The 60,948-nt window shown below is 41.6% G+C and overlaps 1 protein-coding gene across 1 annotated transcript; it reads right to left on the bottom strand.

The window, feature by feature from the left end:
* Positions 1-464: 464 nt before the first annotated feature.
* On the bottom strand, positions 465-20,312 carry LOC134336490 (phosphoinositide-interacting protein-like). The gene is made up of 2 exons (XM_063030758.1): positions 20,118-20,312; positions 465-2,958 (listed from the first exon to the last, which is right to left on the bottom strand). Exon 2 carries the CDS (start codon positions 2,920-2,922, stop codon positions 2,521-2,523), a length of 402 nt encoding a protein of 133 aa, XP_062886828.1. The 5' UTR covers positions 2,923-2,958; positions 20,118-20,312; the 3' UTR covers positions 465-2,520.
* Between the last annotated feature and the right edge of the window lie 40,636 nt (positions 20,313-60,948).

Below are 60,948 nucleotides of genomic sequence, written 5' to 3'. Positions count from 1 at the left end.
TCAAGATTATTTTTTCAACTTTGTCTCAATCTTCTTCAGCTCTTTCAGTCTCCACATTTTACACTTTCACTTTTATCTTTTGATTCTCCTTACTAACTATAGAATATCCTGGAATATTTAATTCCCATCTTTTGTCACTCCACAGTCACAATTCCATAATGTTAATTAGACCATACTCATGACTTCATAGGCCAAATGGCCGAATTCTGCTCCCATGTCTTATGGTCTTGTATCCATTCCTGCAATTGGAGCTGTTAATTCACCTACCATTTTGTTGTTGCGTGACTAAGAGGTATAGATTGAGCATCATATTTTTCATCCATCTCAATTGCTGGTAGCTAAATCACCCAATTCATTTAAGATACATTAGAAGCCTAGAAGTGCTGGGATCATGAAGGTGCTTACTGAATGAGTATGAAAAACACACAGAGAAAAACTGTGCTAATGACCTATTTCAGGTTTATTTCTGCCACATTCATGCACAGTCAAGATCCATACCTTTGGAGATACTTTTAGTGCAAAATTTTATGTTATTGGAACAGTCACAATTAATTACTGCTAAAAAGAACATCAAATGCTGATACTAAGATTCAATAAACTCTTGCCAAAAAGGACTAAACCTTTGTGTATATCCACACAGAAAGCTCTGACGGAACTCTGAGGGTCAAGCAGCATCGATCGAGGGAAATGGAAAGCGGATGCTGCCTGGCTTGCTGAGTTCCTTCAGTGCTTTACCTGTTGTTCTAGGTCCCAGCATCTGCAGTCCCTTGTGTCCTCGTAACGCTTGAGCCTGTTTTCATAATTTGTATAGAATTTAGGATCACTGTGGAAACCTAACCATCCTCCTCTTTACTGCTTATGGTTAAAATCACGCTCAAAGATTTGCAAAAGGTATTCTTTGTTAGATTTTTAAAAAAGTAGATTGATGACTTAGCACCCATCACTTAATATCTTCCCTGATTCCAAATCATTACTGAGAGATTCTCAGTCAAGAGTTAGTCAACCATTTAAAGTGCTCATGGTGAAGAAAGTGGTGATAACTAATCACATAAAGGGAAAGTAATATCAGATGTTATTTATAGTTCCTAAATTGAACATGATAAAGAAGGTACTCTTTCATAAGCTATCTCTTGCACAGTTCTCATGTTGGACTCCAGCTAGGGAATGGGGGAAAAAAAGAAAATGATAACTTTTAGTTGGCAAAAAAAGGATGTGAATAACAGAAGCTGTCACTTCTACCAATATGATTAAAATAAGGTATGTTTGGCTCATTTATCCTAAATGGAAGAATTCCCAAAGTTATTGAATCCATCTATGGGAATCATAAGAGAAATATCAAATTATAATCCTCTTTATGTTTAAACTAAATTTAATTATATTTATCATTTTACAAAGATTATGTCCTCACTTAGCTGAATTTTATTGAACCTCAGTAAAAGGAACACATTTAGCTTAACCTTTCTTTGCCAATGACGTAAATAAATCATAGAAATGATTCTCAAATTGTGTCTATTTTTACAAAACATTGTTTTTTTCTCCCCCAAGGTGAAAGATGCTTTCAAAATGTAATTTGCTGATGTTGAAAGATGCAATTCTATCTTCATATTCCTTGAGATTACCTTTACGGTATGCTCTATGTAATGTACAATCACTTGCATATTTAAAAATTAAGAGCTGAGTTAGCAGGAAATGTAGTGCAATCCTCATCAGTTACAAATCCCGATGGGTATAAAGAGTTAACATAAGGTTCGCTTTGACAAATTCACTGGAAAGCAAGTAATTATAAGAATGGCTCACACTTTACATTTTGCAAACACCTTCCAATGAATTAAGGCAGGTTACTAATATTTGAGTGCAATATTTGGTTTTGTTGCATTTCTTCTATCTCAGAATGACGCCTAAAATTATGCCCCACTGTACGACTTTGTTCACACAAAAGACATGCACATTTTCTTCCTTGCTATTATGGAGTAATTGACTTAATTCGATAATATTTACAATAACTTTATATTATCAATTATAATTCATTACTGGCATAATTTATTTTACAGCTTCTGAAACTGTTCATTGCAGAGTAAATAACACTGTTTGAGACAGCAATTCTTGGAGTCTCATTTACTTGTAAGCTAGAACTGAATGACCCTAAAAAGCCATTGTTAAATTTCTGATCAAGTTCCACAACGTTGGACATGAAATAGAATCTTGAAACCGTTACTGTTCCACTTACTTCAGGCGATAGCAAACAAATAAAATATTTCAAAAGCCACACTGTGACTTTATTCCATATTTTATGAACTTCCCCTGTGACTATACTTCAAAAATAAGTATATAATTGATTATAAAGTTCTTGGGATATCCTCAGATCCCAAAAGGTGCCTATAAAATGAAGTCTGTCATGTTCACTGAATCCAAAGCACATATATACGGAGTGGTTTATCATCTCCATTAATTCCTACAGGTCCACATAAATATATATATTATTGTGAAGGTATCCAAGAATCTCTGTTGTGCCATTTTACCTCACAAGGCAAACAATGGTGACCTCTGCTTCCTGAAATATCTAGACACAGACTTCTTTTGTTGCTTTTCTTTGAGAATAGGAAGCCAGACCAATCCAAATACAAGAAACATTATCCCAAGCGACAGAAATGCTGGCCCCAGTATATTGCATGTTTTCTTGGTGATCTGTGCAAAGTACAAGCCAGTTGCAATGGAACCCAAAATGAAAAATGCTCCTCCAATCGACATGACAATGATAGGTTTGTGATAAACTTCCCAGGCTGTCTGTGGCTCTGAGGTCCAAATGGATACACTTCTCGAACTGCTGTAAAAAGTACTTCCTGCACGACTAGTCAGTAGATCTTTGGACTCTGAGCACAATGGCATGCCGAGATTCGTGTTCTCAGTTGAACTTGATTTCATCTCTGTGTCCGGGGTGGATGCCAGCTTTCTCTGTATCTGTATTTAAATAAAAATGCATTATTGAAGATGAGCAGCAGAGAGTAATATTATTTTTACAAGAGCAGCATTTTGATATATTTCCAAATATCTAAAATTTTTCAAACATTTAGAGCTGTGAAAATAAAGAATTATGAAGCAGGTCACTATCAATGCTCATTTTAATGGTGAAAAAATTCTTCTGGAGACCAACAAAAATTAAATTCCACATATTTTCAAAACACAATGAAGAAGATGAAATGATTGGGAAAGAACTTGTGAAACACTATAATGAAGGCAAAAAGAATCAATAAAATTAAGCTATCAAAGAAAGTGAAAGAAAATAATAAGATTCTTTACAGGCACGTTGATTAGAAAGCAGAGACAGTGTGATATAAATAGGACAACCAAAGAATGAACGCTGTTAAACCGGGCAAAGTATAAACTTGGAGAGTTTTCTGGAGTTCTAAAACCTCTACTTCTTCCTTGTTTCCTTGATATTCTTGAACCTAAAACATTTATTTGGCTTTAGCTACTTTCTTTTGTGCTCTGGAGACTTCCAACCTTGTAAACTCCTGATACTCTCTTTGGAAAGTAGCATCAACTATATCCTCCAGTTTGCTTTTTGATCCTCCTGTGGCTGATACTAGGGAGGGCAAAGGTCGCCTTTAAGCACAGTTTAATTTATGCTTTAAGTTGCAATTTTATAACTCTGTTGATAGTTTTACAAAATGCTTAACTTCAAACTTACAAATTTTGAATTCATTTAAGAGTTAGTACATGGCCAGTTACATCTGAGATATATTTCAGTTTTGATGTGGTTTTGTCAAATCTTAAGTCCTGATGAAAAGACACTGACTTGAAACAGCTGTTCTCCTCTTTCCACAAATAATTCAGAATCTGTTGAATGCTTCTAACAATTTCTGTTTTATTTCAAATTTCTATCATCCCTATTACTACCATGTCAGCTGCTTGGATAATATTTACCCAGACGACAGTGGCGGATGTGGTTAAACACTTTCAATGTAATGTTCTTAATGAACTTAAATGCCGGCTGACATAAAACAGGGATGGTTGATTAATGTAGGTGCAGCCTGTTCTGAGTAATTGACTTCTGAGTTTGCAGTTCTAATGAAGGCAAAGCAGTCTCTGGTGCTGCTGTGAATGTGTAAAACTGATAGTTATTTCTGATTTCTGCACATGGGCAATTCAAAATGGAGATCTGGAAGTTGTTCTTAGTCATACTGGGCATCTATGCAGAATTTACAATTAGAGTCAGTGCATGGCAAGAATTTCCACTTTTTAAGTAATATTTTCACTGCAAAAATCATTGAAAACATTGAACGAAATACAGTATAGCTGATACTTAATGGTGGTTGAAGTCATAATTACTACTGAAAAATCTCACCAACCTGAAAAACTAAATTTGTTTAAAGGCTTGTTGTGATATTTATTCTTTTACTAACTCCATGAATTGTTTGGAATGTTTACTCTGTTTCTGCAAAACAATGAAAAATGCATTACAAACCCATTTTCTTTTTCCTTTCTGATTTAAATCTTAAATCTGATGGAGTCCTCAGCTTGCTTAATGCCTCTACATTTGCTGATTCATTGTACTACTCAATGAAGCACCAAACTCAAAAGCATTGATATAGAACAAGCATTTTGCATATTTCAAATTACATTTACTAAATCTTTGCCAAAGCAAAATTCCAGGCTGGTATAGATTTAAGCAATCTGCAAAAAAATTTATAATCTCAGCAATTCTTATTCATTTGCCAATTCAATAAATGCTGAAAGGCTGACTATTAGGATGAGGCTTTTTAGTAATGACATGAAATAATATATCATTGTGATTTCAAAATAAAGAACAGGAAAGCTACTTCAGAATCTGGGTTAGCCTTACAGCCTTTCATCTCTGTAACTCAAGTGTTGAATCTAGTACAAACTGATAAGATGAAAGTATGATGTCTTTGATGTCTATCAGAGTTAAATGCGAAATGGTTCAAGTTCCAGGCAGTGGTAACACACTTACTTTTGCTTGTGAATTTACTCTTCCCATAATTTAGCACAAATTACCATTCAACTGACAGTCTAAAACTATTTTAACACGGAACTAAAGGTTTATAAAAAATAATAGAGCAAACTGGTATACCTTCACTGAGAATCCTCTCCTTTGATCTGAAGTAGGGCTGATGGTTAAGGCAGAGTAAATGGAATTGTACATTAGATATTTGCCGAGTAGCTGAACAGAGTATGCTTTTCTGAACTGTGTCTAATGTTTATGTTTCTTAACTGTGATATCCTTTAATCTGAGGAGTCAAAAGAAATGCAAAAAACTTGATTGCTACATACAGAAGTATCTGAAGTGTGTTACCTCAATACAAGAAGCATCAGGAACAAAGGTGATGAACTGAGAGCTTGGATACATACATGGAATTATGATGTAGTGGCCATTACAGAGACTTGGCTGGCACCAGGGCAGGAATGGATTCTCAATATTCCTGGATTTCAGTGCTTTAAAAGGGATAGAGAGGGCAGAAAAAGGGGAGGAGGGGTGGCATTACTGGTAGGGATACTATTACAGCTACAGAAAGGGTGGGTAATGTAGCAGGATCCTCTTTTGAGTCAGTATGGGTGGAAGTCAGGAACAGGAAGGGAGCAGTTACTCTACTGGGGGTATTCTATAGGCCCCCTGGTAGCAGCAGAGATACAGAGGAGCAGATTGGGAGGCAGATTTTGGAAAGGTGCAAAAATAACAGGGTTGTTATCATGGGTGACTTTAACTTCCCTAATATTGATTGGCACCTGATTAGTTCCAGGGGATTAGATGGGGCAGAGTTTGTTAAGTGTGTCCAGGATGGATTCCTGTCACAGTATGTGGACAGGCTGACTAGGGGGAATGCCATACTAGATCTAGTACGAGGTAATGAACCGGGTCAGGTCACAGATCTCTCAGTGGGTGAGCATCTGGGGGACAGTGACCACCGCTCCCTGGCCTTTAGCATTATCATGGAAAAGGATAGAATCAGAGAGGACAGGAAAATTTTTAATTATGAGGCTATAAGGCTAGAACCTGCGGGTGTGAATTGGGATGATGTTTTTGCAGGGAAATGTACTATGGACATGTGGTCGATGTTTAGAGATCTCTTGCAGGATGTTAGGGATAAATTTGTCCCGGTGAGGAAGATAAAGAATGTTAGGGTGAAAGAACCATGGGTGACAAGTGAGGTGGAAAATCTAGTCAGGTGGAAGAAGGTAGCATACATGAGGTTTAGGAAGCAAGGATCAGATGGGTCTATTGAGGAATATAGGGAAGCAAGAAAGGAGCTTAAGGGGCTGAGAAGAGCAAGAAGGGGGCATGAGAAGGCCTTGGCGAGTAGGGTAAAGGAAAACCCCAAGGCATTCTTCAATTATGTGAAGAAAAAAAGGATGACAGGAGTGAAGATAGGACCGATTAGAGATAAAGGTGGGGAGATGTGCCTGCCTGTGGAAGTGAGCGAGGTCCTCAATGAATACTTCTCTTGGGTATTCACCAATGAGAGGGAACTTGGTGATGGTGAGGACAATATGAGTGAGTTTGATGTTCTGGAGCATGTTGATATTAAGGGAGAAGAGGTGTTGGAGTTGTTAAAATACATTAGGATGGATAAGTCCCCGGGGCCTGATGGAATATTCCCCAGGCTGCTCCACGAGGTGAGGGAAGAGATTGCTGAGCCTCTGGCTAGGATCTTTATGTCCTCGTTGTCCACGGGAATGGTACCGGAGGATTGGAGGGAGGCAAATTTTGTCCCCTTGTTCAAAAAAGGTAGTAGGGATAGTCCGGGTAATTATAGACCAGTGAGCCTTACGTCTGTGGTGGGAAAGCTGTTGGAAAAGATTGTTAGAGATAGGATCTCTGGGCATTTAGAGAATCATGGTCTGATCAGGGACAGTCAGCATGGCTTTGTGAAGGGCAGATCGTGTCTAACAAGCCTGATGGAGTTCTTTGAGGAGGTGACCAGGCATATAGATGAGGGTAGTGCAGTGGATGTGATCTATATGGATTTTGGTAAGGCATTTGACAAAGTTCCACATGGTAGGCTTATTCAGAAAGTCAGAAGGCATGGGATCCAGGGAGTTTGGCCAGGTGGATTCAGAATTGGCTTGCCTGCAGAAGGCAGAGTGTGGTGGTGGAGGGAGTACATTCAGAATGGAGGATTGTGACTAGTGGTGTCCCACAAGGATCTGTTCTGGGACCTCAACTTTATATGATTTTTATTAACGACCTGGATGTTGGGGTAGAAGGGTGGGTTGGCAAGTTTGCAGACGACACAAAGGTGGTGGTGTTGTAGATAGTGTAGAGGATTGTCAAAGATTGCAGAGAGACATTGATAAGATGCAGAAGTGGGCTGAGAAGTGGCAGATGGAGTTCAACCCGGAGAAGTGGTAGGTGGTACACTTTGGAAGGACAAACTCCAAGGCAGAGTACAAAGTAAATGGCAGGATACTTGGTAGTGTGGAGGAGCAGAGGGATCTGGGGGTACATGTCCACAGATCCCTGAAAGTTGCCTCACAGGTGGATAGGATAGTTAAGAAAGCTTATGGGGTGTTAGCTTTCATAAGTCGAGGGATAGAGTTTAAGAGTTGCGATGTAATGATGCAGCTCTATAAAACTCTGGTTAGGCCACCCTTGGAGTACTGTGTCCAGTTCTGGTCGCCTCACTATAGGAAGGATGTGGAAGCATTGGAAAGGGTATGTAGGAGATTTACCAGGATGCTGCCTGGTTTAGAGAGTACGCATTATGATCAGAGATTAAGGGAGCTAGGACTTTACTCTTTGGAGAGAAGGAGGATGAGAGGAGACGTGATAGAGGTGTACAAGATATTAAGAGTAATAGAGTGGATAGCCAGCGCCTCTTCCCCAGGGCACCACTGCTCAATACAAGAGGACATGGCTTTAAGGTAAGGGGTGGGAAGTTCAAGGGGGATATTAGAGGAAGGTTTTTTACTCAGAGAGTGGTTGGTGCGTGGAATGCACTGCCTGAGTCAGTGGTGGAGGCAGATACACTAGTGAAGTTTAAGAGACTACTAGACAGGTATATGGAGGAAGTTAAGGTGGGGGCTTATATGGGAGGCCGGGTTTGAGGGTCGGCACAACATTGTGGGCCGAAGGGCCTGTACTGTGCTGTACTATTCTATGTTCTATGCTCTAAAACATATTGAATAATCTGTCCTGGGTCCAGCACATCGATGCAATCACAGGGAAGGCAGGCCAGAGACTTTATTTTCCCAGGAGGTTTGGCATGTCACTGAACAGTAAAAATTTTCTACAGACACACTTTAAGTATCCTGACTGGTTGCATCTTGGTACAGTAATTTGAAAGTAAGAATCTTCAGAGAGTTGGATATATTCAGCCCGATATGTCATGGGCACATCCTTCCCCACCATTGGTAGTTACCACGTGAGGTGCTGGCCCAAGAAGGTAACATCCATCATCAAATATCCCCACCATCCAGGACATTCCATCTTTCGCAGCTACTGTCAGGCAGGAGGTTTAGAAGCATGAAGAACCACACCACCAGGTTCAGAAACAGCTACTTCTGTTTAACCGTTTGGTTCCTGAATCAATTGGCACAACCCAATCACTACAGTAGGATAACATTATGAATACTTTGCACTTAAATGGACTTTTCTGTTTGTTCTAGTAACTGTATTTCTTGTAAAATTGGGTATAATTTATGCTTTCTTGTGAATGCTGCTTATGTGATGTTATCTGCCGTTATTGCTGCTGTAAACAGTTTTTCAGTGTACCATGCATGCATATACTTACGCATATGACAGTAAACTCAAATTTGACTTGACTTTGATGGCAAAACTGGTATAATAAAACAATTGTCTATGAAACACTGAGTCTGACTCTGCAACCCAGAAGGGAAGGTGGGGGGGGGAAGAGGCACGCTGTGGTGATAGGGGATTTGTTAGTTAGGGGAACAAACAGGAGGTTCTGTGGATGAGAACAAGATTCCCAGATGGAATGTTGCTTCCGGGTGCCAGGGTATGAGACATCTCAGATCGGGTCCTCTGCATTCTTAAGCATGAGGGTGAGCAGCCAGAGGTTGTGGTCCATGAAGGTACCAATTACGTACCTAGGAAGAGGGATGAGGTTCGGCAAAGTGAGTTCAGGGAGTTAGGTACTAAGTTAAAGGGGTTGGGGGGACCTCCAGAGTTGTGATCTCGGGATTACCACTTGATCTGCTATTAGGGAAAGAGACAGCGCAGGTGATCGAAGTTTGTGCTGGGAACACTTTTCATCTAGTGATCACAATGCCATTTGTTTCGAAGTAAGTATGCAGAAAGATAGGCCTGGTTCGCAGGTTGAGATTCTAAATTGGGGAAAGGCCAAGTCTGATGGTATCAGCAATGATCTAGTAAGTGTAGATTGGGAAAAGGCTGTTGTTTGGCCTTGCTAAGTGTACTTGGTAAGTGAGAGGCCTTCAAAAGTGAAATTTTGAGAGTGCAAAGCTTGTGAGTGCCTGTCAGAATAAAAGGTAGAGATATCAGGGGTAGGGAACCTTAGTTTTCAAGAGATTTTGAAACCCTACACAGATTACAGAGGAGGTGGTGTTTGCTATCCTGAGGCAAAATAGGATGGATAAATCCCCAGGGCCTGACAAGGTGTTCCCCCAGACTCTGTGGGAAGCAAGTGCAGAAATTGCCAGGGCCCTAGCAGCTTAGCAACAGGCGGGGTAGGAGAATAGCCAATGTTGTTCTGCTGCTTAAGAAAGGCTCTAAAAATAAACCAGGAAGTTATAGGCTGGTGAGCCTGACATCAGTAGTGGGAAAGTTATTAGAAGGTATTCTAAGGGACTGGATATATAAGTATTTGTATAGACGTGGACCGATTAAGAATAGTCAGCATGGCTTCAAGTATGGTGGTCATATCTAACCAATCTTACAGAGTTTTTCAAAGAAGTTACTGGGAAAGCTGATGAAGGTAAGGCAGTGGATATTGTCTTCCTGGACTTTAGCAAAGCATTTGACATAGAATAGAAACATAAAAAAACCAACAGTACAATACAGGCTCTTTGGCCCACAATGTAGTTTTATACATATAAAAAAATGGAAAAGGTTATATGTGTGAAAAAAGTACATGATAATTGTGAACTCCTTATCCAAATAAAAATAAAATTAAAAAAAAAGAAATTACCTAGGGTACCCATAGCCCTTTATTTTTCTAAGCTCCATGTACCTATCCAAGAGTCTCTTAAAAGACCCTATTGTACCCGCCTCCACCACAGTCACTGGCAGCCCTTTCGACGCATTCACCATTATGCGTAAAAAAAACTTTACCCCTGACATCTCCCCTGTACCTACTTCCAAGCACCTTAAAACTGTGCCCTCTCATGTTAGCCATTTCAGCCCGGGGAAAAAGCCTTGACTATCCACACGATCAATGCCCCTCATCATCTCATACACAAGGTTCCACATGGGAAATTGGTCAAGAAGGTTCAGTCACTCTATACAAGATAAGGTAGTAAATTGGATTAGACATTGGCATTGCGTGAGAAGCCAGAGAGTTGTAATAGACAGTTGCCTCTGTGACTGGAGGTCTGTGACTCGTGGAGTGCCACAGGGATCAGTGCTGGGTCTGTTGTTGTTTGTCATTTATATCAACGATCTGGATGATAATGTGGTTAACTGGATCAGCAAATTTGTGGATTGGAGGAGCAGTGGACAGTGAGAAAGCCTATCATGGCTTGCACAGGGATCCAGACCAGCTGGAAAAAGGGGCTGAAAAATGGCAAATGGAATTTAATGCAGACAAGTGCAAGGTTTTGCACTTTGGTAAGATCAACCAGGGTAGGTCTTACACAGTGAACAGAAGGCACTGAGGAGTGTGATAGAACAAAGGGATCTGTGAATACAGGTCCATAATTTATTGAAAGTGGTGTCACAGGTAGAGAGGGTCATAAAGAAAACATATTAGCCTTCAGAATTCAGAGTATTGATTACAGGAGATGGGATGTTATATTTAAGTTGTATAAGACACTGGTGAGGACTAATTTGGAGCATTCTGTGCAGTTTTGGTCACCTACTTATAGGAAATATGTAAATAAGGTTGAAAGCACATAGAGAAAAATTTCAAAGATGTTGCTGGATCTGGAGGATCTGAGTTATAAGGAAAGACTGAATAGGTTAGGACCCGACGCAGACTGGGAGACTGCTTTGCTGAACACCTACGCTCTGTCCGCCAGAGAAAGCAGGATCTCCCAGTGGCCACAAATTTTAATTCCACATCCCATTCCCATTCTGACATGTCTATCCACGGCCTCCTCTACTGTAAAGATGAAGCCACACTCAGGTTGGAGGAACAACACCTTACATTCCGTCTGTGTAGCCTCCAACCTGATGGCATGAACATCGACTTCTCTAACTTCCGCTAAGGACCCACCTCCCCCTCGTACCCCATCTGTTACTCATTTTTATGCACACATTCTTTCTCTCACTCCCCTTTTTCTCCCTCTGTCCCTCTGACTATACCCCTTGCCCATCCTCTGGGTTCCCCGCCCCCACTTGTCTTTCTCCCTGGGCCTCCTGTCCCATGACCCTCTCGTATCCCCTTTGCCAATCACCTGTCCAGCTCTTGGCTCCATCCCTCCCCCTCCTGTCTTCTCCTATCATTTTGGATCTCCCCCTCCCCCTTCCACTTTCAAATCTCTTACTAACTCTTCCTTCAGTTAGTCCTGACGAAGGGTCTCGGCCTGAAACATTGACTGTACCTCTTCCTAGAGATGCTGCCTGGCCTGCTGCATTCACCAGCAACTTTGATGTGTGTTGCCCTCTCATGCTTGCCATTTCAGCCCTGGGAAAAAGCCTCTGACTATCCACACGATCAATGCCTCTCATTATCTTATACATCTCTATCAGGTCACCTCTCATCCTCCATTTCTCCAAGGAGGAAAGGCTGAGTTCACTCAACCTATTCTCATAAGGCATGCTCCCCAATCCAGGCAATATCCTCGTAGATCTCCCCTGCACCCTTTCTATGGTTTCCACATCCTTCCTATAGTGTGGCGACCAGAATTGAGCACAGTACTCCAAGTGGGGTCTGACCAGGGTCCTATATAGCTGCAACATTACCTCTCGGCTCTTAAACTCAATCCCACGATTGATGAAGGCCAATGCATCGTATGTCTTCTTAACCATAGAGTTAACCTGCATAGCAGCTTTGAGTGTCCTATGGACTAGGACCCCAAGATCCCTCTGATGCTCCACACTGCCGAGAGTCTTGCCATTAAAGCTATATTCTGCCATCATAACTGACCTACTAAAATGAACCACCTCACACTTATCTGGGTTGAACTCCATCTGCCACTTCCCAGCCCAGTTTTGCATCCTATCAATGTCCCGTTGTAACCTCTGACAACCATCCACACTATCCACAGCACTTCTAAACTTTGTGTCATCAGCAAATTTACTAACCCATCCTTCCACTTCCTCATCCAGGTCATTTATAAAAATCACAAAGAATAGGGGTCCCAGAACAGATCCAGGAGGCACACCACTGGTCACCAGCTTCCATGCAGAGTATGGCCCATCTACAACCACTCTTTGCCTTCTGTGGACAAGCCAGTTCTGGATCCACAAAGCAATGTTCCCTTGGATCCCATTCCTCCTTACTTTCTCAATAAGCCTTGCATAGGGTACCTTATCAAATACCTTGCTAAAATCTGTATACACTACATCTACGGCTCTACCTTCATCATTTGAAAAGTTGGATTGTAAAGTTATGGGCCAAAGACAAGCAAATGAAGCTAGTTTGGATAGGACATCTTGATCAGTATGGATGAAATGGGCTGAAGGGCCTGTTTCTGTGCTATATGACTCTATGACTATGGCTCAATTTATAGGAGTATATCTGAAGAAACCTAATGATAAACTACTCAATTCTTTTATTGTTAATGAATGTAACTCACCCTAACATTGTCAATGTTCCTTTTGATATTTGATAAGAACATATCAATGTTTTTCAGGTTTTCAAAGATTATATAATGTTAATTTTCTTACAAAATATGTCACATCAGAGTTAGTAATATTGAAAGTCATTTGCTTGCATTTGATGTTGTTACTGTTTTAATCAATTACACTGTTCCTGCTTTAAAATTGTTATACATTATTTATGAGAGAGAAAGTGAAGTAGATTAGGTGCAAAAATAGGCAAAGAAACTCTAAGGATTGAGCAAAAGAAACAAGTTGTAAAAAAAATGCAGCAAATATATAAGTGATTAAAACAAATAAATGTACCACAATATACAGTATGTAGCTGAACAATTTGTTTCAATATAGATGAATCTATGGAGACACATTTTGCTACTCTTTGGAAGATAAGACCCTAAAAGTAGTTGCACAATACTGTAATTCAAAGGGCAAGATATGCATATCGCTTAAATTGGTGAGACAGAATAAAAGGGCTTTAATAACCAGACATTGCGGTAATTTCTGTGTGGCTAGAGTTGAATTGTAGAGGAGTTAAAGTTATGTAACAACTCATTTATACCATGTTTGTAATCCTGTGCACATTTCTGGTCAACATTATAAAAAAGGATAAGGAGCAATATTTCTGGTACTGACTTGATATACTTAAGAAAAAAATTGAATCAAATTGTGCCGTTTTTGGTAAAATCAGAAGAGAAAAGTGATTGATGGAGATTTTTTAAATTATTAGAAAATATATTGAAAGGCTAGATACAGAAACGCTAAGTATGCATGGAGCAGGCGGTTGGCATGGTAGGGAGTCAAAAACTTGGAGTATTGACCCGGACAAATGGAATAGGAGATTTAGGAGAGCTGCATTGCCAGAGAGTGATTAGAACATGGGTCTTGCTAATACCGGATATTGTTGAGGAGAGTAGCATAGATGCTTTTAAGGGGAAGCTACATCAGCAAATGAGAGAAAGAACTAAGTTTATGTTTGATTGAGTTAGATGAAGAAGCTTGCGAGGAGCTTATTGAAAAAAAATAAACCAGTTTGGCCACTTTGTCTGTTTCGGGTCAATGCATTTGTGTAATTAGAACATATAACATAACATAAATCTTCAGCGCACAATGTTGTGCCGACCATGTAACCTACACTAGAAACTGCCAAGAATTTCCCTACCACATAGCCCTCTAGTTTTTAAGCTCCATGTATCTTGAAAGACCCTATTGTATCCACCTCTACCACCTTCGCTGGCAGTGCATTCCACACATCCACCACTCTGTGTGTGAAAAACTTACCTCTGACTTCCCCTTTGTACTTACTTCCAAGCACCTTAAAACTATGCTTCCTCGTGTTAGCCATTTCAACCCTGGGAAAAAGCCTCTGACAATCCACATGATCAAAGCCTCTCATCATCTTATACTCTTCTATCAGGTCACCTCTCATCCTCTGTCGCTCCAAGGAGAAAAGGCCAAATTTACTCAACCTATTTTTCTCATAAGGCACGATTTCCAATCCAGGCAACGTTCTGATAACCCTCCTCTGCATTCTCTCTATAGTGGTGAGGTGACCAGAACTGAACATAGTATGCCTGAAATGTCGACTGTACTTTTTTCCATAGATGCTGCCTGGCCTGCTGAGTTCCTCCAGCATTTTGTGTGTGTTGCACAGTACTCCAAGTGGGGTCTAGCTAAGGGCTTATATAGCTGTAATATTACCTCACGGCTCTTGAACTCAATCCCATGGTTGATGAAGGCCAACACACCATACACCTTCTTAACATTGTCAACCTGCGCAGCAGCTTTGAGTGTCCTATGGACACGGACCCCAAGATCTTGCTGATCCTCCACACTGCCAAGAGTTTTACCATTAATATTATATTGTGTCTTCAGATTTGACCTACCAAAATGAACCACTTCACACTTACCTTGGTTGAACTCCATCTGTCACTTCTCAGCCCAGTTCTGCATCCTATCGACGTCGTGCTGTAACCTCTGACAACCTTCCAGACTAGTCACAACACCCCAACTTTTGTGTCACCAGCAGACTTACTAACCCACCCTTCTACTTCATTTATAAAAAAAATCACAAAGAGGAGGGGTCCTAGAACAGATCCCTGCGGAATACCACTGGTCACTGTCCTCCATGCAGAATATGAACCATCTACAACCACTCTTTGCCTTCTGTGTACAAGCAAATTTTGGATCCACAAAGCAAGGTCTCCTTGGATCCAATGCCTCATTACTTTCTGAATGAGCCTTGCATGGGGAACCTTATCAAATGCCTTACTGAAATCCAATATACTCGATATCCACTGCTGTACCTTCATCAGTGTGTTTTGTTACATCCTCAAAGAATTCAATCAGGTTTGTAAGGCATGACCTGCCCTTGACAAAGCCATGCTGACTAAACCTAATCAGCTTATGTCTCTCCAAATACTCATAAAACCTGCCTCTCAGGATCTGCTCCAATAACTTGCCCAGCACTGAAGTTAGACTCACTCCACTTCTGTAGAAAAAATTGGAATTGGTTTGCAAGTTTCTGTGACACTAGTGTTATAAGCAGGCAGTGAGAAAGCAGATGTATATATGATATATATTATCAAATTTTGTAGCAAACTCATCCAAACAACTTTCATGGAGGTGATTCTTCCCTTCTGGCATAAATTAAAACTGTGCAGGTAAGAAGCTGAAAGCAGTTTGCCAATTTTCTTAACTTAACTGCTATTCTTACATATGAAGGCCTGAAAGTGATATCTTGTGATAATCATACATGCAATGATTATTTCAGAATTAATTATCATTAAATGATATTATCACTATGCATTGTATTTTAGCCACAAAAACCCATTTGTCTTGAGCCAGTTGCAATATAAGCAGGTCGAGAACATCAGAATATAACTACTCAAGTAACATCATGCCTTAAAATACAAAAAGATTTATTATTCCTTGTAAGCCATATCTGTTTCTGGTTATTCAACATAGATACAGCATTTTAGATAAGCTATGAAGGGAACAGGAAATTGGTAAATAGCTACTCTTAATCAATTCTAATCTGCTTTCACTGTTGGAGCTTCTGGGTGTGGAATGATATAATTAAAGAAGGTGGACTGCTTATCGTCAAATTTACTCAAAAGCTAGCAACTCATACTGAATAGTGCACTCAGGCAGAAAATTGCCATATGCATTGTTGGTACAGAAATTTCTGAAAATTTTAATGGATATCAACAAGCCCTGGCTATAATGCTCACTGTGTTTTAATTATAGTTAAAATGTATGTACAAATCAGAATCAGATTTAATATCACTGGCATATGTCATGAAATTTGTTAACTTTGCAGTAGCCATACAATGCAATACATGATAAATATTAAAAAAACTGAGTTACAGAGGTGTGTGTGTGTGTGTATATATATATTAGTTGTTAAAATAAGTACGCAAAAACAGAAATAAATAAAATAGTGGGGTTGTGATTTTATTTGGAAATCAGATGTTGGAGGGGAAGAAGCTGTTCCTGAATCACTGAGTGAACGCCTTCAGGCTTCTGTACCTCCTTCCTGATGGTAACAATGAGAAGAGGGCATGTCCTGGGTGGTGGGGATCCTTAATGATGGATGCCGCCTTCCTGTGACACTGCTCCTTGAAGATATCCTGGATACTACAGAGGCTAGTACCCATGATGGAGCTGACTAACTTGACAACCTTCTTTGATCCTGTCCAGTAGACCCTGTACCAGACGGTGATGCAGCCAATCAGAATGCTCTCCATGTCAGAATAACTTAATTTTGTTTTCTCTACTGGTCTCATTAACTTTGAATCTCTTACAGGGAAATTTTTTTACAAAGTGAAACAAATAGATGTTAACACCATTTAAGAGCTGTAACGGAGATGTCAGCATTTCGATACCAAAGATTTGCCCTCCTTCAGCAGGTGCAGTTATTTGTTCTTGATCTATGAAGTGTAATGATACAGTATATAGGATAGGTGACTTTGAATGAAATTTAAAAATGTGATTGATCAAATGTTAGATTGATTCACATTATCAGGGAACTAATAAAATTATATGCCACAAATGAATAATCATTAATGTTTTTAAGTGTCCTTTGGTTAATTGAATTCATTTTCTACTGAGCATGGCTAGATGTTGTTTGACCTACACCAAAGAGGAATTCACACAGAGCCTCATGTTCTAGCCAAGAATAAGAAGCAAATTTTTACAGCTAAGTGTCTGCAGATAGGCTTTCAAAGTGTTGATTTGACAGCAATTAAAGCCATAGTGTTTTCAGTTTTGGCAATTTTTCTTTAATTTTCTTTCTGAAATTATTAGATAACTAAATGCTAATTTTCTGAAAGCTGTGAACAACTGCCTATACAAATGGGGGTAGTGACAATTGATGACGATTGCAACTCAAACAGCTAATAGCAATAATGAGCCAATGAAAACTCAACGTGCACAATTAACATAAACCATCAAGTCAATTTCACAAGTTTACAATATAGATAAATCCCTATAATGTTCTAGGTCAGCGGTTCACAGACTTTCTAATGCCATGGATCTCTACCATTAAGCAAGGGGTCTGTGCTTACCCCTTGCTAACCAAGTTAGGAAACCCTGTCTAGGTTAATAACCGTTTGGAACATTTGCTGTACACAGTCTAAGCCATTGGGCGAAGGCTGAAGGATTTACAATAATTCAGATTTTGGACTACGCCCCTGGAAAGTAGATTCTAACAATCTTTCCAATTGTAAAAAATCCCCGGAAGTACCTAAAAAGGCAACAGCAAACAGCAGATTTGAAAGTGTTTTATAAATGCACTTTGTATTTTATTGATGAAAAGGTTTTTCTTCAATTGACTTAATTCTCCTTTCTATAATTCGCCATGTTATGGGTGCTATACAAACACAATATATCATAGTTGCAACACGGCCTTGTTTTATAGAACAAGGAACTTTCAAAAGACTAAAGTTCTGCACAATTGGCATGAATTGTTTATATGTTTAAGACTTAATCTAACTGCAGAGAAAAGTTATATAAAAAGATTGAGCTTTGGCATTGTCAAATTTAAATCACAGTTCTTATAACAATGTCCCTGTATCGATTAAAATACAGGCCCTACCTTATATTGACTTAAGATTTAGATCAATAGTCATACATTTGTAACTGAAACATTTCCAATTTGGTAACACCTTCAGGTACTTAAGTATGATAGAAAATCCAAGTGCACCTGGAGTCAAACAGTGTATCAGTCACAATGATATACAAACAATGTAAGAAAGACTGTGGGCGATTCCAGTATTTTCTGCAACAAACCCATTGTTTATTACTAACTTTTATCCACTCCAGATTGGGATCACTTTCTAGAGTGTACATGTTTGTGAATTATCATATTGTCAATGATTTGTCCATTTACAAAATACCTTTCAGATTGCATCACTTCCATCTTGGGTTGATAGAAATTTGTCCCTCAGCCTGTGATTCCTAGCCACTGTTTAATTCTGCAATAGAATACTGACAACTCCTGGGCCACCTTCCGACTCTTTCTTCCCCTTCATCATGACCACTTAGATTTGCCTCTGTAGTGTAGCATGACCCAGTTCATCAATTGGTACCACCATCACTCTTAACCATTTTATCTTCAAGTTAATGCTGTCCTGGCTAAACTCTATAAACTTGTCTCTTTGCTTTTCCTCTCTCAATCTCCTAAGGCCCATCAACCCGTTTAAGCAGCTCCCTTCAGATCGACTCGTTACTTCTATTATAATTGTTCAACTCTTTTAAATCTAAATTCTCTGCATTATTCCGTATGACATCAGAGTTGTAAAGAATGGATCTGCATGAGCAGTGTGCAAGAAATGATTTTCAGGGTCCCTCAATACAAGTGACAACAATGAACAAAATTACCAATTTACAATTTACTTCATACTCCAGTAAGTGGCAAATTTAAAATTCCTATCCTTATTTTCAAGCTGCTCTAAGGAATTACTCTTCTATTCTCAGTAACCTCCCTCCAATCTCCACTGCTGAGAATTCCACCATTCCCTAGCCTCTTGGGAACCCCAGGTCTCTCCCTTTTCCCTTCTCCCCATCACTCACCATTACTGTCACCTTGTCAGTTCTCTTCCTAAATCTCTTCAGCTATTTCACCCCCGTTGGGACACTCCACATGAACAATTCGGCAGAGTGTGACAAATCTTATCTCACTAGAGCAGAAGTGCCAATTGTTGCTGGCATGGTACCGTTTCTCTGCTTCCCATCCAGACAACATCTATTTCTCAGATATAAATTGATTGGGGTGAGGGAAGCCCCACCCCCAACACACACAATGTGCAATTACACTCCTGGTAATTAGCTAACACCGCTGGGCACGTCACATATCGATTTGCTCTGTAAAAGTGCTCTAAGTTACCATTTATTTTCCACTCTCACGGCTCGCCATTCTTTTGGGATTACTGTATCCCATGATTTATTGTTGGAGTTGTGGTAGCTTTGGGCGCGGCTTCTCGTTGCCAGTTGGTTTTTATCCGCTTTCTGCCTCTATATAAACATTTACATTGAGTGGCGGTGCAGCTGCTCCGAGCTCGACACAGCCATTGATCGGGACTTCGCTTGTGTGCAAACTCCCGAAGAGTGCTTTGCAAAACCCTCTTATCCCAATGCGTAATGCTGCCCACAAACACTACAGTTGAACACAAATCTGGAGAACTAACCGCCCCTTTTATTACTCTATAATCTGTGTAGTGCCGCGTCTGAAATTTCTTTAATCGCTCCGACCAGACGCTTGAGCTACGGTCAGCTCCCAGTTCAACCACCCCTGTTCTGTCACCCCACCTGCTCCTCCTTTTCATCTTCACCCCCACTTCCCGAACCTCTCAGCCTCTCCCAGGTTGATGAATGAATCACCGTGACAACTGACAGTGCGCTCTCAACTTCTGGATATTAAACGTAAAGGGGAAGTTACAATCTGGCGCTTTGATTCAAACACATTTTAACCATTTCAGATCCAGTGTGTGTGTACTAGTCAAAAGTCGAAAATAACGATTACAGCAACACAGCCGCTTGTAATTTAAACTCTCCTTACATTTCACGTGTTTTTGCGCTTTTTTATTACTACGGATTTCATCGATCTCGCTCTTCAGTTACCACTCAGCTTCCTCACACTCGTCAGTCTCGTCCCGGTCTTTGCGCCCCATCCCTCTCGACCGGTAGTAAAGATACTTGCCTTCACTCCTTCCCAGCTCTGACACCTCTTTCCGCCGGGCGCTCGCGTTCTCCTTATCCCAGGGTCCCGTCTATGGAAAGCCCCAAAACGAAGTGAGATTAAGGCTGTGCCTCCTCCTTGTAGTTTGTCATTGGAAACATTGCTCTCCGTTAAAGAGCGACAGATGTATAACAGCGAGAATTCATGATATGAATAGCGACAGGCAGATCTTTTACCGGGGCGGGAACTGAATTACATCATCGCCAGGCTAAACGTCAGATTAGAAACCACAGCTTCAGTGCAATTTTTAATGCACTGATTAATTCATATCATTAGAGGCTAGTGTTTGCTGCGTAATTCACAACTTTTCTATTCATAAGCTATATTGAAAACAAGGAAAATGATGCATAACATTGGAGACTTTTTTATGCACATTAATGTTTCTAATAAGAAACAAGAAACTTTCCTCAGCTTTATTCTCATTATACGCTCCTTCATAGAACCATAGAAACCATAGAAACTACAGCACAGAAACAGGCCTTTTGGCCCTTCTTGGCTGTGCCGAACCATTTTCTGCCTAGTCCCACTGACCTGCACACAGACCATATCCCTCCATAGACCTCCCATCCATGTATCTGTCCAATTTATTCTTAAATGTTAAAAAAAGAACCCGCATTTACCACCTCGTCTGGCAGCTCATTCCATACTCCCACCACTCTCTGTGTGAAGAAGCCCCCCCCCCAATGTTCCCTTTAAACTCCCCCCCCTCACCCTTAACCCATGTCCTCTGTTTTTTTTCTCCCCTTGCCTCAGTGGAAAAAGCCTGCTTGCATTCACTCTATCTATACCCATCATAATTTTATATACCTCTATCAAATTTCCCCTCAATCTTCTACGCTCCAGGGAATAAAGTCCTAACCTATTCAACCTTTCTCTGTAACTGAGTTTCTCAAGTCCGGGCAATATCCTTGTAAACCTTCTCTGCACTCTTTCAACCATATTTATATCCTTCCTGTAATTTGGTGACCAAAAACTGAACACAATACTCCAGATTCGGCCTCACCAATGCCTTATACAACCTCATCATAACATTCCAGCTCTTATACTCAATACTTTGATTAATAAAGGCCAATGTACCAAAAGCTCTCTTTACGACCCTATCTACCTGTGACGCCACTTTTAGGGAATTTTGTATCTGTATTCCCAGATCCCTCTGTTCCACTGCACTCCTCAGTGCCTTACCATTAACCCTGTATGTTCTACCTTGGTTTGTCCTTCCAACATGCAATACCTCACACTTGTCTGTATTAAACTCCATCTGCCATTTTTCAGCCCATTTTTCCAGCTGGTCCAGACTCTGAAAAGCTTCCTCACTGTCTACTACACCTCCAAACTTTGTATCATCAGCAAATTTGCTGATCCAATTTACCACATTATCATCCAGATCATTGATATAGATGACAAATAACAATGGACCCAGCACTGATCCCTGTGGCACACCACTAGTCACAGGCCTCCACTTGGAGAAGCAATTCTCTACTACCACTCTTTGGCTTCTTCCATTGAGCCAATGTCTAATCCAATTTACTACCTCTCCATGTATACCTAGCGACTGAATTTTCCTAGCTAACCTCCCATGCGGGACCTTGTCAAAGGCCTTACTGAAGTCCATGTAGACAATATCCACTGCCTTCCCTTCATTCTCTTTCCTGGTAACCTCCCTGAAAAACTCCAATAGATTGGTCAAACATGACCTACCACGCACAAAACCATGTTGACTCTCCCTAATAAGTCCCTGTCTATCCAAATGCTTGTAGATTCTGTCTCTTAGTACTCCCTCCAATAACTTACCTACTACCAACGTTAAACTTACTGGCCTATAATTTCCCGGATTACTTTTCAATCCTTTTTTAAACAATGGAACAACACAAGCCACTCTCCAATCCTCTGGCACCTCACCTGTAGACAGCAACATTTTAAATATTTCTGCCAGGGCCCCTGCAATTTCAACACTAGTCTCCTTCAAGGTCCGAGGGAACACCCTGTCAGGTCCCAGGGATTTATCCACTTTAATTTTCCTCAAGACAGCAAGGACCTCCTCCTTTTCGATCTGTACAGTTTCCATGATCTCACTACTTGTTTCCCTTAATTCCATAGACTTCATGCCAGTTTCCTTAGTGAATACAGATGCAAAAAACCTATTTAAGATCTCCCCCATTTCCTTTGGTTCCGCACATAGCCAACCACTCTGATCTTCAAAAGGACCAATTTTATCCCTTACAATCCTTTTGCTCTTAATGTACCTGTAAAAGCTCCTTGGATTATCCTTCACTTTGACTGCCAAGGCAACCTCATGTCTTCTTTTAGCACTCCTGACTTTTTTCTTAAGTATTTTCTTGCACTTCTTATACTCCTCAAGCACCTTATTTACTCCCTGCTTCCTATACATGTCATACAACACCCTCTTCTTCTTTATCAGAGTTGCAATATCCCTTGAGAACCAAGGTTCCTTATTCCTATTCACTTTGCCTTTAATCCTGACAGGAACATACAAATTCTGCACTCTCAAAATTTCTCCTTTGAAGGCTTCCCACCTACCAATCACATCCTTGCCAGAGAACAACCTGTCCCAAACCATGCTTTTTAGATCCTTTCTCATTTCTTCAAATTTGGCCTTCTTCCAGTTAAGAACCTCAACCCTAGGACCAGATCTATCCTCGTCCATGATCAAGTTGAAACTAATGGTGTTATGATCACTGGAACCAAAGTGCTCCCCTACACAGACTTCTGTCAATTGTCCTAACTCGTTTCCTAACAGGAGATCCAATATTGCATCCCCTCTAGTTGGTCCCTCTATATATTGATTTAGAAAACTTTCCTGAACACATTTTACAAACTCTAAACCATCTAGACCCCTAACAGTATGGGAGTCCCAATCAATATATGGAAAATTAAAATCCCCTACCACTGCAACTTTATGTTTCCTGCTGTTGCCTGCTATCTCTCTGCAGATTTGCTCTTCCAATTCTCGTTGACTATTGGGTGGTCTGTAATACAATCCCAGTAATGTGGCCATACCTTTCCTGTTTCTCAGCTCCACCCATAAGGACTCAGTAGACAAGCCCTCTAATCTGTCCTGCCTGAGCACTGCTGTAATATTTTCCCTAACAAGCAATGCTACTCCCCCACCTTTCATTCCTCTGCCTCGATCACATCTGAAACATCAGAACCCTGGAATATTAAGCTGCCAGTCCCGCCCCTCCTGTAGCCAAGTTTCACTAATTGCTATAACGTCATAACTCCACATGTCAATCCACGCCCTCAACCCATCCACCTTCCCCGCAATACTCCTAGCATTGAAATATATACACTTCAGAAGATTTTTACCACCACTCACAACCTTTCTATTAGCGGATTTGCTTGAACTTTTAAAATCATTTATTTTCACCCCAGCCACACTGTCAGCTCTGGCACTTTGGTTCCCATCCCCCTGCAAATCTAGTTTAAAGCCTCCCCAATAGCACTAACAAACCTCCACTGTGGGTTAAACGGTGTAGAAAGTGTTCAACAAAGCTGCTTCTCCGTTTGAGAAAATGAATGAAGAAGAAAACTGGAAATGATGGTTATCTGAAATGAAGTAAGAAAATGCTGGACGTACTCAGCAGGCCGGGGAGAGAAAGGTAATGTGTCAGGTTGATGACTACTTATCATCGAACATATTTTCAAGAAGCCAAACATATTTTTCAAAATTACAGGAAGGGAGAATGCAGTAGGAAACTGATTAAGCATAGTCTTATGGAAAGTTGGAATAGGTTTGAGAGGCTGAGTGGCCAAGTGGCCCACTCCTTTTACTTTCTATGTTCAAAATCTGTATGGTGCCAGTGGTGCTACTGACAACCAAGAGAGGATGGAGTATTGATGGAGAGTGAAGAATTGAGTTAACATTACAGGAAAATGAACTTTAATCAGAACAGGTTGGGTTTGATACAGATTGGATGAGCTGGTGTCCTGAAACCATTGAAATAATTGTTGGATTTTGACAGCTGAATCACCCCATTCTGAAGATCAGATACAGTGCCTTGAACTTGCTTAGTGCCCTTTTCCTTAGAATAGTGATTCCATGAAGTAAAATGTCAGCGTTCACTTGTACCCCAGCAAACATTCACAGTATTACCGGATGGTTCTTAGTACACTTGCCTCTGACTGACATCAGAAAGTAACTGGATTTTTTACATCTTTCTATGATCTTTCTATCTTCAAGAAGTGGTGCTGCAAGAAGGTGACATCCATCATTAAGGGCAACCTTGAGTTTCATCTCTCAAAACGCAGCCACAAAATAAAGAAAACCAAAATAACCCATTAAAAATTGAGAGAAATATCTTGAAAGGGTGGGGAAATAGGTTTAATAGTAACTTTCAAAATAGACTAGGAAGTACTGTAAGTTCATCTTGAAGATGCCAGAATGGTGGAGTTGTGGTACATCAGTTGCATTTTCAAAGTGTTGGCAGAACTAGGATGGGCTGAATAGCCTGCTGACTGAATCTGTAGACAATTGAGGACATAAAGCCAAAGAAGTACAGTTGTTTTATTTTACGAGTGAGGGGAAGTGATGAGTGTTGGTAGGTTCTGTGGAAAAGCAGGTTGCTCTTTTGTTTGCAAGACTTGATTGATATCTAACCCAGGGAGATATTATTACCACTCCTAGTTATAAACATACCCAAAGAAAATGAGTATAAATAGTTTCTATCCAGTTCCTAAAGTTCAGGGAATAGATTTTTGTTTTTTTTTTGCCTAAGCATAACATGGACACTGAAGAATGAATGTATGTGATTTGCATTGAACAGTTTCCATATCAGGTAACCACAGCTGACTATTTCCATAATGCCAGTTAGTCAGCTGGGTGGCAAATCCACAGTAGACACTATTACCTGCCATTAAACTAAACGTTTAAACTAACGTTTGTAATGATGTTTGAAGTGGAAAATGAAGGTATAGGACAGTACTTTCCAGCACAGTTTTAATCATTTTTGGATGATTTGATTTCTAAGGTAAGTTAAGGTTTTTTTTTATAAGTCTGTTATTTTTTACTGTGTTGACAAGTTATACATAAGGCTTGTGGTTCTTAGTTGTGGGAATTTGGGAAGAGAAAGAATAGCACATAATTTTAAGAAGCTACCGATGGATGAGAATGCACAGAGGTCTGTAATTATATTTTAACCTGTTTATGGAATACTCTTTCTTCCTCAGTCAGAAAATGATGTAACGTATGCTCCTAAGTGATGGAACACACCATTTTACCAGTCACAGAATAATTAGGGTGTAACTCCTAGTAAATAATAAAAAGAACTATTAACAGAACAATTCATTCCAGCAGGAAATCCTTTAATTATTCACTAGCAGTCAGAAAAATATCGGAGCAGGACGGATTGTAAATTATTAACTCATTCCACTCACGTTATTCATTCAGTATTTGATTCAAATCCATAATTGGTGATACACATTGCATCCAGATTGTGTTTATTTATTTTACTTTATTTCTACATTTTTATTATTTAACTCATTTTCTTTAGCATTGGATTGTCTAAATTTCACATGTACTTTGAAAAACATTTTGAGAACAGTGAATGACACAATCACAGTGCAAGTCATCATCTGATACATTATTCTCATTATATTCATGGAATGAAACAGTGATTCTAAGTTTGGGGAAATATTCCTTCGGATGCTGGGTGCATGGAATTCAATTGCCTGACGACCAATATTGACAATGCACTACAGTCAATAGAAGAAAATCCTGTTTGCTATAATTTTCCAATTTAAAGCTGATGCTCCAAAATAGGTAATTTCCATCAAGAATATTTTTTATGGATGGTAAATTTCATTCATGTTCAGAATATGATGGTAACATGGAGGGGAAATCAAAATGGGTGATGAATGCAGGACCGAAGGTGTTATATTTGGTTGCATGCACCATATGGAATAATGTAGATGATCTTGTACTGCAGTTAGAGATTAGCAGGTATGACTTTGTGGGCATTACTGAGTAGTGGCTGGACGAAGATCATAGCTGGGAGCTGAACATCCAAGCGTATATATTGTATCAATAGGACGGGCAGGTAGGCAGAGTGGGAAGGGTTGGGTGGCTGTCCACCCCAAAGATGAAGAAATATTTAAAAGGGAGGGGGAGCTAATTGTTGCTGACAAGGGAAGTCAAAGACAACATAAAAGTAAAAGAGAGAGCGTATAACAGAACAAAAATTAGTGGGAATTAGGGGATTGGAAAACTTTTAAATACCACTAGAAGGAAACTAAAAAAAAATGGAGAGTAAAGATGAAATATGAAGGTAAGCTAGCTAATAATATCAAAGAGGATGCCAAAAGGGTTTTTTTCCAGATATATAAAGAGTAGAAGAGAGGAGAGAGTGTATACTATGCCGGATATTACGCTGGAGAGGTCGTAATGGGAGACAAAGAAATGACAGATGAATTTAATAAGTATTTTGTGTCAGTCTTCACAGTGGAAGACACCAGCAGTATGGTAGAAATTTGAGGATGTCAGTGGGCAGAAGTGAGTGTAGTTGCTAAATTTCTATAGATATACCGTGGAGAGCATTCTGACAAGCTGCATCACGGTCTGGTATGGGGGGAGGGTGGGGTGCTTCTGCACAGGACTGAAAGAAGCTGCAGTAAGTTGTAAGTCTAGTCGGCTCCATCTTGGATACTAGCCTACAAAGTGCCCAGGACGTCTTTAGGGAGTGGTGTCTCAGAAAGGCAGTGTCCATCATTAAGGACCCCCAGCACTCAGGGCATGTCCTTTTCTCACTGCTACAATCAGGTAGGGGGTACAGAAGCCTGAAGGCACACACTCAGCGATTCAGAAACAGCTTCTTCCCCTCTGCCGTCCGATTCCTAAATGGACTTTTAACCTGTGAACACTACCTCACTTTTTTAATATATATTCTGTTTTTTGCACAATTTTTAATCTATTCAATATATATATACTGTAGTTGATTTACTTAATTATTATTATTATTATTATTATTCTATATTATGTATTGCATGGAACTGCTGCTGCTAAGTTACCAAGTTTCATGACACATGCCAGTGAAAATAAACCTGATTCTGATTCTGATTTCTGATTTCTGATTTCTAAGAAGCAGGTTCTTGGGAAGTGGAAATGTCTAAAGGTAGGTAAGTCACCTGGGTCAGATAGAATACGCCCCAGGTTCTGAAAGGGATAGCTGAAGAGATTGTGGAGGCATTAGTAATGATCTTTCAAGAATCAATAGATTCTGGAATGGTTCCAGAGGATTGGGAAAATTGCAAATGTCACGCCAGTCTTTCAGAAGGCAGAGAGGTAGGAGAAATGAAATTATAGGCCATTCACCTGATTTCAGTGGTTCAGATGTTCGAATCCATTATTGAGGATGTGGTTTCAGGGTACTTGGACTGCTGGAAAATTACATGATAAAGTAGGCCAAGGTCAGCATAGTTTCCTTAAGGGGGGTGCAGCCTCAGAATAGAAGAATATCCTTTTAGAATGGAGGTGAGGAGGAATTTCTTTAACCAGAGTGTGGTGAACCTGTGGAATATTTTTGCCACAGATGGCTGGGGAGGCCAAAGCATTGAGTGTATTTAAGCTGGAGGAGAAACGTCCTTGATCAGTCAGAGCATCAAATGTTATGTGGAGAAGGAAAGAGAATGGGGTTGAGAGGGTTAATAAATCAGCCATGATGGAATGACGGACAGACTCAATGGACCTAATCTTGCCCCTATGTGGCTGTAACATATGTTGTTCCATCTATGTGGGTGGCAACATACAAGGTGCTTCTGATAACACTTGTAGAACACCCTGAGGTGGACTTGTAGCTCACAGGTGTGTTGTAGCCTTCAAACAACAAATTAGTTCTTAACTAAAGGACTGGAAGATACTTCAGCATTTGTTGAGCATCTCTGCAGTACTTTGCTTGGAAGTCTGAGGTGTGCACTTTCCTTCTGCTCTTGACTTTTCTGGTTGTTGATTGTCAGTTGTAACCTCAAAACCTGTTCCAACTTGCTGTTGATGTTTTTGGTGAATTCCCAATTATTCTTACAGTTCTGTTTCTTATCTTCACTGCTACCTTCTGTGAACCTTTCTCCTGATCCTGTGAAACACTCCCCCTTCTCTGAATCGCTTCCTCCGTAGTCTCCACAATGGCAATGAATTCTGAAGACAGGGAATCTTTTACCGTGCACAATGTCTTAGACCTCACATGTAATGGAATATCAGAGGCACTTCAGTAGCTGATGCAGTGCATGCATTTGGCCATATTTAGCCTCTGGCATATGATTCAAGAGTTCGTGGAGAGCCCCCAGCAAGCCCACTTTTTGTTACCTAACTAACCACATACTTATGAAATGCTTTAATGTTCAATTAAGTTGTCTGCTAATCCTTTCTTATAAACATCATCTAAATCCCAATATTACGTTTTTCAGCTCTCCACTGTACTTCCCATAAATGACCCAGTTATTAATTGGAAGTCATTCTGGACACTTGTATAAATATGTTTTTTCCTAGTTTGTTTTGGATTTTATTTCCATTTTTCATTCATGGCCCAGTAACTATGGATGTTACACACTTTAAAAAAAATGCCTGTTTTCTACTCATCTTTTGCCCGAATGTCTACCATTGCATCATTACCTGCCATACTCTGCAATTATCTTTTCTAATCTAATAGTGCTGAATTCCATCTTAAATTATAGAATTATCTATTTTCCATTGAAGCATTTTTATTCAAAGATTCAAAGGTGCAATTTAATGTCAGAGAAATGTATACAATATACATTCTGAAATGCTTTTCCTTCACAACCACCCACGAAAACAGAGGAGTGCCTCAAACAATGAACGCCAGTTAAATGTTAGAACCCCAAAGTCCCTCCCAGCTTCCCTCCCTCCCGCGTGTAAGCGGCAGCGAGCAACCATTCCCCGCTCCCCCCACCAGCAAAAAAAAGCATTGGCACCGTCACCGAGCACTCAAACTTGAGCAAAGCAATAGCAAAGACTCAGACTTGCATTTACCCCAAAGACTTCGCATTTTACCCAGCAGTCAACATACCACAGGTTCTCTCTCTCCCTAATAAGGGAGAAAGAGGTGTCTCCATTTTCCCAGCGAGTGGGGCGACATAACAGACAACTTGCTGGTTTACGATGTTAAAAGTCCACCACGTCGCTTTTTTCGAGCTCTGTACCCAAAAAACTGGGCACACAACTGCCCATATTCCGACTCCCCCAACAACACACGGGTCTCCTGTCATGGCACCGACCCTCGATCTGCCCATTTCCAGAGCCCGGAGATCCCATGCTTCCGAATCCGAGCCAGACTCTTAGGCCGAGCCTTTGGCGTGCCAAACAGCAACGGTTGGTTGTGAAACCCCGAGAGCAGGTTGCGTTCCTGCAAGGAATCGTAGTCAACTTGTAACTCCAGGTCAGGGTCTTCAAAAGAACCCTGAAAGGGAAAAATAGAGATATTAAAGCTGGAAATGGAGCTGTTTCTGAAGATGTAAACAAAGGAGTTGCTGTTAGGTGCCATTAACCTTCCTAAGCTCCGCCTTCCTTGTTGTAGATATCTTCTGGTATCTTTCCATAATTGCTCTAAACTGAATTTTATTGTGGTAACTGATGGTTTGATAATCCATTCCTGTAACAGTTTCCCTATTGCATATTCTTGAACTATATCCAACACTTCGCCCTTCCTTGTTGGAACTTGTTGACTGAAATTGTTCCTGTTATCGTTCATTCGTTATATACCGTGTTGTAGGTCATGGGTGATCATAGTCTTTCCATGACTATGATTGTTCTTGGCAAGTTTTTCTACAGAAGCTGTTACTGCATCTTTGAGTGTGTGCCTTCAGGCTCATGCACCTCCTTCCTGATGATAGCAAAGAGAAGAAGACATGACCTAAGTGTTGGGGGTCCTTAATGATGGATGCTCCTTGAAGATATCCTGAATACTATGGAGGCTTGTGCCCATGACGGAGCGGACTAAATTTATAACTCTCTGCAACTTATTTTGATCTTGTGCAGGAGCCCCTCCATACCAGACGATGATGTTGCCAGTTAGAATGCTGTCCACGGTACATTTGTAGAAGTTTGCAAGTATCTTTGGTGGCATACCAAATCTCCTCAAACTCCTAATGAAATATAGCCACAGTCATGCTTATCCTATACAAAATCATAGAAGCATTAGTTATATCCTAGACTGTACTGTATATTTAGAATAAAATCAAAATCATTAATCAATAGTACCACCCCCTTACTTCATTTCTTTCTCCACCTTTCTCAAGAGCTTCGTAACTAGAATAATTGAGAAACATGCTGGGTCTTGTTTAAGTGCATCTTTGTTAATGCATCCACATCGCATCCTGTGTGGTAATTGTGCCTACAGGCCGCTAAACTTATTAATTACTCTGCAGGCATTGATATAGATACTATATATTCTATTGTGTCCTTTGTGCTCTTTCCACTATGTGCTTGTTCACTGCAACACTATGTAGCAGGGGAACTTTGTACTGGACATACAAGGAATTATTAAATAGCATGTGTATAAAAAAATTATGTTACTAATATAATAGCCACAGCAGAAATAAGTAATCTACAAGATATAATGTTGTATTGAGTCCTGATGAAGGATCTCAGCATGAAACGTTGTCTGTTTATTCATTTGCAATGATTCTGCCTGACCTGCTGAGTTCCTCCAGCATTCTGTGTGTGTTGTTTTGGATTTCCAGCAGCTGCAGATTTTCTTGTGTTTATAATATTGTATTGTCTTTATACCAGACTTCCTTTAATTTTATTTATAGGATGTTTTTTAGCATAATCATCTCATGTAAATGACATCTTACCCATATTACTGCACTGCCCCTTCTCCGAGGTGCTCCACTGCCTTCAAGTTGTTAGATTTTTTTTGTCAGATACTAAACAGCAAGGAATGTCCGACAAGTAAAAGTGGATGATCAATACCATTCTCTTCAATTCCTTTCACAAAATGTTTTCTTTAGTCAACCCTCCCCCTGCAACCATATTGCATGTATTGAATTGGTCACTTCAGAATCTTGTTGAGATATTTAACCTGAGAAACTTCGGAGCATGTATTGCTGGTATTAGTAGGAAACCCTCCTCTCATTCTTGTGATTTTTCCTTACACCATTCTTACCTCAGGTTATCTGTCATGCTGGCATGGCTATGCCTGGGCTTAACAATTCCAGATCACTCCCTCTTTTCATTCTATGCAAATGTGTTCTTGGCCAAAGTTCAGTCGCCTATACCCCAACCGCACCTTCTCTTTCTTCCATTTGCTCGTGCTTACCGGACTGCATCAGCTCACAGATAAGCAAACCTGAACATTGAAAACTGAAGAGAATTTTCATGGCCTTTTCCTTCTCATTATCTGAAAATTACTCAATTCTTCAACCCTCTATGGCATCTACACTTCTTAAATTATGATCTTTGGCACATCCCAAATTTTAGTTGCTCCTAACTTGATGGTCATCCCCTTTACTATCAAGGCCCTGTGTTCCCTCCTTAATACTTCAATCATCTCTCATCCTCTCTATAAGGTAATCCCAAAATTTATAATCCTCTGACCTGACTTCTGGTGATTTACCCTTATGCAGCTGTGCCAAATTTTGCTTCACTAGGCACTTGCAAAATACTTTGGGACATTTTACTGCATCAGAAGTGCTCCATTAACACAAGCTGCTGTTCATGTTGCTACTGTATTAATGAATATTTTATCATTTCTGTTCCCACTGCATTTTGTTCTCCATCTGAATCGTTTTACATTTCACAGTTTGAAGCTGAGGTTTTACAGAATCTGTAGTATTTTTGATTCATTGACAATATGTGCGAGGACCACTGTAATTTTCGGTTTAATTTTGGGTTAATGCATAATTTAATTAAACTTTGATTTTTTCAGATAACTTGTGCTTATTTGTTGTTCTTCAAGCGAAAGATGCAAATCCTGATAAAGGATCTCAGTCCTGAAGAAGGTTCTTGGCCCAAAACGTCAACGGTTTATTCATTTCCATAGTTGCTGCCTAATCTGCTGAGTTCCTCCAGCATTTTGTGTGTTGTGAAGGGTATCAAAGTTGTAGACTTCCATGAAATATTAGGAGCTGCCAGACCAATTATTTCATTACCATTCATAAGCTCCAAGATGTAAAGGAAATAATGTGTGTTTGTGTTGCACCTTTCACAGCCGAACACCATCCCACAGACCTTCAAATCTAATAATGTCCCTCTGAACTACACTTTTGTTACACAGGGCCTCATTTTTATGGTGTTGTTTGAGAGACAAGTTTTGTCAAAAATGTCAGGGTGGCTCATCTCCTTTTCTCCAGTGCTTTAACAGGGGCATTCACGTTGCAGTGAGAGAGAGCGAGGGAGGGAGGGAGAGAGAGAGGGAACAATGTGCATATGTAGACAACAGTGCATGCACAGACAACAGATCAATACATAACGCTAAGGGGGAGGGTTCCTGCTCTAAAAGAAATAGCTCCATACATTATACTTCCTCCCCCTTTACATTAATGCGTCATAAAACTGTATATGTACAAAACACTCAATTCCACTTTCATAAACCCATATTCCAAATAAGCATGCTTTTGTAGGGATGTGCTACACACAGAGCTAGAAATAACGACATGCAGTCTGTAAGTTGCACTCAAGACTAGTTTATTCAAACTTTGTGGCGCTGGTTTTTACGCAGTTCCGTTCCTGCCCTCTCCGGGCGGAAATGACGTCAGAGGTGCATTACAGAAGTCCCTTCCTGCGCGCGGGTTTTCTCCCCTTGCTGGTGAAGAAGAAGGCGCAGCGCCATTTTGGGGCTGGCCTCTCTGCCGACACGCCCACCATTTTGTGAGCCGGTTCGCCTGCGTAGAAGGTGGGTCGCCACACTTTCACAATAACAGTCCATAACAACTTCACAGTTTTAAAGGTTCAGTCCTTTGGTTGGCACCTCTGGACCTGTGGTGTGACATCAGCTTTGGTAGGTGTCTTGTCAATGATAACATTCTCCTCACACGTCTGGACCTGTGGTGTGACATCAGCTTTGGTAGGTGTCTTGTCCAGGACAACGTTCTAGGTTTCCAGTGTCACGTTGCTGTCAGTGACAGCATCACTGAGAGGTAAGTCTGGTGACTGTAATGTGCCCATCCTGTTGGATGCAATCAACTAAGGAGTGTGCTTTGGTTGCGCATCCAATATTTGATCCATATGATTTCTCCATGTCTGATCTCCAACATCCACTGTGTCCATCAGTGGTCCAGTTCTTGTAGGTAACCTACCGGGTGTCCACTGTCTTGTCTCACTTTCTCTTCACCATTTACACCTCGGACTTCAACTACTGCACAGAGTCTTGTCATCTTCAGAAGTTTTCTGATGACTCTGCCATAGTTGGATGCATCAGCAAGGGAGATGAGGCTGAGTACAGGGCTACGGTAGGAAACTTTGTCACATGGTGTGAGCAGAATTATCTGCAGCTTAATGTGAAAAGAGTCTTTTTTCACATGGTAGACCTGAGGAGAGCTAAGGTACCGGTGACCCCTGTTTCCATCCAGGGGGTCAGTGTGGACATGGTGGAGGATTACAAATACCTGGGGATACGAATTGACAATAAACTGGACTGGTCAAAGAACACTGAGGCTGTCTACAAGAAGAGTCAGAGCCGTCTCTATTTTCTGAGGAGACTGAGGTCCTTTAACATCTGCCGGACGAGTCTGTGGTGGCCAGTGCTATCATGTTTGCTGTTGTGTGCTGGGGTAGCAGGCTGAGGGTGGCAGACACCAACAGAATCAACAAACTGATTCGTAAGGCCAGTGATATAGTGAGGATGGAACTGGACTCTCTGACGGTGGGGTCTGAAAAGAGGATGCGTCTAAGTTGTATGCCATCTTGGTCAATGTCTCCCATCCACTACATAATGTACTGGGTGGGCACAGGAGTACATTCAGCCAAAGACTCATTCCACCGAGATGCAACACAGAGTGTCATAGGAAGTCATTCCTGCCTGCGGCCATCAAACTTTACAACTCCTCCCTTGGGGGGGTCAGACACCCTGAGCCAATAGGCTGGTCCTGGACTTATTTCATAATTTGCTGGCATAGTTTACATATTACTATTTAACTATTTATGGTTCTATTACTATTTATTATTTATGGAGTGACTGTAACGAAAACCAATTTCCCCCGGGATTAATAAAGTATGACTATGACTATGACTATGACTTCTTGGTAATCACATGCTAAGACTTGCTGTCCAATCTCGAAGCTCCTTGCTGCTTCACTTGGCAACTGGCTGGACTGTTTATTCTGTACTTCCCTTCGTAGATCTGGTTTCAGGAGGTCTATGTGAAATCTTAGATTCCTGTTCATGAACAACATTGCGGGTGTTTGATTTGTTTTTGCATGAACAGAGTTCCGCTACACAAGGAGGAGTTGTCCAGCTTGTGCTGTAGAGAAATGTCCTCCTTATCCATTGCTTTAATGGACTTTTTGAAGGTTTAGATAAACCTTTCAGCTAGTCCATTTGGTGCTGGGTGGTGAGGAGCTGACTTGAAATGCCTGATGCCATTTTTCTTCACAAACAATTGGAATTCTTCTGATTTGTATTGTGGTCCGTTGTCACTGAAAATTTGTTCTGGTAAGCCGTCTCTAGGGAAAATAGTCCTCAGAGTGGAGACAGTCTTTGCTGAGGTGGTCGACTTCATTGGTATAACCTCCAGCCACTTCGAATGAGCATCCACAGCAATCGAGAACATGGAGTCCATGAATGGCCCAGCAGGTGAGTATGTACCCTTTGCCATGGTGATGATGGTCACTTCCAAGGGTGCAGCAGTGTCTGTGGGGGTGCATTTTGAACTTTTTGGCATCTGAAACAGCTTTTGGCTAAGTCTTCGATCTGTTTATCTATTCCCATCTCAAACACCTTCTGGTTAGCATAAGTAGCTGTGACAGCCTCTGGTTAGTGCTACCATTTGGGATGCAGTTGCCCTCTTGATGTCACACTGAGAGCTTTGAGTGAGTGCCAGTCTAGTTGGATTTTTCTCAACCATTCCCATCCAAAAAGTGCTGGCCCTCCACATTTCAATGCTTAAAGCTCTATCCACTGTGTTTGGCCTCCATATGCCACATTTACCTTCAATTTGCCTTTGTGAGACACTTTTTCACCTGTGTAGGTCTTTAACATCACTGAGGTCTTCTCTAACGGTATCTTAAAAAACAGTGTGTTGTAGTCAGCCTCTGAAATTATAGTGAAAGCTGAGCTGGTGTTCAGTTCCATTCTCAGTTTTACACCAGACACATCTAGGCATGACAGTTCACCTTCGTCAGACTCCATATTGTCTGTTTCACATTCGCTCACTTTATGCATTTGCTTAGTTTTGTGTGTGAAACTCCTCACTTGGTGTGGTTTTTCTCTTTGTAGTGTTTTTTATCTGCCTTGAACACTCTCTCTATGTGACCTTGTCTGTGACACTTTCTGCAAACTTTTTCTTTGAACCGACAGACATTTGCATCATAGGAGGATTTGCCACATCGATAGCATTTTTGGGTTTTTGCTCCATTCAGGGACATATTGTGCATTTCACTTTCTAAACCCTTTTTCTGTAGTTCTGCTGCTTCCTTTGCCACAGTTTCTAATGATATTGCAATGACCAATGCCCATTCTAAAGTTAGGTCTCATTTGAGTGCTTTGATTATGCATGCCACATGCAAGCCTGTACCTTAATGCATCAGAAAGTCCATCTCTAATTACACAGTACTGGAAAATTTACGCAGTTTTGCAATGTTTTCATCCTTTGACTGGTTCCTTTTGTAAAATCTAAACCTCCCAGCTATTATCAGTGGTTTAGGACTCAAATGATTTTGTAAAATTGTCACAACTTTATCAAACATTTAGCTTGCTTGCTTTGCAGGAGTTACTAAGTTGCATAAGAGATTGTACATTCTTGTACCCATTAAGCTAAGAAACGTAGGGGCTTTCTTTTGCTCCTCCACATTTTTCATGTTACAATACAGTTCCACCCTTTTGATATACGACTCCCAGCCTTCATTAGCACCATCAAATTTGTCAACTTTCCTGACCAAAACCTTTGTCACGTTATTTTTACTTTTAATTCAGTGCGTCTTTCACTGTGTACTGTGCTGTACTCACGACTTTGTTAGTGTCCGTGACAGCTTTCTCATGCTGTTTAACTCTCGCTGTTTTGTTCTGCAACTGTCAGTGCAGTTCATGATATTTTCTGACCTTCAGGTTGGTATTCAGAACAAAATAGAAGCACACACTCAAGAGATGGCTTTAACTGGTGTATTCACCTTGCAGAGAGAGAGAGAGAGAGAGAGAAAACAAAGCGCATGCATAGACAACAGCATGTGCTCAGTCAACAGACTAATAATGCTGCGGGGTGGGGGAGGGTGGTGATCATGGCTCTAAAAGAAATAGATCCATACATTACCGGAAATTCGAGGATTGGGAAGCTATTAAAAACCAACAGTAGGCAACTAAAAGTGTCGTTAAGAAGGTAAAGTTGGAATACGAAGGTAAGCTAGCCAATAATATTAAAGTGGATACCAAAAATTTCTTCAGATACATTAAGTGTAAAAGAGAGGTGAGAGTGGATACAAGACTGTTGGAAAACGATGCTGGAGAAATAGCAATGGAGGACAAAGAAATGGTGGACAAACTGGATAAGTATTTTGCATCAGTCTTCAATGTGGAAGGCACTAGCAGTATGGTGAAGTTACCATTACTAGAGAGAAGGTTCTTGGAAAACCGAAAGGTGTGAAGGTAGGTAAATCACCTGGACCTGATGGTGTATTCCCCAAGGTGGCTGAAGAGATTGTGTAGGTATCAGTAATGATCTTTCAAGGATCACTAGATTCTAGAATGGTTCTGGAAGACTGGAAAATTTCAAATGTCAATCCACTCTTCAAGAATAGAGAAAATCAGAAGAATGGAAACTACAGGCCAGTTAGTCTGACCTCAGTGTTTGTGTAGCTGTTGGAGTTGATTATCAAGGATGAGGTCTCAGGGTACTTGAAGGCACATGACAAAATAGGCAGTAGCCAGCATGGCTTCCTCAAAGGAAAATCTTGCCTGACAAATCTGCTGGAATTCTTTGAAGAAGTAATGGCAGGATAGACAAAGGAGAATTGGTTGATGTGTACTTGGATTCCAGAAGGCCTTTGACAAGGTACCACACATGAGGCTGCTTAACAAGCGACGAGCTGATGGTATTACAGGAAAGATTCTAGCATGGATAAAGTGGTGGCTGATTGGCAGGAGGCAATGAGTGGGAATAAAGGGAGCCTTTCTGACTGTCTACTAGTGACTGGTGGTGTTCCACATGGGTGTGTGTTAGGATTGATTCTTTTTAGGTTATATGTCAATGATTTGGATGATGGAATTGATGGATTTGTTGCAAAGTTTGCAGCTGATACAAAGACAGTTGGAGGGGCAGGTAGTTTTGAGGAAGTTAGAGAGGCTACAGAAGATCTTAGACAGATTAGGAGAATGGGCAAAGAAGTGGCATATGGAGTACAGTGCCCGGAAATGTATGGTCATGCATTTTGGTAGAAGAAATTAAAGGGTTGACTATTTTCTTAATGAAGAGAAAATACAAAAAATTGAGACACAAAGGGACTTGGGTATCCTTGTGCAGGATTTTTAAAGGTTAATTTGCAGGTTGAGTCTGTGGTGAGGAAGGCAAATGCAATGTTATCATTCATTTCAAGAGGGCCAGAATATAAAAGCAAGGATGTAATGTGAAATGTTATAAAGCACTGGTGAGGCCTCACCTGGAGTACTGTGAGCAGGTTTGGGCCCCTTATCTTAGGAAGGATGTGCTGAAACTGGAGAGGGTTCAAAGGAGGTTCATGAAAATGATTCCAGGATTGAATGACTTGTCATACGAAGAGTGTCTGATGGCTCTGGGCCTGTATTCACTGGAATTCAGAAGAATGAGGGGTGACCTCATTGAAACATATTGGATGGTGAAAACCTTGATAGAGTGGATGTGGAGAGGATGTTTCCTATGGTGGGAAAGTCTAAGACCAGAGCACACAGTCCCAGAATAGAGGGGTGTCCTTTTAGAATGGAGATAAGGAGGAATTTCTTTAGTCAGAGGGTGTTGAATTTGTGGAGTTCTTTGCCACAGGCAGCTGTGGAGGCCAAGTCTTTATTTATATTTATGGCAGAGGTTGATAAATTCTTGATTGGTTAGGGCACTAAGTGATATGGGGAGAAGGGAGTTTGGGGTTAAGAGGAAAATTGAATCAGCCATGATGAAATGGCAAAGCAGACTTGATGGGCTAAATGGCCAAATTCTTCTCCTATATCTTATGATTTTATGGTCTTATGATGGATCAATCCTGTGAGCAGATTGCCTCATTACCAAGCACCAGGCCTTGCTTGGCTGACAGTGAGTGATGTTCTCCCCATCAGACCATTCCTGTCCAGTTGGAGTCTCATACCCAATGCACATTGCCCTAAGTACAGCTGTGATGCGGCTGGAACAGTCACCCAACTCTCTGTGGATGGTTCGTTTGCAAAGGAGCTCTGGAATTTTCCGGTATGATGACGGTGCACTCAGTTGCACTGGCCTTTCCCGGTTCAAGCAAGGTAATTGTTCGTTCTTTGCACCTTTTTTAGGATCGCAAGACGCAGCTGGAAATTAAGAACATCAAATACTGGAGGTTTACCCCATTAGTGAGTTGCTCGATAGCCATGGAGATGCAGGCTATGTTGTCGCCTGGCCTTGCTGCGTGCTGTTGTTGTTCAGAGGCGGTGCATGGTGCAATTGATTGTCTTGGACATTGTTCTATTGGGAGGACTGATGTCAGGGAAGCCGTGTAGTCCTGGTTGTTGCATGGACCAGGCCCTCATGCCGTAGGGTCTCTTGTTGGAGATGAAGAGTGGTGTGGGAGAGACCAGAGGCTTCTGCTTCCCTCCAGTGTTCGCATGGTGGAAGACAAACAGGGCCAGGGCAACATCCCATGCACCTTCAATCTACAGCCCATGCTGCTCAGGGACTTGGGCTATATTTTTTTTGTAACTCTTTGTTTTTTTGCTGTCGTAACAATATGTGCTATGTGCTGTGGGCTGTTGGTACTGTGTTTTGCACCTTGGCCCCGGAGAAAGGCTGTTTCACTTTGATGTATTCATGTATGGTTGAATGACAATTAATCTTGAACTTGAACTCGAAAGGAGTGTAAGAGTCCTTGTCAAGGTCCAAAGCAGTTAAGTAAGAGAGGAGCAACACACATCAAACTTGCTGGTGAATGCAGCAGGCCAGGCAGCATCTCTAGGAAGAGGTACAGTCGATGTTTCGGGCCGAGACCCTTCGTCAGGACTAACTGAAGGAAGAGTTAGTAAGAGATTTGAAAGCGGGAGGGGGGGGAGATCCAAAATGATAGGAGAAGACAGGAGGGAGAGGGATGGATCCAAGAGCTGGACAGGTGATTGGCAAAAGGGTTATTGGAGGATCACGGGACATGGAGTAAGAGAGGACTTTCTCATCTAAAGGCTGTTCCCAAGGATGCAAACTTAGACAGACACCAGTGGTGGGTGAAAGATCAACACGTCGGAGAAAGCTGGATTTTAGTCTGCTCAAAACATTTTGGTCTTTTAGTACAATAAGGTACTTCTAAGTGAAAGTTGCCGGGTGACTAATTCCATGCTACAGGAAGAATTTACATACTGAGGGATGCACAGGAGTTGGTGCCACCAATGCAAGGGCAGCAATCTAGAATCCTACCATCACCAGACACTGTTAGGCTGTAAACAGCTCCTCAAGTACATGGTAAATGTATAGACTACCTTCAATATAAAGGAAAGCATATACTATTTGGTATTTCATGCCAATATATTTATATGAATAAAACATATTTTTGAAAAATAAATATAAATTCACCTTTAGTCTTGGGACAGAGAATGGTGGTAGTAATTAACAAATGTGCTAATTTGTCCACGTTGCCATAGCAACCTCTCTGACAACAACTACTTAGACACAGCTGCTGGAGCTTCAGTCAGAGTCTGTGACTATTGGAACAATGTGGGTCATTTCAAAAATGAACAGTTACGAGTCCATGTTTAAAGTTTAAGTTTGTTAAACTTTACCATCTGTTGGTGCCTCTGTTTGTAAGGCTCCCATTCCCAGCTTTCAACTTTTATCTCCTTTTCTTCAGTTAATTTCAGATTTCACTGCTCTCAGATGCAGTGGTCTTTGCAATCCCCTTTCAGTCAGCACCCTTACCACCTTTATTTTGCAACTTAAATCCTTTCCTGTTACTGATTTCTGCCAATTCTGATGAAAGGTTGTTGACCTGAAATGTCAACTCCGTCCCCACATCCACTGTCCTGCTGTGTAGACCTTGCAGTTTCTGTTTCCACTCCAGATTTTCTGAAGCTGCTGTATTTTGCTAATGGTTATAATGTTGTTCACCTACCTGCTATCACACAGCTCTGAAAGTTTCATTATTTCATCGATTCCTCCCTCTCAGAACTATCAGCATCTTTGTTTTGCTGTTGAATAGAGTAATCTCGTGACCTACTATTTTGTAGCTGGTGCACAAAGATGCAGTAGAAACATGAAACCTGTGGCAATTATATTTGTAATCACATTTTCATTTGATAGCTATAATGCAATTCCTGAAATGACCCAGCTTGGGATTGACAGAGAATATAAGAATTTAGATGAAAAAAAATCAGGGTTTAACACTCTATTTTCAATGATGAACCATCCTTTGTAATTAATGTTTTACTGCTGAATTCACCTCAGCAGGTACAATGACAAACAAGAGAAAATCTGCAGATGCTGGAAATCCAAGTGAGCAGATACAATGAACCTAATTGAGAAAGCATAGTGATGTAATTTTAGCTGTAATTTATTTAGGAGGGAGTGGATGAGAAATACCTGGAGTATGATTGGAATATCTGACTATTATAGCTGCAAGTGAACTACCAAGTTGTTTTCATAAACCATCTGACAATAGCTGCAATAAAAGCAGAAGATGCTGGGAATATTCAAGCAGTCGGGAAATCATACAGAAGGCAGTGGATCCGGCCCAATACACCATAGGTAAAACCCTCCCAACCACTGGGTACATCTGCCTGAAACATTGCTGTACGAAGGCAACAATCATTATTAAAGATCCTCACCACCCAGGCCATGCTCTTTTCTCACTGCTGCCATCAGGGAGAAGGTACAGGAGATTCTGGACTTGCACCACCAGGTTCAAGAACAGTTACTACCCCTCAACCATCACGCTTTTGACTAAAAGGGGATAGTTATACTCATTTAAGGACTCTTTCATTTTATTATTTCATGCTCGTTATTTATTGGTATTTATTTATAACTGCACTTGCACAGTTTGATGACCATTGATCCTTTTTACAGTTACTGTTCTATAGATTTGCTGTTTGCAGGCAGATAAAGAATCTCAGGGTTGTATGTGGTGACATGTATGTACTCTGATAATAAATTTTACTTTGAACTTTGATCTATGGAGAGAGAAAAACTGGGTTTACATGTCAGGTCAATGGTCAATTAAGAATGCAAAAGTGAGTATAAACTCCCAATGAAGTGTCATTGACCTGAAATGTTAACTGCTTCTCTTCCCACAGATACTGCCTGATCTGCTGAGTATCGCCAGTTTTTTCTGCTTTTATTTCATATATTCAGCATCTCCAGTTTTTCTTGATTTCCAATTTGCAATTGACAACTTTGTTCCCTTATAGATGCATTCATAGATTAGTTGCCAATAACCTGGATTTCTGGATGCACTAGGCAAGCTCTTAGCTTTGACTGGAACTGCTGAATTTACAATTATGCTCAATGCTGCTTCCTCCCATGGTAGGAAGAGTCAGCCTACCATTTTTCTTCTTTCAGTAAATTGCCTTGGAAAATTTTAAAGATATGACATAGTAGTTAAATATTTTCCAATCTTTCCATCTTCAGTATGTGATCTGTTTGTAGTGTTCAGTTTCATCAGGAACCTTGGACCACTTTTGGCCCTGAAATACACTGTCCACTTGGAGCCTGTACCAGAAGCCTGAGGCCTAAGGTTCATCCGTTTTCATTGGGCAATTGCTTGAAAGTGTCAAGGCATCCAGAGTCATAGTGGTTTACAATCTGAAAAAGGGCCCTTTAGCCAATCGAGTCTATTGACTACCGATTACCACTGACACTAATCCAACATTCAGCCCCTTTTTATTCTTCCCACTCTCTCATCAACTCTGCCCATGTTCTACCACTCATTTACACACTAGGGGCAGTTTATAATGGTCAATAACTTACCAACCCCTATGCCTTTGAGATACAGGAGGACACTGTAACACCTGGAGGAAACTCATGCAGTCACAGAGAGAATGTGCAAACTCCACTCGAGATAACATCTGAGGTGAGGATTGAACCTGGTGCTGTGAGCCACAATGCTGCAGCCTGCCAGTTTGAAAAATACTGAGCTAGACCAGTTGCTAGCTGCTGCAAGGGTGCTCGTAGGATGAGCAGGGAGGATAAAACCATTTGTGAGCTATCAGGAGCCTTATGTTGTCCCGACTCACTATGAGAGTAAGTGTTTAAATATTTACATTTTAGTTTGGTTTAGTTCTGTAACACTTGCAAGTAGCCTCAGTTATACAGCTGCTAAAATTGCCCGAGCGTTGCACCTCATAATTGTGAGTCGGATATACGGAAGCTGGGGCACTCCTAGGACACACTTTAGTTGGAAAATTGATGCTTGTGCCTTCACGTCGCAGCAATCACTCCCTTTCGCTCCAAAGGCAGAGTTTTTGCCTCACTGTGGATGAACAGAGTATCAGAACAGACAGTGCCTCTTCAGCCATTGCAGGCTTTGAGGATTAAAAAAAAACCTAATCATTTACGAAAAACAGGATTGCACAAAACAAATTGATTTAAATTTCTTGTATAGACCATTTCCTTTGAATTTCGGAAGCTGAGTACATAGGGCAGATGCTACAATACAGCACAAAGGGCGCTACAGATTGATGTTGAGTTTCTAGGCAACTTCCAATGTGCAGCAGTGTCCCTTTATAATTCAGAGTGATTGGTTTCTCATGAAGAGCACATCTATTCAAAGCAGTGTAGTCTAATGCCACACACCATCTGTCATGACAAGGACTTAAAATCGACGTGTGGGCAGCTCAATCTTCCAAATCCAATGTCAGCCCATGGGCACAATACAATTTATCCCACATGGTTATATGAAATTTCAAAGATCACTGACCCATCCCTTCCTCAATATGGAAAAAGAAGCTGGGAAATAAATATCTTTGATAAAGGGAATGCTCTCACCCGCATCTCCTCCATTTCCCAGACCACAGCACTTATCCTATCATCCCGCTTCCTTAACAGTGATTGAGTTCCTCACCTCCCACCTGATGAGCCTTTTCATCCAACACATCATTCTCCGCAAACTCTGCCATCTTCAGCAGGCCCCTGCTGCCAATACGTCTTTACCCGCCCCCCCCCCCACCAACATGCTGCTTTCCATTGGGATCACTCTCTTCGTGATTCCCTTGTCCAATTGTCTCTCCCTACTAATCTCCCTCCTGGCACTTATCCCTGCAAACAGCAGAGGTGCTACAGCTGCCCTTTCACCTCCTCCCTCATCTCCATTTAGGGCCCTAAATAGTCCTACCTGGTGAGGCAATGCTTCACCTGCGAACCTGTTAGGGTTGTCTTCTGTATCCGGTGCTCCCGATGTGGCCTCCTCTACGTTGGTGAGACCCAACGTAGATTGGGGGACTGTTTTGTCGAGCACCTTCAGTCCAACCGCAAAGAGCAGGACTTCCTGGTGGCCAACTATCTTGATACCAAAGTTGAGGAGTCCGCATCGTGAGCACTGGATACAATAGACAACCTTAAACAGATTCGCAGATGAAGTGTTGCTTCACATGGAAGGGCTGTGTGATGGAGAGCAATTTGATAAGCGGACTCCTTACGCTCTCACGCAAACATTGCCTCGTCACTCTGGTGTCGTTGCCGTGAGTGTACACACTTCAGTGTTGCCCCTGGTATTCCCACTGTTTTCCCTCCACCTTGCTCCATCCGTACACTCAGTGTCAGACACCGAGGTCTGGTGATTTAATTCTTTATTTGTATTTCAGTGCAAGTGAGCAATTGTGTTAAGCATTCTGCTGTTTCACACTGTCATTCCCTGGCAGCCATGTAGTGTCCGCTGGGTCTTAAACTAGGCTGATGCACTTGGGTTGGATTTATGGAGCCTTTCTCGCTATACAAGGTGGAATATTTCATTTCTTTAGTCATGGGATGTGTAAATGCATATATGTTGTTTGTATACTGTAGTTAAGGTAGATACTTCTGTTCATTTTTTAATATGATTCTAACTACATTGTGGGGTGTGTCATATTCTAATTCACGTGCAGTCTTATGTTAACCTTATGAGTAATTAAAGATGGTATGTCCTAACGCCAAATAAAAAGGCGCTCTTCGCCCTCAGTGAGAGAGATCGGGGCTGCCAGGAGTTCACACTGGACAAGTGTTCTCTTGTAGATATCATTTGTAAATATTGGCATTTTTATTTTCACTGATCTTCACGAAATTTTGTAAGATTGGTTTTTAATGCACCTGGTAAACAGCCTTGCGCTAAAGCGCTAAGCGACTCCTGCCGTTTATCTTTGGCCCTGAATGGAGGTAAGGGGCAGGTGTAGATAATATATCATTTTGGTCTTGAGAAGAAAATCTGGAATGGCATCATTTTTGTATGAAATCAATTTTTTATTCCTGCTAATTGAGCCAATTGAGACTGAAAAGAAAAGGAGAGAATAATTACAGGAAATTAGCCTCACGGTGTTTAATTTTGATCACTTGTTTAACAATACAGGCAGGTTGCCGACAGTAAATCAGAATCGTTTAATATCACTGACATGTGACATGAAATTTGTTGTTTGCAACAGCAGAGCAGCGCAATTCATAAAAAATACCATGAAATACAAAACAATAAGAAATATAAATAAAATACAATTAAGTAAGTAGTGCAAAAGGAAAGCAAAAAATAGTGAGGTAGTGTTCATGGATTGGTTCACTTTCCCTTCAGAATTCCAATGGCGGAGAAGAAGAAGCTGTTCTTAAAACACTAAGTGTATGTCCTTAGGCTCCCGTATTTCCTCTCTGATGGTGGTAATGAGAGCTTTTCCCAGTGTGTGGGTCCTTAATGACGGAAGCTGCCTTTTTGAGGCATTGTCTTCTGAAGATGCCCTCAGGGGTGGTAAGGCTAGTGACCATGATGTAGCTGCACACACAAAATGCTGGAGGAACTCAGCAGGTCATGCAACGTCTATGGAAATAAATAAACTGTCGATGTTTTGGGCCGAGACCCTTCATCAGGACTCTGTGATGAAGGGCCTCGGCCCAAAACGTCGACTGTTTATTCATTTCCATAGATGCTGCCTGGCCTGCTGAGTTCCTCCAGCATTTTGTGTGTGCTGCTTGGGTTTCCAGCGTCTTCAGATTTTCTTGTTTATGATGGGGCTGGCTGAGCTTGAAACCTTCTGCAGAAATTTATTAGCCTTTGGTGACAGATCAAATCTCCTTAAATTCCTAGTGAAATACTATTCCATCCCAATGAATTGTTTCTGTACTGTAGGAAAGGCACTTAAATCCAGCTTAGAAAGGGGGTCGCATTCTGCTACGAAGTTCAATATAAGAAATCATTTTTGTTTAGAAAAATCTACTTTAAACCAAGGTTACAATAAAGTAAGTATTTATTGCAATATTCAAACTATCATTAAACTGGAAGAGCCAAATTATCTTTTTTATTTTTCAACTCTTGCTCACCTAATGTTTGCCCAAGTTCACAGTGTGTTGTATTACCTGGATACAGTTTCCTTTTCATTACAGGTCACCTGTCTATTATCACCCATACCTCCCTTGTTAACCCATTGCTGAATATTCATTCTGCAGCTATTAAATTCAGCAGTTATTCTTTTCCAATGCTTCTATATGCAGTATCAACCAATTTTGCATTATTATTTTAATTACTGTCTGCAAAACTCTGGAAATTTTCATCTCCAATTCCTCAATGGCTTATTTATCTCAGGGGGATATTTTGAACTTTATTTGCAAATAATTATAACATCTTATAAAATATTATAAGAGGGAAGAGAGAAGAAAGGAGAATAGGATGAGGAGAGAAGGGTTAGGATGGTAAGGGTCTTGTAGGCAACTGTGAAATTATGAAGGCATGACATTAGAGGTGCAAAGGGACTTAGGAGTCCTTGTGCAAGACTTCCAGAAGGTTAAATCACAGTTTGAGTCTGTGGTAAAGAAGGCAAATGCAATGTTGGCATTTATTTCAAGGGGAGTAGAATATAAGAACAAGGAGAAAATGCTGAAGCTTTATAAGACACTAATGTCGCACTTGGAATATTGTCAACAGTTTTGGGCTCCTTATCTCAGAAAGGATGTATTATCATAGGAGAGAGTCCAGAGGAGGTTCACAAGGATTATTTCAGGAATTAAGGGGTTAATGAAGATTTGGGCCTGCACTCACTGGAATTTAGAAGAATGTGGGGAATCTCACTGAAACCTACTGAATGTTGAAAGGACTAGATAAGATGGATATGGAGAGGATGTTTCCTCTGGTAGCCAGAACTAAGGACACAGCCTCAAAACTGAGGGGTGACCTTTTAGAAAGAGAGAATTTTTTTAGCCAAAGAGTTGTGAATCTGTGGAATGCCCTGCCACAGACTGCAGTGGAGGCCAGATCTGTGGGTATATTCGAAGTGGAAGTTGATAGGTTCCTGATTGGTTGGGGCATCAAGGGATATGGTGAGAGGGCAGGTGTATGGGGTTAAATAGGATCCAGGATCAGCTATGATTAAATGGTGGAGTGGACTCGATGGGCTGAATGGCCTAATTTTGTTGCTATATCTTATGAATTTATGGTCTTATGACAACAGCGTAAAAGATTGCCAAGGGGAAGAAATAGGTGGGAATGTTTTAGAAAATATTATCAACTATCAAATAAATTATTGTGCTTTTGTTGTGATGTTTGGCATTCTCCCCAATACCCACTCGAGCTACTGCAGCTGAGCTTTTTTCCTGAAGTTAAAAATGGCAACGAGTGTGTTTGTTGCCTGCTAACAAGAAAATCAGTTCTGTATTATGCAAGCAACACACACACAAAATGCTGGAGGACCGCATCAGGCCAGGCACCATATATGGAAAAGAGTAAACAGTCAACGTTTTGGGCTGAGACCCTTCATCAGGACTGGGGAAAGAGATGAGGTCAGAGTAAGAAGCTGGGCGAAGGTGAGGAAGAAGTACAAGGTGGTAAGTGATAGGTGAAGCCAGGAAAGGAGGTTGGGCTGTGGGGCAGGGTGAAGTAAAGAGCTGGGAAGTTGATAGGTGAAAGAAATAAAGGACCAGAGAAGGGGAAACCTGATAGGAGAGGGTAGAAGATCATGGCAGAATGGGAAGGGGAGGAGCACCAGAGGGAGGTGATGGGCAGGTAAGGAGATAAGGTGAGAGAGAGAAATGGAATGGGGGGAATGGTGAAGGGGGGGCAATTACCAGAAGTTTGAGAAATTGATGGTCAGGCCCTGCCTCCTCCTTCATGATTCCGCAATTTCTATTTTGCTCTCTCACCTTATCTACGTACCTGCCCATCACCCCCTCTGGTGCTGCTCCCCCTTCCCTTTCTTACATAGTCTTCTACCCTCTCCTGTCAGATTCCCCCTACTCCAGCCCTTTATCTCTTTCACCAATCAACTTCCCAGCTCCTCACTTCACTCCTCTACCACTCCTGGCATCACCTACCACCTACCACCTTGTACTTCTTCCTCCCCTTCCCCACCTTCTCATTCTGTCTTCTCTTTTTTCCCCCGTCCTGATGACGGGTCTTGGCCCAAAACGTCGACTGTTTACTCTTTTCCGTGGATGCTGCCTGGCCTGCTGAGTTCCTCCAGCACTCTGTGTGTTTTGCTTTGGATTGCCAGCATCAGCAGAGGGTCTCGTTTTCTGTATTATATATTGTGCTTGGCTGACCCCTGGTGGCCAAAGGTATTAAATCTCCTAAAAAAAGAAATTGTGCCAAGACCACGCTCCAGGGAAAGTCTACAAATACTGTGAGGCAGGGAAGACATATGTTCCTTGTAACAAGAAATTATTTTATATTTTAAAACAATGTGTGATTTTACAATTAAAAATGGAAAATACAAAAGCAGCAGCTCATATTGATTTTGCAATTGTAAGGTGATTGTTCAAGGTGGTTGTGCTTGCGTTGTTCCAGGAATGCCATCACGAAAAGAAACTGGCACTGGGCTACATGGGGTTTATTGAGTGATGGATTTTGAAGCTACTGGGGGGGGGGGGGTTGCTGAAAAAAGATGACTTCATTAACATACAAATTGAAACTAATGGTGTTTTATACATTATGTTACTAAGAGATGACACGTTGATGAGAAATAAGAGGAAACAAGGATAAATCTGTGGGCAAGATCAGTTTCTTTGGCTACGAATGCATAGGTGGGAATTGCTCTGTTAAGACCCTAGGAGACTTGGTAAGCACAGGCTACCCTGTGTCAAAAGAATTCACACACAGACATCTCAAGATGTAATGATCCAGTGGCTCGGACAAACAAAAAGGAAGGTCTGTCATAGGGTGGCGATCAGGAGAAATTGAATAATACAAGGGATGGTGGTCCTGGCTGACAGGGAGTGGTATAAGCTGGTGGATAATTGGAGGAGGTTTAAATAGAATACAATCTGAAAGAGATAAAGAGAGAAAAAGATGGAACGAGAGAGAAAGCAGGTCGTTGGAAATGAGAGCTACGAGACTGGGATGGCTGGTTATCTGAAATTGTCATACTCGGTGTTGAATCCAGAACGTTGCAATATACAGAAGAAGAGCTGTTCCTTCAGCTTGTTTCAAAGAGCAAGTTCAGGTCAGAAAGGTTCCACAATGATAAAGTCAGGCCTGATGTGAGTTCAGAAAGCACATGTTCAGCAGATCATTTGAACTGGACATGTAGCAGTTGAGTGGTCTCCTGTTTTCAGCCGGATATATGGAGTACAGCAGGGGTCACTGCACAATGCTGAATATCAAGGCTGTCACCTGAAGTTCCTCTTTATTTAACAAAATGACATTCAGGCTGACTATTTTATCCTCATGGCTATAGCTGCAGAGCTTGGCCAGCTTAATGGGGATCAAAGGATAAACATTAACTTTGAGCAAGAGTATAAATTCCATCTCACAGAACTGACATCTCACAGAAGGGGAATGTTGTTTCATTATCTCCCATTGCAACAAGTTAGCATCCACACACAAGGATGCTGTTGGAATCTTTTTGATTCTCTGTAGACAACAGATTTATTTTCTCAAGAGACACAATAGGGAGAATTTACTGATCAGTCTTCAGTTTGTAAAATGCAATGTTTATTTATTTTTTGGGATAATTTACAATAACCAATTAACCTACCGACTGTGGGAGGAAACTGGAGCACCCGGAGGAAATCCATATGGTCAATGGAAGAACGTGCAAGCTCCTTACAGGCAGTGGTGGGACTTGAACCTGGGTCACTGGCACTGTAAAGTATTGTATTTAAGTACTAAGGAGGATAGGGAAGGTGGTGGTGCTGTAAGTGGGGCTGACCTGCCAGAGAGCTTCTGAATGTTGTGTTTCCTGCGGCAACTACCTTAGCCATCCTTCACAGCTGCTACTGGCTTTAATGAGTAACTATCTTGGGCTGAATGTAGGCCAATATTTCAGGCAGCTAAACCTCTTAGAAGATTCCATTTTATCAATCAGTTTATGCTAGCCAAATTGAAAAGGCTAGTTTTTCTGAATGGCACTTTAGGAAAGGGAAAATTAAGCAAAAGTTTGGATTTGTTCAAAGTTCAAAGTAAATTTATTACCAAAGTACATACAGTATATGTCACCATATACAACCCTGAGATTCATTTTCTTGCAGGCATACTCAATAAGTCCAATAACCATAACAGAATCCATGAAAGACCTTACCAACAGGGCGGACAACCAGCGTGCTAAAGGCAGCAAACTGTTCAAGTACAAACAGAAAGACATCATAATAATAATTAAGCAATAAGTGTTGAGAACACGAGATGAAGAGTCCTTGAAAGTGAGTACATGGGTTGTGGGAGCAGTTCAGTGATGAGGCTAGTGAAGTAGAGTGAAATTAGCCCCTCTGGTTCGAGAGCCTGATGGTTGAGGGATAGTAACTGTTCCTGAACCTGCTGGTGTAATCCTAAGGCTCCTGTATTTTTAATTGGGGAAAGGCAAATTATGAGGCTATAAAGCTAGAACTTGCGGGTGTGAATTGGGATGATGTTTTTGCAGGGAAATGTACTATGGACATGTGGTCGATGTTTAGAGATCTCTTGCGGGATGTAAGGGATAAATTTGTCCCGGTGAGGAAGATAAAGAATGGTAGGGTGAAGGAACCATGGGTGACAAGTGAGGTGGAGAATCTAGTCAGGTGGAAGAAGGCAGCATACATGAGGTTTAGGAAGCAAGGGTCAGATGGGTCTATTGAGGAATATAGGGAAGCAAGAAAGGAGCTTAAGAAGGGGCTGAGAAGAGCAAGAAGGGGGCATGAGAAGGCCTTGGCGAGTAGGGTAAAGGAAAACCCCAAGGCATTCTTCAATTATGTGAAGAAAAAAAGGATGACAGGAGAGAAGGTAGGACCGATTAGAGATAAAGGTGGGAAGATGTGCCTGGAGGCTGTGGAAGTGAGCGAGGTCCTCAATGAATACTTCTCTTCGGTATTCACCAATGAAAGGGAACTTGATGGTGAGGACAATATGAGTGAGGTTGAAGTTCTGGAGCATGTTGATATTAAGGGAGAGGAGGTGTTGGAGTTGTTAAAATACATTAGGACAGATAAGTCCCCGGGGCCTGACGGAATATTCCCCAGGCTGCTCCATGAGGCGAGAGAAGAGATTGCTGAGCCTCTGGCTAGGATCTTTATGTCCTCGTTGTCCACGGGAATGGTACCGGAGGATTGGAGGGAGGCGAATGTTGTTCCCTTGTTCAAAAAAGGTAGTAGGGATAGTCCGGGTAATTATAGACCAGTGAGCCTTACGTCTGTGGTGGGAAAGCTGTTGGAAAAGATTGTTAGAGATAGGATCTCTGGGCATTTAGAGAATCATGGTCTGATCAGGGACAGTCAGCATGGCTTTGTGAAGGGCAGATCGTGTCTAACAAGCCTGATGGAGTTCTTTGAGGAGGTGACCAGGCATATAGATGAGGGTAGTGCGGTGGATGTGATCTATATGGATTTTAGTAAGGCATTTGACAAGGTTCCACACGGTAGGCTTATTCAGAAAGTTAGAAGGCATGGGATCCAGGGAAGTTTGGCCAGGTGGATACAGAATTGGCTTGCCTGCAGAAGGCAGAGGGTGGTGGTGGAGGGAGTACATTCAGATTGGAGGATTGTGACTAGTGGTGTCCCACAAGGATCTGTTCTGGGACCTCTACTTTTCGTGATTTTTATTAACGACCTGGATGTGGCGGTAGAAGGGTGGGTTGGCAAGTTTGCAGATGACACAAAGGTTGGTGGTGTTGTAGATAGTGTAGAGGATTGTCGAAGATTGCAGAGAGACATTGATAGGATGCAGACATGGGCTGAGAAGTGGCAGATGGAGTTAAACCCAGAGAAGTGTGAGGTGGTACACTTTGGAAGGACAAACTCCAAGACAGAGTACAAAGTAAATGGCAGGATACTTGGTAGTGTGGAGGAGCAGAGGGATCTCGGGGTACATGTCCACAGATCCCTGAAAGTTGCCTCACAGGTGGATAGGGTAGTTAAGAAAGCTTATGGGGTGTTAGCTTTCCTAAGTCGAGGGATAGAGTTTAAGAGTCGCGATGTCATGATGCAGCTCTATAAAACTCTGGTTAGGCCACACTTGGAGTACTGTGTCCAGTTCTGGTCACCTCACTATAGGAAGGATGTGGAAGCATTGGAGAGGGTACAGAGGAGATTTACCAGGATGCTGCCTGGTTTGGAGAGTATGGATTATGATCAGAGATTAATGGAGCTAGGGCTTTACTCTTTGGAGAGAAGGAGGATGAGAGGAGACATGATAGAGGTGTACAAGATAATAAGAGGAATAGATAGAGTGGATAGCCAGCGCCTCTTCTCCAGGGCACCACTGCTCAATACAAGAGGACATGACTTTCAGGTGGAAGTCAACAGGCTGTAGCAGCTAGTTACAAACTGGCGTCAAGCACAGGGTCCTCCATAATTTCGGAGGTCTGTAAAGCTTTATGGAAAGCATTGTAGCCAGAGTTCCTTCCCTGCCCTTCAGTTGCCCAATGGGAAACTATTGCAGTGTAGGAGGAAATGCGATGCTACCAAGCCGACCAATCACAGTTGTTGAGGTCTCCGTCGCCGAGACGCGTAGTTACATTTTGGGAGAGAGAGGTGCGCGTTAGGCTACGGCGTAAGGTTCGGCGTAGAATACAGCGTAGGTACGCCGCTATGCTGTACCTACGGTGTACATTTGACGTACAAGTATAAATTAGCCTTTAGAATGATCTTTGGGTTTAGCACATTTAGCAGATAACTTTGGCTACCAGTGTTCACATCGGAATATGGATTGTGGATTTGATTTTATTGCAGCTCTGACCAATAGGTTCACAGACCAGGAAACAGATGGTCTGCATATGCACGAGTCCAATCCACATTCCATTGCAAGGTTGCGACAGAAGTTAACAACTGTTTTGTGTGTGATGGTGGGAAGATTGTAAATAGGGGTGTTTGAATTATCTTTGATCTTTAGTACAAAATATGTGTGTAGTGCTGGGCATAGGTGACCTTTCCACCGAAAGCGTCTCCGTATGATGCGTGCTGTATCACGTTTTGTTGAATAAAGAAGCTGCTTCCAATCTACGAGTACTTTTCTCTAGTGAATTCATTCAAATGCAGCAGAAGAAAGCAGCAATTGGATTTGGATTAAAAGGAAAGACAACAACTGGGCTGCAAGATGAAGAGAGGAGGGTATGGAATTCAGGGGGTTGTATCTGGGACGCCAGGTAGCACCGTTGAGTCCTCTGGAGACGTTGTGGGCTTATCAACGAAACGTCAAAGAAGAAGGGTGCCCACCTGGTGACCCCGATGATGTACCTACCCTCCCTTCTTGTCACCACTCCAAACCCACTGCCAACATCGAGAGTGCTGACTTACCATAGGGATTGAAACATCAAGTCCTAGTAGCTCTACCAGTACTTTTCTCTAGTGAATTCATTCACACAACACACACTACATATAAACACTTAAAGTGATATCACCACAGATAAATTAACACGTAATAAGGCGCATTTATGACTCAAGTTAAAAAAGAAGACAGTATAATGCTACAGGTGCTTCAAATGTGATGAGATCTGGGTGGTAGCAGGGGTTTCATTAGTCTTCCGGCCTGGGGGAAGAAGCTGTTTCCCATCCTAGCAGTTCTCGTTTCCTGACCAATGGTAGGGGGTCAAAGACATCGTTGGTTGGATGCAAGGGATCATTGACAATGCTAAGGGCCCTGTGCATGCAGCGTTCCTGATAAATATTTCTGATAGGTGGAAGAGAAACCCCAATGGCCCTCTCAGCAGACCGAGCTGATCTGAAAATCAGCAGTTACAGAATCACAATTTAGAGCTGAGGGTTATACGGCATGGAAACAGGTCTACCAACCCAATGAGTCTGTGCCAGTCGTTAACCACCCATTTACAATCGTCATGCTCTAATTTCCAATCTATTCTCCTCACATTCCCATCAATAGCCCTTAGAATCTGCCACTTATGTAACAACCAGACTTTACTATATATGGACCACCTGAAACTGTGCAATGGTCAAACAATTACTCCACAAAGCACTCTATATGCCAAACTGCAGCTGAACCTTTCCTGCACACTCATTAGCCTTTTAATAACTCCCAATCGCTTCCACAATGATTTGCATACATTGCACTCATGCCACATGTTAATTTTAACTGCGGCTGGCTACTCACAAAATTCACCCCTCCCCCTCACCCTGACATAAAGCCACTCAACAGAACTTTGTAACTGCTCTAAACCAGCAGCACCAATGGGGTTTGTGTCAGGTTGAATGAACGCAGGTTAGTCGTGCATTGCGATGTCTCCACTCATCTTTGGAGGCTATCAAAGCTGGTTTAGTACAGAAGGGCAAACTGCAAATCAAGCAGTACATCATATACATGTTGTGCAATGTAAGAGTGGGACGTGATAAAGGCATTGTTATCAGAGGCAATGTAAATAAGTAAGTGTCTACATCATGCAGGTGTCCTTTCTCCTTATGCCCGTGGGTAGTGTTTGGTGAAGGAAATTGGATGCCAGGTTTTTGGCTAATGATGGATTGCTGGACTCAAGAAAGCAAAATCTTTTAAAAAGAAGGAATGGACAACAGTGAAATTATACTTAGCATTATAATTCATTTTTGGAAAATATCTTTTAAAATAAAACAAAATAGTAATTAAATGGGGAAACTAATGCTGGTGCTCTCACTTTCATGAGGATCATATCCTGACCAAGGTGATGGTGTCTTTGCCAGGCAGGTGGACTTGCCAAGGCGAGAGGAGGCTGACATCCCAGTCGAAGGGATAAACAACAGGGATTGCCTGTCCACCATTTCTGCCTGCTATTACAGGAGGAACCTGAGGACACATCTGAGTAAACATACAGGCAGTATGTGGTTGCAATTTAGTTGCAAAGCAATTTACATAATCAATACATTCCTCTAATGCAGATAAAGAGAGACTGCCAGATAAACTCAGATCCCCATAATACTGTTTGCAAGAGGTTGCGATATAACATAAGTAAACTTTGACTGTGCTGTGCTAAGATATACCATTCCATTCTGGAATTCGCTGTTGTTGCTGTCTTGGGCCAGTTCCCTGTTGACTCTTTTTTGACCATGATGTATTGCCTTTTACAGATTTTCACAGAAAAGATTTTCATAGACTTCCACTTACTAGTCTGTCTCAGCAATGATAGAATGGCTGTTATTGCAACTGGAAAAATGTGTGTTAGGGTTGGGAGAGTTGTTAAAATGTGTAAACATCACTGAAGATCTATCCTGGGCCCAACATATGAAGAAAGCATGCCAGCGGCTAAACTTCATTAAGAGTTTGAGGAGATTTGGTATGTCACCAAAGACTTTATAAAGACAGTCCTCACAAAATCATTCAGAGTCTTCCCCAACCAGAATCCTTGGATGAACCAAGAAATCTGCAATCTGCTGAGGGCCAGGTCAGTGGCGTCCATGTCTGTCAATCTAGTCGATCAAGTAAGATACAAGAGGTGCAGGTATGACCTCCAGAAATCCATCTCACATGTGAAGTGGCAAATCCAGACCAAACTTCAATCATTGAAGGATGCTCGACAGCTGTGGCAGGTCTTGAATGTAATCACGACAATAAAGTAAAACGAAGCAAGATATGTGACAACAAGGTTTCGCTCCCAGATGCGCTCAATACCCTTTATGCTTGCTGTGACCATCAAGATGTGAAGGTAACTTCACAAACTCCCAAAGCCCCCAACCACTCTGTGACTTCAGTCTTTGAGGCTGAGATGAATTCATCCTTCAGGAGAGTGGACTCATGGAAAGCTTCAGGCCCAGACAGGGTACCTCACCAAGTTCTTAAGACCTGTACTATTCAACTGGCTGGTGTCTTCACTGACAATCTTTAATCTCTCCCGCCAGCAGTCTGAGGTACCCACCTGCTTCAAGCAGGTGTCATTTATATTGGTATGTATGAAGAACATGGTAATTTGCCTCAATGACTAACGCCCAGTGGCACTTGCCTTGAGGATTTGCTGATGAAACCTATCAATTCCTGGCTGAGGAGTGACTTGGATCTGTGCCAATTTGCCTAGTGTCCTTAGAGGTCAACATTGGAGGCCATTTTATTGGCTCTCCACTCAGCTCTAGAATAACTAAACAGTGAAAATGCCCCTTTCCCCTTACCTTTTCAATTATTTCTGGCCCCGATCATCTTATTTTCACTATGTATGTCTGGTCCCTATACACCTTCATCCTCACCAGGAAGGCCTCAAAGCTCTCTGTTTCTTTCTGGACACCAAACTCAATCAGTTCCTCTCCACCACCACTCTCCTCCATCTGGCGGAACTTGTCCTCACTCTTAATAATTTCTCTTTCGGCTCCTTCTGCTTCCTTCAAACATGGGCACTTGAATAGGTCCCAGCTATGCTTGCCGGTTTGTTGGCTACGTGGAACAGTCTATATTCCAAACCTACACTGCTGACTGCCCCGCACTTATCCTACTTCCTGCACCCATGTGGAGCTCGTCCACTTCATCAACTCTGCCCCCAACTTCTACCCTGCCCTCAAACTTACCTGGTCCATTTCCAACACCTCCCTCCCCATCCTCGATTTCTCTGTCTCTGTCTCTGGAGACAGCTTCTCTACTGATGTCTATTATAAACCCAGTGACTCTCACAGCTACCTGGACTGTACCTCTTCCCACCCTGTTACTTGTAAAAATACCATCCCCTTCTCTCAGTTCCTCCGCTGCGGATACAACTACTGTCAGGGTAAGGCATTTCATTTGAGAACTAAGGAGATGTTCTCTTTCTGCAAAGAAAGGGGCAACACTTCCTCCCCCATCAATGCTGCCCTCAACCGCATCTCTTCCATTTTGTGCACAACTACCCTCACTCTGACATTTCACCACCTCAGCAGGGATAGGGTTCCTCTTGTCCTCACCTACCACCCCACCAGCCTGTGTGTTTAACACATAATTCTCCATAACTTCTGCAATCTCCAACAGGATCCTACCACCAAGCACATCTTTCCTTCCCTTTCCACACTTTCTGCCTTCCACAAGGATTGGTCCCAATGTGAGTCCCTTGTCTGTTCATCCCTCACCACTTAGTCTTGCAAGTGGAGCAAGTGCTACACCTGCCCCAACAACTCCTCCCTCACTACCATTCAGGACCCCAAACAGTCCTTCCAGGTGGACAACACTTCACCTGTGAGTCCGTTGGGGTTATCTACTGTATCTGGTGCTCCCAATGTGGCCTCCTGTATATCGGTGAGACCCGGCGCAGATTGGGGGACCGCTTCGCTGAGCACCTGTTCTCCGTCCACCAGAAAAAGCCGCATCTCCCAGAGGCCACCCATTTTAATTCCACTTCCTATTCCCATTCTGACATTCAGTCCATGGCCTCCTCTATTGTCGCGATGAGGGCACACACAGGTCGGAGGAGCAACACCTTATATTTCGTCTGGGTAGCCTCCAGCCTGATGGCTTGAACTTCCGGTAATGCCCCACCCCTTCTCTCCTTCTCCATTCCCCATTCCCATTTCTGTCTCTCACCTTATCACCTCCCTCTGGTTCTCCTCCTCCCTTTTCTTTCTTCCATCACCTTCAGTCCTCTCCTATCAGATTCCCCTTCAGCCCTTTTATCAATCAACTTCCCAGCTCTTTATTTCACCCCTCCCCCTTCCCGGTTTCACCTATCACCTTGTGGTTCTTCCTCCCCTCCTCCCACTTTCTTACTCTGATTCCTCATCTTCTTTTCTCCAGTCCTGATGAAGGTTTGAGCCCAAACTGTCAACCATACTCTTTTCCATAGACACTGCCTGGCCTGCTGAATTCCTCTAGCAATTTGTGTGTGTTGCTTGGATTTCCAGTGTCTGCAGATTTTCTCTTGTTAATGAAAATGCATCCATTAGAATGCTCTTCATTGATTACAACTCTACATTCAACACCATAATTCCCTCGAATCCAATCAATAAGTTTCAAGACCGAGGCCTCAATACCTCCTTGTGCAACTGGATCCTCGATTTCCTCACGTGTAGACCCCAGTCAGTTTGGACTGGCAACAACATCTCCACAATCTCCAGCAGCACAAGGCTGTGTGCTTAGCCCCCTGCTCTACTCACTTTATAATTCTGACTGTGAGGCTAAGTTCAGCTACAATGCCATATATGAGTTTCCTTATGAGACCACTGTGGTGGACCAAATCAAAGGTGATGATAAATCAGCATATAGGAAGGAGATTGTAAATCTGGCTGAACGGTGCCATCACAACAACCTCTCACTCAATGTCAGCAAAACCAAAGAGATTGTTATTTACAACATGAAGAGGAAACCAGGGGTCCATGAGCCAGTCCTCATCAGAGGGTCAGAGGTGGAGAGATCCAGCAACCTTATATTCCTCAGTGTTATCATTTCTGACAATCTGTCCTGGGTCTAAAGGCCAATTTATACTTCTGCGTCGAATCCACGCCGTAGGTATGGTGTAGCCGCGTACCCTACTCCGTAGCCTGATGCGCACCTCCCCAAAAATGTAACTACGCATCACGGTGACGCAGACTGCAACAACTGTGATTGGTCTGCTTGCTAGCATCGCATTTCCTCCTATGCATTTCCGGTTACTTCTTCTCGTCAAATCTTCAAATCTACCTGCCGACATCCGAAAATATTTGAAATACATTTCCTCGTCCATGTCTCTCAGTGGCCGGACAAGCACAGAAAATTCACCCTCCTTCTGCCTCAATCCGTTCAATAGTCGTACACACCATCTCCTCCGATGTCTTCTCTCTTTTCTGCATTGCAGTAATTTCAATAAAGGTAACTCTTGTTCAACACTTACTAGCTCCAACTCCAACATGATGCGTTCAGTTTCAGTCGCCATTGTTTGAAGTACACGAAGAAACTCAAAACAGTGGCATAGAAACCCCACTGCCAACTAGCGTTTTGGCGGTGAATTGCAGAGCGACGCAGACACACTGACGCACAAGTATAAATGCTTACAAAGGCGTAGGCCACTTGCGTAGGCTACAGCGTAGAGCCTACACAGAAGTATAAATCAGTCTTAACATGTAACTGCCATGACAAAGAAGCACCTCTACTTTCTTAGAAGTTTGTGTGGATTCAAAATGTTATCTAAAACTTTGACAAACTTTATTTATTTACTTATTGAGATACAATGTGGAGTAGGCCCTTTTGGCCCCTCAAGCCACACTGCCCAAAAAACCTGATTTAACCCCAGCATATTCACAGAACAATTTTCAATGACTGATTAACCTACCAACTAACACAGCTTTGGACTGTGGGAGGAAGCTGGAGCACCCAGAGGAAACCCACACGTTCACAGGGAGAATGTATAAACTCCTTACAGATAGTGGTGGGATGTGTGATAGAGAATATACTGACTGGATGCATCATGGCCTAGTATAGGGACACCAATGTCTTTGAGTGGAAAAGAGTACAAAAGCAGTGGTTACAGCCCAGTACATCACAGGTAAAGTGCACCCAGCCGTTGAGTACATTGGCAAGGAGCGCTGTTGCAGGAAAGCAGTATCCATTATCAGGCACCCCCAACATCCAGGCCATGCTCTCTTCCCACTGCTCGGGAAGGAGGTACAGGAGCGTCAAGTCCCACACCACCACGTTCCGGGACAGTTATTACCCTTCAACCATCAGGCTCTCGAACCAGAGGGGATAGCTTCATAGTCCTCAACGTTGAATTCTCACAACCTATGGACTTATTTTTAAGGACTTTGAATGTTGTGCTCTCAATATTTATTTATTTATTATAATTATTATTTCTTCTTTTAGTATTTGCACAGTTTGTTGTCTTTTGCACGTTAGTTGTTTGTTCATCTCTGTCGCATGCAGCTCTTCACTGATTCTATTGTGTTTCTATTTACTATGAACGCCCGCAAGAAATGAATCTCAGGGTAGTACGTGATGATTTTGATATTAACGTTACTTGAACTTTGAAGACTCTAGCAAACTTCTATAGGCGTACTGGGAAGAGCATTCTAACTGGCTGGATCACTGTCTGCTATAAGACACAAATGCACAGGAATGGAAAAAGCTGCAGAGGGCTGAAAACTCAGCCAGCTCCATCATGGGCAATAGCCTCCCAGTCATCGAGAACATCTTCAAAAGGCAATGCCTCAAAAGGGCCCCCATCACCAAGTCTTCTCATTTCTACGATCAGGGAGGAGGTACAGGAGCCTGAAGACATGCACTCAAAGTTTTAGAAACAGTTTCTTCCCCTCTTCCATCAGATTCCTGAACATTTCACGAATTCATGACCACTACATCGTTATTTTGCTCTCTTTTTGCACTACTTTTATATTACTTATATATTTCTTACTGCAATTACAGTATATTTTATGTATAGCACTGTACTGCTGCCACAAAACAACAAATTTAATGACATATGTCAGTGATAATAGATCTGATTCTGAAGGATTTATCACAACCCACTCACTGTCCTTTAAAGCTTGTCTTTATCTCCTCACTTATATTGTTTTGACAATTTACGAAGAGTTTGGAAGAACTCAACGATGAGTGTCAAGCTATGATAATTTTACTTTTGGCTTAGTGGGGTTGAGGAAATTAATCTTCATTATCTACTAAGTCCAAGACAGTCTTGACAGGTTAGTTACCCTTTCCATGTTCCCATTTTTAGAAATTTTCTCTTATTCATCATTTTAGGATTTCCAACTTTATATTCCGGTGCTCCTGAGCGTTCCCAGAACCCAACACGTTCGACTTTAATGGACCTTGTAATTACTTGTCGCCAGAATGAATGTAATAACCAACTTAAAAACTTAACAGAAAGCAGTTCAACAAAGAATTGATAAACAGATCATGCAAGTGGACATTTAAAATAGTTTCAATGATTCATTGAAACTTTTAATGAATGGTCCATGTGCACACAATATCAGCATAATAATTAAAGGACTCATAAATTTGATGTTCTGTAAATTAACTTTTAAAAGCAGTGACAGGTAGTAATAATGCACAATGTTCGCGGTAGTTC

Source organism: Mobula hypostoma, chromosome 22 (genome assembly GCF_963921235.1).
Source record: "Mobula hypostoma chromosome 22, sMobHyp1.1, whole genome shotgun sequence".
NCBI lineage: Eukaryota > Metazoa > Chordata > Chondrichthyes > Myliobatiformes > Myliobatidae > Mobula > Mobula hypostoma.
Note: the sequence above shows the minus strand (reverse complement) of the source record. Positions and strands in the feature narration are given on the sequence as shown.

Coding starts and splice junctions, on each gene's coding strand:
- LOC134336490 (XM_063030758.1), bottom strand. CDS start 2,922: ATGAAATCAAGTTCAACTGAGAACACGAATCTCGGCATGCCATTGTGC.